Source organism: Puntigrus tetrazona, chromosome 6, assembly GCF_018831695.1.
Source record: "Puntigrus tetrazona isolate hp1 chromosome 6, ASM1883169v1, whole genome shotgun sequence".
Classification (NCBI taxonomy): Eukaryota; Metazoa; Chordata; class Actinopteri; order Cypriniformes; family Cyprinidae; genus Puntigrus; species Puntigrus tetrazona.
This window is the reverse complement of record NC_056704.1, coordinates 21943661-22015749: the sequence shown is the minus strand read 5'-3', so window position 1 is coordinate 22015749 and position 72089 is coordinate 21943661. Positions and strand designations below refer to the sequence as shown.

At 38.3% G+C, this 72089-nt stretch overlaps 2 protein-coding genes across 2 annotated transcripts in view; both read left to right on the top strand.

Annotated features, from left to right (window-relative positions):
• Window positions 1-5926, top strand: part of shq1 (SHQ1, H/ACA ribonucleoprotein assembly factor) — a 29176-nt gene extending 23250 nt beyond the window's left edge. The window contains exon 12 of the mRNA XM_043242157.1: window positions 5116-5926. Within this exon, the coding sequence (XP_043098092.1) occupies window positions 5116-5746 (631 nt within the window). The 3' untranslated portion in view covers window positions 5747-5926. The remainder of the gene's footprint in view (window positions 1-5115) is intronic.
• A 19122-nt stretch (window positions 5927-25048) lies between these two features.
• Window positions 25049-47643, top strand: rybpb (RING1 and YY1 binding protein b). The gene is made up of 5 exons (XM_043242384.1): window positions 25049-25360; window positions 25995-26120; window positions 41579-41851; window positions 41930-42025; window positions 44393-47643. Exons 1-5 carry the CDS (start codon window positions 25335-25337, stop codon window positions 44640-44642), a joined length of 771 nt encoding a protein of 256 aa, XP_043098319.1. The 5' UTR covers window positions 25049-25334; the 3' UTR covers window positions 44643-47643.
• The last annotated feature ends 24446 nt before the right edge of the window (window positions 47644-72089 follow it).

Sequence of the window (72089 nt, the reverse complement as noted above, 5' to 3'; positions counted from 1 at the left end):
GGGTAAGGAGGCCTCCAGAGGCCACATGGGTCAGGGGTTTCGTAAAGCTTTGTGGTCAGTTGCCCCAGAGTGGACGTTACTGTTGTCAATTAGTGTTAAATCACGAAAGAGTAAAGAGGTGTGGGAAACTGTTTTCACTTTTTGCTTCAGTAGCTAAGTGAATTGTGCAATCCCCCTCTAGCGTTGAGGCAAATCAGGCTTAAAATATCTGTGTGCATGTTAATAGCGCCGTTTAGGTTATTAAGGATTGCTGTCACTTCAGTCTGGATGGCTTTGAATTTGATTGTGACCTTTTTGGTTTTGTTCTCTGACATTTCACTAGCTCGAGAGGTTTACTTCTGATCATACTGATCAGCTTTGGTGGTATTTGGGAAAATGGGACTGCATTCTGATTACGAAAAGGAATTAATATTGTTTGACTGGACTGACAATTTTACGACACACACAAGTTTTTAGCTACCAATGCCAGTGTAGAATTACCTACAGGTGCTATTTTTTTTATACACCCAGGACTGATTTATTGTTGGAAATGTTTACAACTGAATTTCAGTAATATGGATGATGGATGTTTACGTGTTCCATAACCTTAATGCAAAAGCTTTTCATATAATTTCATTTTATATCCTTTTAATCTGTACTTAATGAACAAAAATGTACAGATTAAATTATGATTTATTGACTTTAAGCGCTTAAACATAAGTTATTAGAAGTTCTATGACAGAAAAGTTCTGAACATTTGTTCTAACATTTCACTGCAGGACATAGTCTCATAGAATTTTTGAGTGTGTGTGTGTGTGTGTGTGTGTGTGTGTGTGTGTGTGTGTGTGTGTGTGTGTGTGTGTGTGTGTGTGTGTGTGTGTGTGTGTGTGTGTGTGAGGGAGGGAGAGGGAGGGAGGGAGGGAGGGAGGAGGGGGAGGATTGAAGTGTCCCGCTGGTGTGAGGAAAGTGATCCTGGTCTTAGAGCTCACACAGATAAGTGGATCATATTCCCTCTCAGTGTGTGGTTTAGCGGCATTTGAACACTTCGGCTTGTACAGTCAGTGTGAGCAGTGACTGTGCCGTCTCTCCTTCTAGTCCCAGAATCATCTCTTCTTGAAACATGAAAAGAGCTGATTGAAGAGATGGCACAATTTTGTAAAACGTATACCTAGAATGCTCCCCAAGTCATTTGGAAGGAAAAATCAATAAATGTAAATATAGTAAGGGCTCGGCTGAAATGTGCTCACAGTTATGCCTTAAAGTGAATAATTTACCTAGTTTCCATGATGCTGTGAATCTGTGAAAATATCATTTTTAAAGACTAATTATCTCCTTGAAAAGTCAGAGGTATATTTCATCCTTGTGTGTCCTTGATTTGTATATCTTAAGAGCTTAATGTAGACACAGCCCGTGAGCTTTGTTTGAAGTAGACGAGTAATTCACCGCAGGTTCACCCCGTCTCTCCAGACATAAAGGTCTCCACTATTTTCTCAAGCTGCCTCTGGTGTGTCTTTGTTGCGGCAAGCTTGTTTTTATTTCCCCCTTCTCCCAACCTTGAAAGCCGCCCCTTCTCGGTTAATTAAGGCGAACCACAACAGTGCCATCGTAATGACTGAATTGTGTACAACATTATCCTTCGCCCCAAAAGGGGCCTTTGTTTCCACCGCAAGCGCACATTCTCTCACCGCAGAAGTGAAGGAGGAGAGGGAGAGATAGAGACGGAGAAAACAAGCGAGCCTCTACAATGCTAACTCAATAATGACTTCCCACGGGGAGAAAACGAATATGGCAAAATGTTTGAAGCACCGCCGCCACTGCTACGGGACTTCCACCAATCACATTACTCCAGGAAGTGCCTAATAGTTTTATGGACCTTCTTTCTTCTTCTGAGAGCACATGTGTTGTCCGGGGTCGGAAATTAACCAGATGTCGGGTCAAAATAACACTAAAAATGTTTGCCGCTTGTTTGTTATATATTGATAATATTATAGTTACGGACTTCTGCAGTGATCTCTGTATTTGAAGGTTGCCAAAGTGGATACATGAATTAAACACACACAATGTATTTTATGAGAAAATATATTGTCTTTTGGTCTAGCCTGTTTATAAATAGTTCATGTAACAGAATAAGAACAGTGATGAGTGCTATGACTGAGTCGGTTTTGGGGAAAATACCCTCATAAAAATAAAATTTATAACTACTAAAATTCTAAGTGACAAATAAAGTTAGTTTCAGAGACCTCTCCTCTTTTATTTTTTTTCTGTCTCTTGAAGTTAGTCATATGATTTGAGGTCATTGATGGCAAATTCTTTAAAGCTGAAAATGGAAGAAACTATAAATTGATTTTGTTAGTAGACATAATCACATTGAACCACTTTTGCTGGTTGAAGGCTTACTTTTTGTTACTGTATTACTTTAGTTTCATTTTATCAGTATTGAGAGTAGTTTAATATTAATCAAATGTTTTTTTTAACTGTGACAGGATTGTATCAGATTCTTTGATTAAAAAATCTTTATTGTCACTTTTTATTAATATAATGCATACTTGCTGAATAATAGTGTTAATTTCATAAAAAAATAGTATTAATTTAAAACATTACAGTGTACATCTAGGAAATGACAGATATTTGCAAATCAGTCTGTGGTGATTCAATGAAATGAGTCACAAGCATTTTCAGTTTAGCTAAGCTTTCAAAAAAAAAAACGTGTTGGGCCACTCCACTGTTATTTTTTTATTTACATTTCTCAAGACATCTTTATCATTGACATCTATGTTATTGGAAGGACATTTAAATGTGTGGTATTCTCAAAAAATAATTTCCAGCACCTTCAAGGTCTGTCTGAGTCATTTATCTTGTCTCTAAGTCTCTAAAACGTGTCCAACCGGTTTTGCTTCACCATCCAACCATGACTTTTCTTCGACATATCACAGGCCGCTCTTTATCTCAGATAAGCACTTTCTGAAGGCGCCAAGCATACTTGTGACTAAAGCGTTGTGTACACAGTATCCTCCTGAGACCGCGGCGCTGCTTTCCTGCTAGGAATCCCTGTCCTCCGGCGGTGCGGGACATCATTAGCCCTGCGCCGTGATAACGAGGCATCTTGGTTCTCAGCGGTGGGTTAATTGAAGTACAGAGTATGGAGACGCACGTCAATAGAGACGGGGCGGCACAGACTTGCAAGCTTTATCCTTTTTGTGAATGACCACGACCCCCCCTCTGACCCTTTCGCTCGCTAATCACCATGGTGATGAAGGATTTGAGAAGCTCACAACTCTGAATAGTGGCCACTTGAGTTTTGGCAGCACCCGGTCGTATTTGCTACATGAATAATGTATGCCCCCAGGCCCCTTGTAGTACTGGGATCTTTGCATTGAGTGTATTGTTGCAATATATTTTTTTTTCCTGGTGAATGCTTTGTCAGGCTGCTTTGCATATTGCTTATCCCCAGGGGAACTTTGTGGCGGCATGCGATATTAGTGAATCTCAGATTGATGTATTTATTTTAGTGTCCAGACGTTTAATACTGCATGTATTACATGTTTTGTGCATGCTTCGCATATATACAGTGCATCTTAGTAAAAAAAAAGAAAAAAAAAAACAGTAATCATAATAAGACATGGGTCAAAGACGTCCTCATCGAAAGAAATTGATCTGTAGAAATCACAATAAATGTATTGTTAAAGTAGGTTTCAAATATGTTTTTGGAAAATAAAAAGATTTGGTTAAAATATTGTATGTGTAGCAAAATATTTATGTAAAAATTCAAACAACATGCTTATTCTGACTTGTACGTATTAAAATATATAAAAGAATAAGGAAGCATATTAAAATTTTATTGTTTTAAGGGAGTAAAAAAAAACTTACTGACAAATTGGTAAAACCTAGGATTTTGGCAAAAAAAAGTGTAAAATTACAACAAATACATTTGAAAGTAATTAGTCTTTTAATGTAAAATGTCACACTTACATTATATTTATTTTTATGGTTAAACCCTTTTTGTCCTTGACCTGCATATATATTTTATTTATAACGCAGTTAAAGAGTTAAAGATTATATATATATATATATATATATATATATATATATATATATATATATATATATATATATATATATATATATATATAATAGCTGAATCTAACATCACCTACTTTTCAGATTATTTCTGTGCTTGTTAAAACTTTGTATGTTGATAGTTTTCAGTTGATTTATTGGCTAAGTACATATGTGTTTAGTTAATGTTTATATCAGTCTAAATACATGCTTGTGAAGTGTCTGTTGTAAAGTGAGTTCTCCACTAGCTGATAAGCATGCACTGAAGTCCTACAGTTCTTCCTACAGTAGCCATGGAGACATCTGTATTGTGAACTGAATACTAAAATAACTCTCTGCCACATTTCTCTCAACTGCCAAACCCAATTTTTTGGATCACAAAAACATGTTGGCTGTACATGAATTATTTAAAGATTTGTTCAGCCAGTAGTGAAGATTCTGTCATTATTTACTCACCTTCATGGCATTTTAAACCTTTATGGTTTTCTTTCTTCAGTGTAGAACGCAAAAGTACACTACCAATCAAAAGTGTGGTCATTTTTTTTCATTGATCATAAGTGACACTTTTAATACAAATAAAGTGTTTTTCTATTCATTAAAGTTACAGTTTAAATGAAAATATTGAAAACGTTGATATTTATTATAATAAATGTTTGTTGAGTAACAAATCAGCATATTAGAATGAGGCTGGAGTGATCTGCTGGAATGAATTACATTTTAAAGTGGATTTAAATATTTAAATATTGCTGTTTTACATCTTTTCTCATCAAATAAATGCAGTCTTAATGAGCATAAGAAACTTCTTTTATAAACATTTATTAAAATCCTACTGACAGCAAACTTTTGGAAATGTAGATCTTTAACAGAATGTTCATGCTGCTCCTTTAATATGCAAATATGCAAAGTGGTAAGCTTATAGCTCTAATAATTACTCGAAGCATCATAAATGTGGCATTTAAAAGTTATTTGAACATGATTAGATAGGAATTCGATTTGAGAATGAAGTTGGAGGGCAAGATTTTCAACAGAAAGTCAATACTTAAGATTAGTAATATGTAATATGTATGGGTTTTTTTCCAGATCTAAACATGTTCTTGCGCTGGCCGAGTCCCTACATAATGCCACTCTACAGAAGAACTCACTAGACCTGGAGCTGGAGATACTCGAACAAGCTGCTGAACTTGCCTTGAAGGAGGAAGAAGAGGTGGAGGAGGAGGAGGAGGAAGACTCGAGCAGTGGTAGTGACTCTGAGGATGAGGAAGAGCAGCCTCAAGAAAGGACCGAAAATAACCAAACGGGACTCGGACCTCTTGAACCACAGGTCAGCTCTGAGCTTCTGGAGGTAGATGCCGTCTCTGAAGCTTCCCTTCTCCGTGTTGAGCTCCAGCCTGGCGGTGGAGAGCCCAGACGCTTGATTGAGGAGCTGGGAGAGAGGCTGGAGGCGGGGCTCACGATTCAGGAGGATGTGCCTCGGGAAAGACGCTCTATTAGTGGCAGTAACGCAGAGGGAGAGGGAGAGAGAAAGAGTGAGGGAGAATATTACCATCAGTGTGCAGCTGAGACGGAAAGAGATGCCACGAAAGCAGCAACCAGTAGAGAGCTACTTGATCCGTGCCTTCAGAGGAATCCACTGCGTATTATAAGCAATGATGAACTGGACAGTGACGATGATGGAGACCTACTTCTTACGGTGGAAAAAGAAGGACATTAGTGGGCACGTTATTGCTTGGACATTACAATTCCTTCACTAAGACTAACGGATGTATCCTTAAATCAGTCGAAGAACTTGTGCTTTTTCATGGATTTGCGCTGTGAAAAATTACGATTTTATTTGTGGCATTGTAATAATTGCTTTTTTTCCCGGTGTTAAATAAATAAGACGTTTTCTTTCCGTTGTGCATTTACATCATTCTGGGTAGTTTTATATCAAACATTTTTTTACATATCACATATTTTTCACAAACATTTTGTGTTGCAATTAATATCAGTAATAAAAGATAACATTTTTATCACATGCAAAATTATTTTAAAGGTATGTACAGCTCAAATGGATGATATTATACTTTAAACGTACACTTTACATATACAGTTTTGTCTTCAAAATAATACCCATTCAAGGCAAGTGTCTCCGTTTCTGAGATTTTTGGGTTTTTATCTGTATGAGCTGATCTTATTTGCAGTGAGCTTCTGCAGCGTATGATGCTGTTATTTACACGCATCCTGTTTGCGGTGAAGCGCGATCCCTCACGTATCAGTCCTCTACTCTGATGAGCGTGAGATTAGCATGTTTGGGTTGCACACTGTCATTTCCTTGGAAGTCGAGGAGTAGGAGGTGGTCTTTTGACGATAGCAGAAAAAAAGGGGGGCGGAGGTTTATCAACAGGAAATGTCAGTAACAGCCCTCTCTTCCGAAAAAATGTTCTGTTACCATCCTGCTTGCGCGATAACTAAAAAAGGCGCCCGTTTGTTTGTTTTTTGATCTGCTAAATAATTTTGTGCTTCCAAAACTGTACTGTTTTATCATGCTAATATAAATATGCAACGTTCTTAAGTGATTGTATGTGTAATGTTTTATCATTTTTTGGCTTAAGTTTATTGTGTTATCCGATTCCAAATTTGCGTGGCAGAACGGCCTCGCTCGCACCGGTTTTGAGTGCGATTGATTGATTTGTGCTGAATAGAGAGTCTGGTGAAAACAGTTCAATATTATGGAGAGATGAGATAACAAACAGGGAAGCACTTGTCAAGCAGATAGATGAGGAACTGTGTAATGCGCAAGTGGAAATTGAGCAGATAAGGTGGTAAGATTCCACCTCCATCCTTTCAGGAGACAAACAGCATTTAACTGACTGCAGTCGGCAAACACTCCTCAAGATAACAGACGTTTATCTACTAAAGAGCCTTAAAATATAGCAACAACCAACACTACTTATGTTTATAGGTGGAATGTCGCACTTGATGTATTTCTTTTCATACAATTTAAATCATAAGTGTTTTTCAGCACATGAAATGGTTACATATGAGATCGGGTTGCAGCAACTTTAAAAGAAGTAACGATTTCACATGCAAATTTATTAAGAAAAAAGCCTTTCTATTATGGTTACAGATGCAAATCGCAAAAATATCTGGCTTTGTCCTGCATGTAACTCTTAATTTTAGTTGGCTCAGTGACTAAAATTAAGCCCCATTCTACATTTTCATCCCTGTCTATGAATTTTCCTTCTCAGAAATATGTCTAAGTACAGAAGTAGAATAGGCTGCGAGTGCCATTCACGTTGACTTTGTCATTGACAGTCTGGTAGCTGTTAAAGTGAGGAGCAGCTTGGACGAAATGCTGTTTTAGGCCATGTGTTCCTGTTGGCTGTCTCCCCTGTTCACTCTCTGCCCGAGTCTGTCTGATACCTTGGAGACAGACGCTGTCTCTGTCTGTAACTAGAGCTCTTTATTTCTGTCCGTCTCCCCATCGCTCAGTCTCTTGCTCCTCGCAGTTCTCCTTTTTGTATTTTCTCTCTTTTCCTGTCGCAGTGTGTTGAGGATGGATGATGTCGTTAAAGTAGCTGCCTCCGAGTGGGACCGACCGGGCTCTCCAGCAGCACCTTGGGAGCCTAATCATTTGCCGACCTCTATCAAACCCTCCTCCTTCATCCCTCCATCTTTTATTCTCACTTCATTGCTCAGTAGCTTGTGGGAGCCCACGGGCTGTTGCCGCCTCTTCCCTGTGGGGTCCAGCATTGATTAAGTGACACTCTGTTGAATCGTCGTTTTTCATGGTAAAGAGGTGCCTATATTTCCCATTATGATGCCCACCCCTGGGAGCAAGGCTGGTGCTTCACACTGTATGCTGGCTTGAGCGTTTTCCAGCCAAGTTTTTAATAGGTTTCACCTGCAGCTAAAGGGACATTTGTGCCTTTTTAAATGTATTCAGCTGACAAAACTGGATGAATGCGGTCGTGTTTCAAGTGGCTTTTTTCCCTCTCCCTCTCTCTGTCCTCTGCAGTGTGCAGTAATTATGAGCAGCTCCGAGTCTCTGCTGCGAGCTGCTCATTAAAGTCCAGCTACATCTCATCTTTTAACTGTTGTTTGCGCTTATTGTCAGTCGGAAGCTCAGTGAGTGACCAATTTAGCTTTGCTGGGATCTTGCTGCTCAAATCAAACCTTAACAGCTCGTAAATGTATGAACAAGGTACTGATATTTCCAGTCGTCACTTTCTGGTTGTCATTTTGTCACCAGCTGCAATTGCAAAAAGAACTAGATCTGAAAATGTCAGGAGCGATTCAATAAGATCCCATTATTAATGCATGAAGTGTGAACTTTTCTTGACAGGCGACTGTGATTGAGGTAGCCAATCAATTTGGCTGTGAGGCGGGGTTTACGCTGAGCTGGCTTACGAGGAAAATCTCATGGATGCGAGTGGCTTCTCTCTGTGCAGTTTTGCTAGACTTGCCGAGGTTGCTAGGTGTTTCAAAGTCACAGTAAAACAATACATTTGCAGTTAGTTTTAAGCTGTGTATTTGATTTGAAATCAGACTAAATTGCTCATGCTCTGTTTTCAGTAACTTAAAAAGAACTCACTTAAGGCCATGCACACACATACACGGATATTTATCTTTCTTCCGTTAGGCACTGTCAGGAGTATTCCAAACTAACAGATAGCAATATCATTTTAATCATAAAGCCATGTCGGCCAATCAGAAGCCTGAAAAGGTTTCAGTGACCTGGTGGAGCATTTATTGACAGAAAAAACTGTGCTTTTGAGAAGAACCACATTAATGTGGACAGGGCTGGGAATGTCGCAGGAAATTTACATTATAAGGCTGCAAAGGTGTGGAAAATTTCCATTTAAAATCTGAAAGCTTACGAACACTTCCAAAAAATCCTGTTAAATTTCTGGAATGTTTAATTTTCCTAAATTTTTGTATTGTTGTGAATAGGGTTAAAAAGGGGTGGACATTTTCTCGTAAAAATTGACCACTTTCAAACACTTGTTACCAAAAAGTTTCCAAAATTCCTGGAATGTTTCAGAAATTTGCCGCGCTAGCGATGTATGAAGCACAGCCAATAAAGTCATTTTCATCACGAAATCAAAAGACCAACTTGAACTTGTTTGCGAAAGCTGCGTTAACGAAAGCTTTTGTTCAATTGAAATTCCTGTGAAACTACCTGGTCACAACGTACCTAGGTGCGCTTTTTAGAGACATAAATCATATGCATATAATATCATATACACTGCAGTTTCGAAAAGAAATGAAAACTAGAGCCGTAAAACTCGTCCACACACAAATTCACAGAGTTTCGATTTCGATTTTCACACAAGTGCTTAAAGAATATCACGTGACCTTAGCTTTAAGGTTGTATTTGTTTTAGGCCCTATTTTAGCTTTGGGCCGTATTTGCAACAAGGTAGAGCATTACCTTTTACCGAGATTTCCCGGATATTTAACAACAATTTAACGTAATAAAAACGTGCCGGGGTTTACATATTGAACCTGTGTTTTAGCACCACTTGGTAGACATTTCTCATTAAAACTACAGCCAAATGTGCAGTAAGGCATGTAAAAAAAATATTATTGTGAATAAAAAACTTTGCATTGTAATCCTTCATAGTTCGCCAATAAAGGAGAGGTTCTGTGCTCTGCTGTCAGATGTCATTAAATTAGGCTGGTGAAATCTGGGAGACACATTGCCTCAAACTGTCCTGACCTGCAATAGGTTTACTACTGACAGAACAAGGACAGTGTGTTCACCCCCACGCACAGGATCCCCCTGTGTGCCATACTAATAGAAAACTCAATCTCTTTTCCTTTTAAGTGGTGCGATTCCGGTACTTGAGCACATGAATAACCCTAAAGGAGAAATGAATCTCTTCCTCTCTGGGGCCTGGCTTCTCCAGTGACCGTGCAAGTGAGGTTTCTTTTGTGCCATGTCTCCCTTTCGGTCCCTTACCGACTGTCCGTTTCATCTTTGTCTCCTCATTTGTCAATCTCAGGGATGCCACGGAACTTCATTCGTTAGCAGAGAAAGAGCAAATCCTCTTCTCTAGACTTGGTTGCCAGTAAAAGTCCTTGTGAGTCTTCACGTCGCGGATGCTTTCGATCTCATTCACATGACAACTAGAGCGAAAAGCGTAAGGCAGCCGAGCTATAGAGAGCTACAGAGGCCCACAGAGAGTGCTTGCATCAACAGTTCCCACATGCCGAGCTTCCGGATGCACTCTAATTGGCGTAAGCAGCATCCGTTAAATCGCTCCTGTTAAACTGAGAAATTAAAGTAGTACGTGCCTCAGAGAGTGTGTTAAATCACTCCTCGCTCGCAGCAGACGTTTGCTATCAGCCTACCTAATGGAAACTATTACCCCTGCCTATCTAACAAGGTCGATGTTTGGTACACTAGTGCATGTTAGAGAGAGAGAGAGAGAGAGAGTGAGTGTCTATAAGCCATTGTCCCATCGTCAGCTCTCGTATTGCAGAGGCACTTTACGCTGCGCTGAATCTCGCGCAGTATAGCTTTACTCCCAAGGCTACGGTAACAATTAGCCGAGGTGTCAAGTTCAAGTAGCTTGACTGTAATGTGAATATACTCCCTTTGTTTGCTCCACTGAAGGTATTTCCAGGCTAAAAGAAGATGAATTTTTTTTTTGTCTTTTCGTGCCAGAGGCAACTTTCTTAGATTCATTCAACTTTTCAAGAGCACCACGTTTGTGCAAAAGCTTCATAAGTCAGCGTAGTTCTCTGAATTCTATCTGAAAGTTCTCACCACAGAGCTTTCTGAACCACACCATAAATCTTGACTTTGAAGAACTGCTGCTTTGAGAGAAGCCGCAGTCCCTTATTTGTTTTCCATTTGAAACAAAAGTCAGAGATTATTAATATTTTAGCGCAAGTTGCTGTTGGAAGAGAGAAGATCTGCTGGAAGAGAGCTGGGGGAATTGGAAGCCACAAAGGCAGTGAGCCAACCTGTCGAAGTGCTTCTCTCCGTTCCTCCTTCCCTCTTTCCATAAGTTGAGGTAACAGCGGTGGAGTGCTTCCTTTCGTTTAGTTTTATAGATGTTCACTTCTGAAGCACATTTGTCTTTAGTCCAGGTGCTCCAGGACACGTTTGTATGGTGAAGTACCCCAAATAGGGGTGTCAATCAAAAAAATCATAATTCAAATTACACAGCAATTCAGTAATTTAGGGTCGTTAAGATTTTTTATTGATTGATTTCTTTCTTTCTTTTTTTTTTTTTACCAAAGCTGCATTTATTTGGTCAAAATTTTATTACATTTTTCTTTTTAATATATTTTAAAATCTATTAAATTTTAAATTATTAATTATTGTATAAAAATATACATTTTTATCAGTTATTATTTCAGTCTTCATAGTCAAAAATTCATATATTATTATTATTATTATTATTTTAATATTGTTGTGGAAACCCAGATCCTTTTTTCAGGGATAAAAAAAGCAATAGAAACTTAAAGCATTTTTATAACAATGCAGACCTGTCATTTCACGTGAACTTTAGTCTGACCACTTCACATTTCCATCCTTCTGGACATTCGTCTAAACTTTTCCACACAGCAGAGTTTTGCAGTAACAAATGCCTTATGGTGAAACGCACTAAATCAGATATGGAAAAAAGTAAAAGCAATACTTGCTCTCTCCTTTTGTCCTAAATGAAACATACTGTGGAAAAACAGCTGAAGGCTACCTCAACCACCTTCGCACTTCATTTTCTGAACCCATAGCTTTTCAGTGAATGTTGTTTGACTAGCATTCCACCTTGTTTTGTTTGTTTGTACTCTAGCTGTTCATTTTATAAGCTCTTGTTACCTTGTACAGCGCTTAGCATTGATAGAGCCTGGTGTCCTTTCACTCCAACCACTGTCTTTGTGTTCATAGCTTGCAAGGTTGTGAGTCTGTCACATGCTTGGCTTTGTGTCTTTTCTCTCATTCCCCCCCCCACACACACACACACACAAACACACAGAGTGGCCCAGTGCCCCTAGGGATATGGTATAGAGAGACAGATCTCCTTACATGTGCATGGCTGAATGTGTTAGCTTGTCACCCCATAGACTGCCCTCTGTGACTCCCGTAGCACAACTCTCACTGCCTGAGTGGTGTGTGTTACATCTGCGCGCACACACACACCCCCCCCAATACACACCAGAATGATAGCAGTAATATGCATAGACAGAAAAAGGAAGTGATGTCCCAGTTGATACACACAAAACATGCTAGCACTGTTACAAAAGTGAACTGGCTCTGGCTTTATTTCTGCAACTAATAAGTGTTTTACTAAGAACTTAACTGGCAAGTGACTAATATGGTGTATATCCTGTACTTTTATTTTTGCAGACAAGGCCCAGAGAAGCAACTTAGCATTCCGCTATGTTTTTTTTTTTTTTTTACGCTGTCCTTATTTAAATAAATAGAATTTACAATAGTGTAGAATTTTTTTTTTAATATACTGCTTATTTACATTATCATTTAAATGTTTGGGGCCAGTAAGATATATTTTTTTAAATTGCATAAATAATTGTTTTTATTTAAATAAGTATGCAATTAATTGATCAATTGTGACTGTAAAGACAATGTTGCAGCACAATAGATTTTTGTGAATAAACTGTTTTCAACATTAAAAATAATGAAGACTGGAGTAATGACTGCTATATTTACAGCTTTGCTAAAAAAAACATTTTAAAGTACATTTTAAAAATATATTAAAGTAGAAATTATTATTATTCCACAATATATTTTTGGTTCAAATAAATGCGGTGAGCATAAACGTGATTAAATCTTGGCAATGCCAAATTGTATGTCTACATTTTAATCCAATACATTTTAATTAGATCGACTGTCTTCATAGTCTGAATAACATTTATTAAAGCATTGTGACTTTGTTTTGTTACCCGCTGAACTACTTTATACTGCATTCTAGGATTCTATTTATTGAAGGGTGTATGCATTTCTGCATCTTCGAAGAAAGCAAAACACTGCATTTGAGGCAGGGCTTCACATCAGAAGCTTGCTTACTAGACCCTGAAATGTTTAAATAGGCAGCTCGCTAGGTTTTGGAGCCTGCAACGTTGCCCTGCAAATGTAGATGACACTCATTCGGTCCAATATACGTTGTGAAAGTCAAATCCATCAATCATATCACGCTTTCATGTGCAGCTAACGTGCTAACAAACAGATTGTAAATTTCTAGGTTCAAACATATTCCGTCAATGTCACACTCTCTCACACACACAATGAGGGGGGTGTGTGAAGAGAGGTCTCGGCGTGTCGTTAGAATGTGTCATCCTGCTGCTGTCTGGCGCTCTCCTTCCCTCTCTGCTTCTTCTCTCAAAGATTCTTGGGATTGTCAAGGACTTCTCTAGCCTTGTCAGTGCCACCAGAATCCTGTTGTTTGAAACTAGACTCTGTGGACTTAATAGAAACCAGAGTTACAGTCAAGACCCAGTCCGGTCCATACCAGCCTCCATAAAAAACAGACTTCGAAACAATGGTATTGAGGAACACTATGGTTTGAGGTCACGAAGATGTTATTTTTTTTAAAGAAATCAATACTTTTATGCAGCAGGGATACATTAAACTGATCAAAGGTGACACTAAAGACATAATTGCACAAAAGGATTCTATTTTATATAAATGTTCTTTTAAAAATTCTGCACTTTTAAAAATTGTGTTCTTGTTTCCACAAAAATGTGACCCTGGATCACAAAACCAGTCATACGGTTACTTTTTAATAAAATCGAGATTTATACATATGGCATATTTGGCATAAAAGAAAAATCAATCATTTCGACTCATGCAGTGTATTTTTGGCTGATTTCTGAAGGGTCATGCGATGCTAAAGACTGCAATAATGGTTGCTGAAAATTCAGCTTTGCCATCATAGGAATAAATGACATTTTATCTATTAAAATTTTAAAAAACTCTTATTTAAAATTGTAATGATATTTCATAATATTAAAGTTTTTACCGTCAGCTGCTGAAGTGTAAAATATGTTGGCAGTGTTGCATTGTTGTGGAATGAGTAACTCAGTACTCAGAAGTCAAGCCCTGGAAAGTGTGTCAAGTGAGATAAGATGCTAATATACTTCAGTGGAATTGTTTGCTATTGGTCACCCTGGTTCTCCTTATGTAATCTCTGAATGGTCTATTACAGAGTCCATTACACTCTCAAGGTGATTTCTGACTTTTGAACCTTTGGCGATTGCTTCACCCTGCTGACCTTCATATACCCTGTTTATTCATTATTTAGTGGTGTTTTTTTCTCAGGACTGCACAGGAAGAACTCTGTTATGTAAAATGAGTGTAAGAATAAACTATCTGCACCTTCCCGTTCCCAGATAAGAAAATGTGCTGAAGAATTTGGAATTATTTAATAAAGAGGTTAAAGAGATAGTTCAACTAAAGATTTAGTCATTTATTCACCCTTAAGTTGTTCCAAACCTATATGAGTTTATTTTTTCTGTTGTGCACAAAAAAAGATATTTTAAAGAATTTTAACAGTATCCATCCTTAACACTGAAAAATTTTTTTTTTTTTGTTACCTGTATGTCTTTCACACATTGTTACTTGATATGAAAAATGTTGTAGGGCAACATAATGCTTTATTGTACTCTGGCTTGACGGGACCTACGGCTGAGGCAAAAGGGTGTCTATTTCTTTCTAATCTATCCCATCCATGAGTGTGTGTAACCTTAACATAGTCTAATCTGCTTCTGACACCAGATCAATAAACCGCCCACCCAAGTGCAATTCATCTGCTGTGGTCGGCTACGGACTTGTTCTTAGCTTCAGTGCAAACCTCACCCACCGCACATCTGTATGGCATTAGCAACGCTGAGAGATTTACAAGCGTTTTGTGAATCCTGCGAATGCATAGGCGTCCTCCGCTTACCCCGGCTGGGCAAGAAACGCCACGGAGCGGAGCATACCTATAAATATTAAAAATCACTTTTGGGATTCTATCATATCGGATCAACGATTTAGTGTGCTTCACATGGCATTGATCCAAGATGGATTCTTCCTCAGCTAGCAGCGCTGTAGAGATGTCTTAAAGGAATAATGAAAATTACAGAAAAATGAAAATTACTCACCCCCAAGCCATCCTAAGTGTACTTCCGTATTTCAAGCTAACACAGTCAGAGTTTTTAAAGAATGTATCCTGGGGGCTTTTTGGACTTCTGACTCGATGTACGACATATTGGCGTAAGTTGCGTCATGCATCTGGTCATACGTCGGCCAGGAAATCAGCACTCATGCAGGGAAAAAAATGGAAGTCAATTAGTTGTGTATTAATTTGAAAACTAGAAATATTTTAGTTACAAAAACCCACCAGTCTGCTCCAGTGGACATGTGATAACCCCCCAAAATCGCATAGGTTAGTTTTAAAGGTTAGTATATCCGATTTAAAATACAGCCACTATCCACGAGCATTACAACACTTGGAACCGCCAGGATACATTTTGAAAAAAAACTCTGTTTGTCAGAGAAGAAGAAAGTCATATACACCTAGGATTGGTTGGGGATTAGTAAAATATGCCATAATTTTCATTTTTGGGTGAACTATTCCTTTAAGCTTTGACTAAAATACATAAAAAGTTTCAAGTATCCAAGCCTAATTTTCTTTTGACCGCATATTTATCTTTGGTCATAAACTATATTCAAGTCAGATGTGAATTATGTTTCTGCACACCAGATGCTCTTATTTTTAATTTATTTTTTTATCGGGATTGTGCTGTTTATATTGAATTCATTAGATGTCCAAGTGCTCACATATGCCAGTCTGGTTTTCTAAATGTCTACTATTGTATTTTAGCACTTGTTTTTATTTATTCATTTTATCTTAACAGTCTGGTAAAATGCTAGAGCTGTCCAAATTTACTTATAGCAGCTTCTGTCTACTGCTGCTGCCAGTCAATATCTCTGATAAGCTGCGGAGTGATGGCATTGACATGAATTAATGATAATGCATGGTAAAGATTGTTTACAGGTTAGAGAGTGTTTGCTCGTGTTAAAGGAATATTTCATTTTTCTAAAAATTTTATTACCCTCAAGCCATCCAAGAAGTTGTTGAGTTGGCTTCTTTGTCAGATTTTGAATTCATTTAGCTTTGCATCCACCAATAGATCCACTGCAGTGAATGGGTGCCGTCTGAATGAAAGTCCAGACAGCTGATAAAAACATCACAATAAAAACCCCCAATCCACATGACTCCAGTTCATCACTTAACAGTGAAAAGCTATTTTTGTAAGAAATAAAAGTGTTATTAAGGGTTTTTTTTTAACTATATATGCGGTATATATGCTTTCTAAAGTGAAAACGTCAATTCACTGTTCCACTAATATATTTAATTACAAAGGTTTTTTCTTCATTTAATTATTTAGGTCTACAAAAACAGGTGAGATGACTTTACGCTGCTGGAAGAAAAATGATGGAGGACCGAATTAAAAAAAAAAACATTTTAATGATGGGTTTGTTTATTACAGACGTGCATTTTTTTGTTTCTTAAGACATAAATTGATGAACTTGAGTAATTTATTTATTTTTTTATTATTATTATTATATATTCTGTTCTGACCGCACCAGTTCAGCGCAGAGGATTTAGATATTCTCTAAACATTTTTAAAGCATATTAACGTAAGAGAATCAGATTTTACCACTGCTTGGCCCGTGCCGTGCTGGCCACTTTTCCACTCTGAAAAGAACGGATTTGGCAGCAGCAGGGAATTGCCATGTGGTGTTTTCCTGCCACAGTTACATGGATCAATGCATAACGCATGACCTGCCCTGGGCGCATGTTTTATAGTTGAAGTGACTCGCTCCAGTGATCCTGCCACGACGCAGCTCGCTCTCATTCGACTCCATCTCCATCTCAATCTCAAAGCCAGCAGGGGAAGCTGGGGGCACTGTCATTTTAACAATTTTCCTCGAAACTGTATAATCACTGCTCACCGAGATCTGAATTGGAGCATAAAATGAAAGTTACTGGTCAAAGGTTTGTACTTTTTTTTTTTATGTTTTCAATTGCATTTAATAAAACGGTAATATTGTGAAATATCATTTCTGTTTTAACATATTTTAAAATGTTAAAGCCGCATAATAACATTGTAATAACATTTTGGTCCGATCACTCTCGTTGCATAATGTAATGCAGTGACTCAGAGCGGCCGAGCAACAGTCTTAATGACAGTGTTGGCTGTAATTCCAGAGGTGGATGTTGTCGTTGTTGTTGCACTCTCTAGCAAGCTGTTGCATTCCATTGCAGCATGAGTGAGCGAATCATTCATTTGATGGAAATGTTGAACAGCTATAACAGGTTTAAAGCTGGAGTCCAATAGCAGACCCAGAGCAGAACTGTTTAATGCATGAAGCATGCTCACACGCTGTGCCAAGAATCCCCTTATTGACGGGAAAGGGCAAACTCCAACCCCCGGCGAAGCTTGGCCAGGTGGATTAGCAAGTCAGTGCTAACATCATGTGTGGGTAATCTTACTGCAGACACATGTGACCTTTGTTAATGATTTCACTCAAAGCTGCAGGTGGTGTTTCAATTACAGCCAAATGAACTCTCCTGAGGGGTGAGTGCTTGGCAAAGTAGTCACTCGCAAATGTGTACTCTAATAGAAGTACTGCACTAATTTGCAATACAAATAATACCACCCTTCACAGGGATCATGTACTGCTCAGGGCTGTGTAATTGAGCTCTGGTTCTTTTTGTCAATTTATATAGACAAATTGATCTCTTTCCTTCCTCAGTGGGAATAACTCTTACATGTGCCTTATGATGTATGTTTATGCAAGGAATTCATGTTATGCCCTCGTTCATGTTCGTAATTTGTGAGCGTAATAATAATTAATGACAGAATTCGGAAAGCAGCTATAATGCAAAGGGCTTGAGAGAACTTGAAAAAGGTTCACACTATATCTTTCTCAGAATAGTTGAGATTTCTATAAAAGTTACAGGAAGTTTTGTAAACCAGCTTGGGAACGCGTAATAATTATTACAAAAATATTCAAATCAATTTCTTAGCTTTTTTTAAAGCTATAAACTTAAGTGATGGAAGCTTGTTTCTTCTGGCAAAGGATAAAGGATTTTCTTTCTTCACAATTTGGGCTTCAAGTTTTAAACTCGCAATTCTTAGAAGAAAGGTCAGCATTTTGAGATATAAACTCGACTGCAAAAAAAATGTAAAAATAGTAGAAACGAAAATAAATAAATAAATTGCAAGAGAAACTGAGAAAGAAAGACTGTATGTGCAGAGTTGCAGACTGTAGAGCAGCAGGTGCTACACACAGCACGTAAGAGGCTGGTAACGCTTTGACAATATTTCCTCATTCTATTCAGTGCATTCTAAAATTGATATATTGTTGCATAACACTTGTTCTTGTAGCCATTATACTGTCCTGAGCTGTTTCCACAAACTTATTTGAAATTTCCAGTCCTGAAAGTTGCAGTATGTTTTTTTATATTACCTCAAGCTCTTTAATCTCAAAATGAAAGAAGATTTTGATTCCTCATGATATGACCCTTTTAAGTATTCTTCTTTGAAGGATTCCTTTGATTGCATCACAACATTCTTCCTGACATTTAAGCAATGATTTCGTCATAAGGTGTGGAGAACTACTTTCTGCTATAATCAGAAAACAGTACAGACAGTGTATCTTCTGCTTACGTTTTATGTGCTCACCCACAATATTCAATATAACAAATATATTTAGAACCTAATATTTATGCATGTACCAAAACAGGACCATTTCAGGTCATTGAGTTTATTTGAAAGCGCTTTTCTTGGGAAGCCTATATACGTTCCATGTGATTAGCGACTTGCCTGAGGTTGCCTGCTTGATCAGTCCTTCAAACACAATAGCTTTAATACCATCACGAAAGGTTTCTGCTTGTGATAAAATGTCACCCTGCTTGTTATTGAAGCCAAAAAAAGCCTTGGTCTTCTCTCACCTCAGCAACAACCCCCTGCCATCTTTCCTGATTCTCTCTCTCGCCTCGCGTTCTGATGAAACACTCTCCATTATCCAATCCCACTTAACCTATTGTCCCCCATTCTCTGCCTTTCTCAGCCTCTGTCTCTGGCTTTAATGCACTTTCCCACCCACACCTCTCTGCTTCCCTCTCTCTCCCTCCTCTGCTTTTCTATGTCTCACACTTATCACATGTAATAATATGAGTCTAATGTGAAGGTTTCTTGCCCTCTCAAACTGTTGCAGACACATCATAATGGAGCTTAGGGGCGTTGAGGAAAGTGATAAACGCATATAGCGTCTTGTTCTTCTATCCCGTGAGTGCCGGATGGATATTTTCTGATAACTTCGATCATCTGGAAAGAGAACAGGTACGATTCAGGTAATAGGTATGTAGAAAAAAATATCCAGAATTTTGAGCAGTTCGCGTAGGGTCGTGTGCTTCGCAACCAGCTGAGTCACCAAAAGAAAAGGGGAGCAAATAGAAAAAGAGTCCTCTAAAGGTCCTCGGTTAAATGAATCAAGCACACGGGGGATTGATTGGCCAGTTGATTGCATTACTCTCGTCAATGGGCTAATCAGTCAAATTGAACTGGAACCCACTGTTACCTGGTGAGATTTTACTGCTTGGTTCAGCCTAAACATCATCTATACTAAGCTGAAGCCTTCTTAGCCGCAGACGGCAAGTCAGTGAACTGCACACAAAAACATGGTTTTGTGAAGCCTTTAGAATTGAATTGCGAATGTCTTTTAAATAGAGTGCTGCAGCTGTCAAAACCCTGAAGGCTAATTCTCCATGGGTTCCCTTGAGACTTTCATATGGGTTTTTACAATGGGGGTTTGAATTCGTGAGTAAAATAAGGTCTGTGGTAAGCATAGCCTGACTATACTTGGATGTTTAGTTGTTGTACACATAAACCGCACACCCTCACACTGTCACTTGATGCTGTTACTTATTACATACATTTTTGAAAAAATAAATATAACAGAATTTGCACACAGAATGGCTGTGTGTAATTTACGCCCTAGAGCGCAACAACCAACCACAGACCTTACTTATAAATTGTATTAAAACTCTTATAATACTCCATTATAAAAACCCATAGGAAAATATTGAGGGAGCCTATGGCAGATTAGTCTTCATCACGGACACAGCTCATTGTATTCCTGTACAGCTCCTGAAACTAAATTGAGACAGCTAATTGAGTTTGAAGGTAAGAATATAGACTTAAAATCATAAAACTCATATGGATATATGAATATTTAAAACACTCAGTTTACCAGGACGTAATACCTGTTTTAAATTTCCTTAAGTTGCGATTCCTTTCCCTGTCCAAATTAAATTGAATTCAGCTTCCTGTGGCTTATGGCTAATTCAGTTCAAATTCCACATCCTGAAATGAAGGAGAGCAAATTCAAAATTGTGTTCCGGTCTGATGGCTTTCACGCAACGAGTTGGGATTTTTTATCTCTGTCTGCTAGAAGAATAATTTGCAGGATTCACCACATCTATTTTGGCATTTTGTTTAAGGCCCTTTTCAGTATGAGGTTAATTACCCATTTACATTCCTAACTCGATTGTCAATGTTTGCTTTTCCAAGTTTACCTGTGAAATAAAGTTATCTTATTACTTGTATATGGACTGAAATTCTTTGCACAATAGTGTATTATTGTGGCATCATCAATTTCAGATGTACCCACCCTTGGTAATGGTATGTAAAACAAACTGTGGTTGGCCTAAATGTCATGCAGACAGTTTAATGTCTAGCTCTGCGAGACTCGAGTCTCCTTGACCACACAAGGTGATTTATAGTCCTCTGGATGAACCGCTCTTGTCAGAAGTACCACATAAAAGCGTTACAAAGTCTCTAAACCTCTCATTCCTTCATCTAAAGGTGACCTTTGCTCAAAGAGCTTGATTTGAGTTTTTCTGATCGAAAATGTGCCACAATTCTTGGTTTGTCATGCCCGATTGTTTTCAAGTAACTTTGGTTTTGATAAACCTTTTAGGAAGGCCTTTAACTGTGAAGAGTGACAATTTGAAAGATAAGCAAACGCTCTCCTTTTCAAAGAGAGAAACGACATCTGAAAGTGAGAGCGGCAGAGCTGGCAACTGACGCAAAGCGTCTCGTTTTCTTGTTTAAAGTTACAGTGCACCTCTGAGTTAACAAACCATGGGATTGAGCCTTCCCACCATGCTGCCTGCGTGCATATGCATACTCCTCTGCACACACACTTAGCTCGCAGGCCTTTGTTCTGCAACCTTTTGTGAAGCTTGCCCTGGATTCAGCAAAGCTCTGTGCTGTAGAGTGAGACTAAAGGAGTCTCTCTCACTCTCGTTCTCTCCCCCTTCGCACCCCAACGCTCAGTCTGGCTCTCTTTGTCGTCATTTTTTCAGTCTCTTCACCTGACTTTAGCAGTCTGCTTCTTTCCTTCTTTCTCTAACAAATAAAACACTCACACTCTGAGCGTTTGCCAGCTTTTGGTGGGATAATCTACCTTCCTCGAGATTTGGCTGCGCTTCTCCTTATCACTATGGGCTCATCAGAGCATAAGCAGCTCTTGGCTCTCTCCCAGAGTGAGAGAACCACTTTCCAAACAGGAACTCTTATGGAGACATTCCTTGTGTGGAAAAGGAAATCATGTCCTCCATTTCCCCCTCATTCTGCCAGAGCACATACGCGCACACACATATGAAAAATGACTCGCTGTTTAAGTTGACATCACTGAGAATTTCTTGGAGTGTGTATATGAAAACATATGTGCACAGTAAGACCGGTCCATACAAATGTGTTTTATATGCATTTTGATTTTATGCGTTGCATTGTGTTAAAGAAAATGTCAGTGAAATACCTGTTTATCATGGATTTCTTACCCTTTAATATATATATTGTATATATATTACAGCACAATATGATAAACAAATTAGGTCAAATGTGATTTTAAAAGTAATCGAAAAGTAGTATAAGGCAATGCATTTTTTGGAATCAGTAATGGACGATCTGTAAGTAATTTATCTAGGACTGTATGCTGTAAAAAATAACTATAACTGAAATGACTAAAACATAACTGAAATGATTGTAAAATACTTTTTCACATTTTTCGCAAACTGTTCTTACTTAGCAATTATTCATGAAATTTCTAGCAACTTCTGAGTGAAAATTCCTACAATATACATTCTAAAAAAAAGTTTTGCCTCTCTAACCTCTTGCCACAAATTTAAGTCACGGGTGGGATATTGTGGGATCCTAAAAGAATGTGCATGTCAAGTATGCCTATCAGGGAGCCCTTCATTTGGTAGCGTGCCAACTGAGAGCTCAGGCCAGATTTTGTTTTGAATCAGTCAGTACTCTGGAAAAAAAAAGTGCATAACATTCCCAGTGTCAGTGCCAGATATGCATAAACGGTCAACCACATCTGTCTCAAGAGAGAACAGGGATTGAAAGTAGCTCAAATGTGTCACCAAACACTGTGTTTACTGATCAGTGAAAACGCTTTTGAAGTCCAACACAAGCGTATGCACACACAATGAGTTAGGCCAACAAGAAGCAGCCCTAGGGGCTTCAGCCAGATGTGTTTTATCTGTAAGGTTAAAGGTCAAGTAGAACAAATTGCATAAACTCATTCCCAGTAGCAAGAAAACTATCCACAGGGCTGCAGATACGCATCCGATTCTTTCTTCTGGCTTCAGCAACATTAAATACTGAATTAACAGGCCTCTCTTTGCTTCTTTATCGTGTCTCCTTAGCTTATATCAACAGAGAGGAAAAGTACTGCAGAGTGTTAAATGAGACAGGCTTGAAAACGGTCAGAGTTGTGCATCAGAGGTAATTGTCCAATTACTGGTTCGAAGCTAATCAGGAAACATGAACAAAACACAAACAAAACGATAGAAATCGAGAGGTCACCCTGATTTTGTCCTTGAGCCAGGCATATAGTGCTCTTTTATTTTTAGGATGAATTGGCCCCCTCTGATTAAACCGATTCATAATATCTTTTATTTACCCTGGAAACAAATGTTTCAAATTCATTAAATTGTCCTAGTAAAAGAAAGTAGGTCAAATAAAAGTGGCGCTTTTAAACTTCTTCAATATAATTTTTTTTTTTCGAAAGAATAACGAAGACTTGAAAAGTCACCAATAAGCATTTATTTATTAAATGCAATTGCCGGGTCTAAAGCTGTTTATGTAAAACAAATAAGATCAGAAAGTTGAATACTCTTTAATTCTCACTTTTCTTTCTTTTTTGAAAACTTCCTCTTTGTTAACACCGAAGCATTCGCACATTGAGAGCTTTTAAAATGCACCATCAAATAAAGGTTGACCGGCCACATTGACAACAGAAAGAAACCATGTTCTCAGTTTCTGTCGATTTTATCCGTTTGCTAGATTCTCAGTTCTGATTGCTGTGTTCATCTGAGTCATCTTTACTCCCACATCACATCTCATCATTTGTGAGACAGCACGTAAGAGCTAAAAATCTGTGACATCAATCTGGTACCACCAAGGTGACAGCCGAATGTACTGTTCTAATTTTAAGACATCACAGGCTTGCTCATCTAAATTAAGGATCTGACAGGTTCTCACAACTTTTCTTCAGGTCTTCTGCATTCAGTTATGAATCAGTGTTTGAAGGCAGAGCGTGAACTTGGTTTGTAAGCTCAGGTAATCAGTGCTGTGTAATATTTCATATTCGTCTGATGTGACTAAAAACACTTTGACAGCATCTGTGTTGTGTTTTGTATTTACAATTGTGTGATTCTTGTATCGTTTTCATGTTCGTACTTCATTGGCCTTTGAAGTTCTTGGCTTTTCCGAACCTTAGATGTTTGTATTCTTAGCTGTCCTGGATTTGGTACGGAACCATCTGCAAAGAGTTCCAGATCAAACATCCAATCAACATCAGCCGGTAATAAACTTACGAGTCTGTCATGAAGCTGCAACAGAGACCCTGCAGAACATCGAGAAAAAAGGGGGCACAGAGGGGCTGGAACCCCGGAGAGCAGCTAATGATTCACATTTCATATCCCCCCCACACAGGGGCCCTTGTGTCTGCCATGAGGGGCCTCTTCGAGGGTTTGTTTTCACTGCACAATCCAAAATAAATGAAAGCCTCAGATGAAGACCGGACACTTGAGAAATTGACATCATGAAGTCCATAAGAAAACCACTAAAAACACTCGTCAGTTGCTCTTTATGCGTGTGCGTTCCCTTCATGATCTCTCTGGCTGCGTGTCGATGGTGGTGTGTGTTTCACACCAAGAGAAACAGGTGAGGTAAATTATGTTTATACTCAGGACTTCTTGTATCCTCCATACGACCACAGTTTATTTTGGCACAATTCAGTTTCTGGTCATGCTTGTCAGAGCAGATAAAAAGCCGTGATTTGTGGCAAAATGTCAATATGCTGATGTCAGTGACAATAAAACTCCATTGCCTCTCATTCATTCACAAGTGCAGAAGTCACACTAAATGAAAAAACTATTTTTTCTAAATGTTTAGCTGATCCATACATATGTGTCATTTTACACTTTTTGAGGTCATAATTTTTAATCAAAATGTCATAAATTGGTAACATTTGACCAATTAGTTTTTCCAATAATTAGAGAAACTGTCCTCATGTCCATTAACTCGTGACTTTACCATTGAGCCCACCAACAACTTCTCGTAATAACATAAAATAAACGTTTCTTCATACCAGTTGTCGGACACGTAAAAATAAATCTAAAATCTGTGCTACCATACTTGTTGCACTGAGATGCTTCAAGACAGACCTAAAACTGTGGTTATGTGATCATTTGATTCCTGCATGTTAATTTTAGGTGAGGTTAAATGATAACGTGGTTAGAGACGGTCAGACAAGTAAACGCCTTCAGTCATTTCAGTATGGAGGTGTCCCAAGTTGAACTTGACTTTTCTCTCCACACAGCTCAACCCAACGCACGCTCCCGGCGCTGCTGTTGACATATAGCAGAGTCATTCACTCATCGAGTCTCTTTCACTACTGCTTTCTGTCACCTCGACAGGCACACAGTCTAATTACGTTTGGCAATCGGAGAGTAGCGTAGTACTATTACTCCATCCGTGCCGATTATTTCTGGCGAGACTTTTAAACCGACGACAGCGGTGATTGGGCGGCGCAGTCACGGGGTCCGCAGTCTCTTCGCCCTGCCTAGAGTCAGTCAGTCAGTCGGGGGAAGGCGAGTCTGCCTGCGAGCGCTTCTCTCTCTGTGTGGATCCACCAGACGCACACACGGACATTCACACACAATTATTGTTAATTACTGAACCCTTTTCGCTCTTCTGAGAGTCTGTTTTTCCACCATGGGCGACAAAAAGAGCCCGACCAGGTAAGGAAGCGTCAGCAGGCGGTAGTTTGCGAGGCGATTTCGGTGTCCGCGCGGTTGTGTTTTTTTCGCTCGGTGGATATTCCGATGCTTTTCTCGAGGAGTGTTTCTCCTTTCTCTCAGAAACAAGCGCAGCTATGGCGGCTTTCTCTTCTTCACAGAGGACTCCAAACACGACTCGGTGCCTCTCAGACAAAGAAATTTTCTTCCTACGGGATACGCCTGGCCTCTTCGGACGGGGTTTTTAATCGAAGTTCGCCGTTAAATGGACGGTTTTTTGACATTCAATTTCACGCCGTTCACCGACGCGATATCCTTAGCTCGCTGGCTAACGCTAGCTGCCGTGCCAGCGGACACCAATCTAGACCCTTTAAGTGTATTATATGTCTGTTAAGCCCGGTGACTAGGAGCCGTGGAGAACAACCGTGGCTAGTTAGCTGGTTAGCGTGTATTTCCAGTATTTTCCGGTTCTAATAAACCGTCCACGCACGTCATGGCTCGGATTTTCTGTCACTTTTTCTATGCCACTTCGGTTACGTTAAACGCGTTCGAGACAGTGCAAGTCAGGGTATAGGATGTTAGGGGGGCAAACGTGGAAGTTGACCTTAATAATCCTGGCTTCTTTTTGTTATTTAAGGCCAAAAAGACAAGCCAAACCGACAGCGGACGACGGATTTTGGGACTGTAGCGTGTGCACTTTCAGAAACAGTGCCGAAGCCTTCAAATGCAGCATCTGTGATGTACGGAAGGGCACGTCTACCAGGTATGGGCATTTACACTGGACTTATGCAGCATTGCGATCCTGAACTCGTCGATAATGCAGCTGATTTCGATGCTTTACTTGTTGATTTGCTGTCCAAGATTCATAGAAACGCCAGTCCTCTCGTGCAAGTTAAATGTCATTTATTCAGTCTGATTGCTGGCGCTGGATTGAGTGTGGCAGTCATTGCAGTGGCAGGCAAACTTTCTTTGTCTTGCATTAGCTGGAGCACAATTTATTGCTTTGGATTTGCGTGCAAATGCTTTGACTGCAGCTCCTTGATCATGCATGCTTGCTGTTGCAGTGCTGCAGTGTTTGCATGTGTGGATCCGGTTCAGTTTGCCATTGAATGCGGTGGCTGGCATTTGTTGGATTTGATCAAAGGTGTTTAATGTCTGGGTGTGTTTATATGCTGTCAAGCTATTATTGAGACGTTTGCTGTTCAGATCCAGAACAGGAAACACATTTTCGTCTTTTTTTTCCCTTGTCTTTTTGAAATCGTTTAAAGGTCAATCAGGTGTCAGAAATTCTCATTCGGTCTTCAGGTCGTGACGCTTATGTTGTAACAGGTCTGTAAGTGAGACAGTTTCTGCTTGGTTTAGGAATTAGAGTAACATGCTGCCCATTTGTAATACCAGTTTAGCTAAGAGGAAAGAATCAGACATTAATGTTGTCTTACTGGTTTGTCAGAATGGATGATTGCATTGCTCTGATGTCTGTACGGTTCGTTTGGAAGCTGTCACTAACAAGTCTAGGTGTGCTCGTGAAGGTCATATTAATTGAGTTGTTCTCATTCTTTGTCCTGGAAGACAGTACGTTTTGGAGGTCACACTTATTTGACCCCTAGTTCAGGATGTCTGGTTGGTTTTTGAAAGCAGAATAGATGCATCTTTTGCTACATTTGATGTCCCACAAAAATGACTACTTTTAAACATTTTAACCATGTGGAAGTTTATTGATATGAACACTTTAACACTACCTGGCTTAGTTCTCTGCTATTTTTAAATTTTGAATTTTTTTGTGCTCTTCATCAAAGTGCCACCTGGCTGTATACGTTCATATTTCATGAAGAAATTTTAACATCCATAGAAGCTTTCCACTGAAAGTTCTTTTAAATTTTTAACTCTTTCCCTGCCTTTAACGAAATATCTCGTTAATTAGGTTACAACGCTTTCCCGCCAAAGACGAGTGTTTATGGCAATTCATGTTCTAGGTGTATTACGGTAAGGAAAGCCCTAGCGTATGTCCTGAATGAGTTATGGGACGATCATCATAAACGGAAGGATCAGAGACAATGTAGATCATGTTTTGACCATTTTGAATCGAATAGGGACAAATAGGCTAGTCAGTGACGGAGATGCCTTTACAGACACAGAAAAATCTCTAGTTATGTTGTGGATAGATCAATAACCTGGCAGTGTGTGTAAAAATGCATAAACGGGTGTGTGTCTGTCTTTGTTCTGTTTACTGAATGCAATTTTGATTATTCATAGAAGTATTTTGATATAAATGTCCAAAATGTTGTATTTCTGATGAAACCTATCTGCATTCAAGTGACGATAAAACACAAACACACAAAGATAAAATAAATTGGATAGTTTTTTTTTTTTTTTTTTGTTGTTGTTGTTGTTTGAAAGCAAAGGCTTGGTTATTTATTTTGATATATATAATATGTTCATATATGCATAGCAGAAAATATTCGAAAGGTTGTCCTATTTAGGTGAAAATCATCAAAAATGCTGGCAGCTTTTTTTAAAAAGAGCTGGCGCTGAAATAGTTACAATGTCCACAATCTTCACATCACTGTTTTTTGGGAACCCTAAATCGGTTCTTTAATGGCATTGCTATGAAAACCCCCTTTTTTATGAGTGTACTGCATTTTGCATGCTACGTCTCAGGGGAAGTATGTTGATGCTTTAAGTACGGTAAATAGGGGACACATCCAAAATACGCAGCGCTGGGGTGCTCCAAAACTGGGATTGAGAACCATTGATTTAATCAACAAATGAGTGTGTTCAGTTTGCCTGAAATGCCACCGTGGTTATGTTCCTGTAAGCGAACGTGGCTTTGTATCCTCCGTTGCGTGTGTTTTACGTCTGTCTGTGCTGCGCTGTTTGTTATGATGTGTGAACCCGCCAACACTTCTCATCAGCTGACTGATGTGGTGTCTACAGATATGAGTAATATGCGGCTGCACGCAGTAATCCCCGTGTTCTAACCTTTTCATCTGCTCTTTTACACCCAGTGCTTTCCTGACATTTGGGGGAAAGAAGAGGTGTTGGGAGAAGTCAGACACTCCAAAACGGCGTATTTGTCAATAACGATTAGTACGTTAATTCCCTTTCGAAACAGAGCGCAGCTCATGGATCCGTTTGCAGAAAGCAGGCTTGTTACGTCGCGGTAATGACAGGAAACGATGCCATGCGTGTCGGAAACCCCTCGTCTCACTATCGCTGGCAGAAGCCCAGCTCCTATCAGTCTGCTAAATAGAAATCGTACGGTATTGCTGATGAGAGCTGCTCTGTCTCTGTTTGATCTGCGCTGTCAAGCTTTGATGGATGCGATTGTTTGCTGATGTAAGAAGCCTGGCTCCCTTTGTAATGAGGACTAATTAGCCATCTTGTCCACGTTTGATGTATTCCAGTGGTGCACGGGAGGGAGCGTGGGGCGCTCGGAGAGAAACGGTGCGCTCTCTTACAAGTGTGCAGCAGTTTATGCTCCCATCTCAGCACCTTTTATCTCCGTTTCCCCCTCAGTGAATGGTTCTTTGTCGTGTGATAACGCATTCCACTCACCAATTATATTATCTTTGTTGGTCTTTGGAGTTCAAAGTACGCAGAGACCCCCTGTGCAAGGATGCTTGTAGATTAGCAGTTCATATTTTTTTGGTCACATAAAGAAGGTCTGTTTAAAGCAGCAGGATGGTTGCAGAGCTTAATCTGGTTCCTGGGCACTTTGGATGTGGGCTGATCGATTATTTTCATGTGGTGTGAACTTGGCTGATTTTTAGATCATAATTAAATGCAGGTTTTCGAGAACAATGTTAATTGAGCATAACAGATTCTCTTTTGCCCAACTGACTCCCTAACGGACCTTTTAAATGTTGGGATGTTCACTTGCGTACTGGGCAATTTGAGGCTCGACAGTGTGCTAATGAAGTGTTGAATGAATTATATGTATGACTTTCAGGCTCATGTATCCGCAACTTGCATGATTGTCTGAGTTGGATGACATCTTCGCTGGAGGGCATGTCTCTCACTGTTTTTCCCACACAGCAGCTGCACACTTCATAGACTCATTCACTTTGTGTTTCCATGGCAGTAGAGGTTATCTAGGGTCATGCTTCTGTCAACCTGGCAGAAATTTGTACTGCATCACTGTGGGCTTGTTGCATGATATGTAAGAAATTGCTCGGCCTGTATGTTGTTTGTGAGGTTGCACTTTTTGGATTCAAGCTAATCTCAATCCTCAAGAAAAGCCTAAAAGCATCCCCTTTCCTTTTAGCCCATCTTAAAAGTGTCCACCCACAGCATTCCTTGCAGATTGTGTTTTAATATTAAATTGGAATCCTGAGAACAGTGAAGAATGTGACACCCTTGTTTCAGTATCAGATTCCGTGGTTTCTGTGTTCCAAGATGCATATCAGTCACCCACAGGTTAGAGGGAAGAATGCATTAGGGGATTCTTAAGTTGATTGATGTTCCGGATCAGGAGGAAGTGCCATTTAGCCTTTGCGCTACCTTGATCTTTAGCATGGCCACTGGTGTACTTTTACTTCCCCTGAAGCTCCCTGTCAGGTCCTTTACACAAGTGTCCAAGTATTTTTCCAAAATGGATAAACTAATCAAATACAAAACCGCATTAAATCATTTTACCAAATTCTATGAAGTGATTCTGATTTTGAAAGTTCATTTTAAAGCTCACACATGACAAGAATGTTTAGTCTGTTAACATCAGCAAATTTGAATCATTTCTTTACATCATTTATTAATGTAGGCTGATGGTAATTTTCTTGTTTGGTCATTTCATGTTAGTTAGTTTATAATACTTTGACATATCAAGTTGTATAAATTAACATTTAATGTATTAACATTTAGAAATGATCATTAACCAAGATTAAGTGCTGTGAATGTTTAGTTCATTATTAGTTCATAAAACCTAATGCGTTAATTTAATTAACTGAATCTTACTGTGAAGTTTTTTTTTTCTTAGTGTTTGTCCAGTTTTCTTCAAAGTTCTATATTTTAACACACTCAGCGGTAGAGGTGGGGAAAATCAATTCATAGATGCATTGCAATTCCTTTGCGGTTCCAATGCTATCTATATTCTATATCTAAAATTCTGTTTATTGATAAAGCATACTCAGGACAAAACGTCACAGATATAGATGGTATATGCAGTGTGCCACCTTGCAGAATTGGCCCTCTCAAGTGCTTCTACAGCAGCACGTATAGCCTACTTTTACATTTAAATGCAATGTGCGTTTACATATGTGCGTCACATGCTCAGTAGTTGATCGGTCTTGTGCATATTTACTTCACTTACACTGAATGACAGCTGCAGAGTTGTATTCCTGTTCATTGACCAGACCAGATCTTTTACTATTGGCTTTTTACAGAATCCTTTCATTGAAATTGCAGAGAGATACCTTGTTGAAATGTTTTAGAGTCACTGAATCGAAACTGAATCAAAATTGAGTTGCTTTCAGCATTCCATGTTCAACGAGCTTCAGTGCTGACGGTCTCTCTTGTGTGTCATATGAAGGTAGGCACGTAGAGCAAGCAGATGGAATATTAAGTATGTCACGGCACACACATTCATAGATCCGTTTAGCTGATGTGCTTCTTTCCTGATTCTGTGGGAAATTGAGGTTTTAAGTGCCTTGTTCCGCTTGGAATAACATAATATTGTCTTGACACTATTGATTCGTGAAATCAACAAGGATGGCTTAGATTTAGTGTGTGTAATTGATGAAGCAGATATTTACAATCCAGTAATTTTCTTCGCCATTGCTTGAGTGCAGATTGTCGGGGATAATGAAATTACATAATCAGGCGACGCTAACACTGTATCAAATTCTCCCATGCCTCTACAAACGCACTGTGACACACTTTTGCTTATCCACAGTTATCAGCATTTAGGCCTGCTTTAAATCACAGGCATAAGCTTTTAATCTATACCAGTGTGTTAATTGAGGGTTTAAAACTTCTTAATGAGATTGTAGACGTTTAAGAGAATGAGCACAATAGTCGCCTTTCACTGTAAATGAGAAAGATCAGAATGCACTGATGAGATTTTGTCTCTTCTAGAGTTCAAACAGAGGTAGTGATGGGTTAACATCAGCCAGGCTGATTAATCATTTTTTCATTTGAGACGAATCTGCCAACAGATACTGAACATGTTTTAAAAAGGTGTAGTTGGTAATTATATTAAATACGTACATCCCATTTGTTGTCATTTAACTCTGATCTTTACATTTTATTGTAGTTTTTTAAAATATATTATCAGCATAATATTCTGCTTCTAGTGATCTACTAATGTTAAGTAAATTGAATTAAAAAAGTGTATTGTTTACAGTGGAATCTAAAAGTTGCTAATGAAAATGTTTTATTTAGGTTTGATTGTGTGTATAATACGTAGTACATGTCATGTTTTGAAAAATGAATGTTTTCTGCATAATTTGAGTGGAAAGTTGATTTCAAATACTTTTCTTTTTTTGTAAATCTAAATATTTTTTCTTTTTAGTGAAAGCAGCACTTCACACACTTGTACTGAACCCAATGATCAGATTCTTATTTTTTACATATTAATTTATTAATACTTTTAAAGAGGTTTGTGCAATCCCAGATTTTCTTTTGTGTGTTTTTGGACCCACTGAACACCATCCTCCCTGCTCTGGTGATAGGTTAATGCTTAGTATTGAGTTTGAACCGTGTGTGTGTGTGTGTGTGTGTGTGTGTGTGTGTTTGGGTGGGCTGAAATTGGCCTGAAAGTGATTTAGCAACAGAGAAATTGCTGGCCATGTGATTCTGAAGAGAGGCAGATGACAAGGCACCAGGGAGGCGATAAAAAAGGGACCAAAAGAATGGAGCGAGTGAATGAATGCAAGAGCGCGAGCAAGTGTGCGTGTTGTACGTGTGTGCGCTGTGAGGAGGGGGTTGTGGGCCACTGCATGCTGAGTTTGATGGACGGCTCTGTTGGGATGTGCTCACTCAGCCAAGAGCCTCTCAGAGGGAAGGCAGAATGGAGCACATCATTACCCAGCGCAGGGAAGCACTGGGCTCACCCTCCTTCAACTCTCGCTGTCCTCCTCCTCCTCCTCCTCACCCGCTGCATGTCATTCATTCAGCGGAGCAGAGGAGTCTTCCATTCGCCTGACTCATGCATATATCACCTAACCACAGTCAGTGACGTATGGTGACCACACTTAATCAGCTAACTGAGTAGGAACTGAAGCCGTTTCGATTGAGGGACTCTGCCTCGCTGTAGTCTGCGGCGCCGAGCGCTGATGAAGACGGTAAGGCAGACAATAGAAGCAGACGTGACTGACAGCCAGTCTTGATATGAGCTAGAATCTGTTTTTGCCGGAGGAAATATAAAGCCATTACAATCTGCAGCTCTGCTTGTATATAGATGTTAGCGCTAAGAGGATTAGTCAGCTTACTTTATTGCTTGCTGATGTGTTTTTCTGTGACACATTGAAATTCTTCAGAGCAGTAAGGGCATGGATTCGCAGATAACGTATGAAGGTGATGGGTGAGGGAAACATCTTTTCAGTGAACTCTTCGTGTAAAGGTTTTATTTTACAAAAGCACACCTATTGGAAAATGTATGCAGTATATTAAGTCAAGCAACATCAACAAATGCAGCTAGAACCATGCTCCAAATACAGTTTGTCTGATGTTTTAATACTTTCAGGAATGTCTTTTAAATTGCAGTATGTGTATTCTCTTCCATGCAGAGATTTTGTTTTTTATTTTTATTTAATTTATAATCGTGACTTTAGTGTTTAAATACTTGGTATTGCCCACAGTCTCCAGATAGTTGAGTGTGGGAGTACATCGGCACTGAAACTTTCTCGCAGTGCAAAAGTGAATCACAAAGGAGCAGTTCAGTGACAAGATGTGGTTTTCCATTTGAGTGCTTAAGAAAAAGTGCTTCATTGTTGCATTTCTCCTTATTAGTTTAGCAGAGCAGGCCAGTCTAGACATACATTCAACATATTCAATAAATTGTTGTGTTGAATAGGGTGCATATTGCACAGCCTTTAGCTTGTTCATACCGATTCGGAAAGTGACCTGTAATTATACAGGTCAGAGGCAAAGGCAGTACTCAAGGATGAGTGAATCAGAGAGAATAGGGATCACTCTTTCAGGTCGTCGTATGAAAAGAAACATGGCAAACCTCTGCTGATAGATGGATACTTATGTGTGCTAAACACAAACACTACACCTGGTTTGCTGTCTGAGTGATGAGGGGAATAGTGCGGTTTCCTTTGGTGAAAGGTCAGACAACACAGGAAGCCTTCTCTTGGATGGATCAAAAAGAGAAAGAGGTGTTTAGAGAAAAAGAAACATTCTTTTGATCGCTTCCTTTTTGCTCGTTATAGACAGGCCCACACAGAGTCTGCGCTTGATTTCCAAATCCAAAATGCCAGTCATCTTTCTTTTTTTTTGTGTGTGTTTGCTTTTAAATGACATTCAATGAACAATGAACAAATAAATTTGTCCAATTTAATGCATTGTGATGTTCGTTTAATGTTTATTAAACAGTCTGTGTCAATTGTGTATTAAAAACGTTATTAATATAAAATGGTGGTTGGATGGTGGATCAACACCAAGAGATGAGACCAGAATACCTTTAAAATTGAACTGGAAATTAAGTGCTATTTGTCCAGCCAGAAGAGAACTGGCCCCAACTGAGCCTGGTTTCTCCCAAGGTTTCTTTTTTTTTTTTTTTTTTCTTCGCCATTCATTTTGTCATGGATGGGGTTTTGTCGTTGTCGGCTTGCTTAGTTGGGGACAGACTAACGATTGTAGCGATTATTGTCAGTTTGATTTCACAAACAGTCTCTGCATTTAATAAAAATGAACAAAGAAACAATATTCTCTATTCTCTAAACAATACACTCTATTCTCATTTGTTACCGTGCTTTGACGCAATTTGTATTGTTAAAAGCCGTTTATAAATAAAAGTGATTGATTGATTAAAACGAACGGAGAACTAAATTCATGTATTGTTTAATTTAACCTCCTGAGGGTAATACTCAATCATTTTATTTTTTTCTGATTCTTAAGTGCAAAATGCAGCACAAAAATAAAGAAAAAAGATTGCATTTGGGTAACTAGTTGTTTTTTTTTGTTTTTTAAATCCTGCGCTATCAGCTATCTTCTGCTTTTTCACTTTGCTTTCACATCCATGTCTAGAGAGAGCAGTTAGATATCATGGTTAGATTTTTCACTACAGCTGAGATCTTCTCCCCAGAGAGCAATTTCCTCAGGGAAGAGAGAGGGCAGAATCCCTCCAGAAGGTGGAGATGAATGTTTAATGTCCTCCACCCGGTAGAAAGTGACAGCACAAGAACCCAGGGCCTGTTCTGTAGGTGCTCTCTTCACTATCTCCGTTCTGTACAGCAGGCACAAAGCCACTAATCGCTTAGTAGAATGGCTTATGGGAGCCCAGTCCCAGAGCTTGTTCAACACACGCACACATGGCAGCTTCATCATCCCCCACCAGCCAAACGCTTAATGCTGCTGCGCCAGAGGATCAAGGCGCTCCGCGAACTGTCACTGCACATAACTGTCGCGTTTGCCGTGATGTAAGAGGCGAGTGATGTTAAATCTAGTGGAGAATCTCACGAACGCTGTCAGGAAATGTCTACAAAATGTAGCATATTTTTAGGACACCATGAGTGTTTTGCATTGCTTTTTTTTTGCATTCAGAGTCCTCCATCTGAGCTTAATTAAATCCGTAGGCTCAGTAGAGAGTCTGGATTCAGTTTAACTAGCCTTGTCCTTTAAATGACAACAGATTGCTTTTTAGATTGCAGTATGCCTATAAAGGTACAGCCTTGTAGTCCAATACCATGCCTAAGTAGCAGATATGTATCCCATTGACCTGATTGTCCTCTCTCCAGGCCACTTTGTGCCCCCATAGCATGCAAGAGTCAATGACTATGATTGCCTGGTTATGCCGCACTTGAAATGGAGAGCTGTGTTAATTGAACGCTTTTTTTGTAGCCTCTCTTCATTGGAGCGTTCTCTCATTCTGTCTTGCCTCTACAAGCAATCTGTTTCATTTAACGCTGCTGTAATTTACTGCACCGCTAACATTTGTGTAACCGAAGCCTAGACTGGAGTCTCGCGGAAATGCCAACCGCTCCAGGAATTAAAGAGCCTCCATGTGCCGTGTTATTAATTACATCAGTTTAAAGTGACACATGCCACTGTGAGAGTGGTCAAGACCTGTTTTCGCACAATCTTACATTTGGAAAATGACCAGTTGTATTATTTTAATTTTACTTTTGTTATTTATTTATTTTTGTATAACATAACAAGAAATGGTAGGATTGCTTCTGAGTAACTTTTTCTTTAATATACAGCAGAAAAAGTGCAATAGCTGGTTGCAACAAAGCCCTTTAAGCTAAGAAAACCCTTCATGATAACCTTTAGTTTTAAATAAAACTAATTCTTTTAGCTTAAGGGGTTGGTTGCAGCTGGGCCCAGATCTTTGCAATGTGACTCTTGGATCTTGGAAGTTTCTGATTTTTAATGATCCATGCTTTTTCAATTGGTTTAATCTGAGCTTTTCCTTTTGCTCATGTTGGTTTCTGTCCAACAAGGGCTTGTTGAGCACTAGGACTATGTTTGGAATGGAATATTAGCGTCATACTTACTGTTTACAGCACAGTAAAAGTTTGTATGCTGGAACATATTGCATATTTAATTCATCAAGTGGCGTTCATTTAGCTTCTGGATGAATATTTCACATTTTTAATCAATTTTTGCATAAATCTTTAGGTTCTGAGCCAGATTAAATGATATGTTGTAGATTAAATCATGATTTATGGTCTTCCAGCTCATTAGTCAAACTGTAAATGGAAGGACAAGTCAAATGCATTGCATTGTGGGATAGTGTTCTCATTTTGCACTGCGTTTTTTTTTTTTTTTTTTTTTTTAATGTAGGCCAACCGGATGTTCTATGCATAAAGGAAATGTACTATGCATAGTAAACAAACTATATAGTTTAATGCAAATGAAAATAAGCCTATGAGAAAGAGAGATTCAGTTTGAGTAGATTGGAACGTTTGTCTTAATGTGTAATTTGTCCAGCGCGTGTTTTCTAAATGATGGACGCCGAAACACACAAGAGTGAATTGTCCCTTACGGCCTCATTTTCATTCAAGTCAAATTAAATGTGGCATATGCCCTGACTAATCCATAGTAAGAGTAGTATGCTTTTCCAAAACAACCACAATGACCTCTCTCATCCAGCTTCATTCAGGTTTCTCTCAACTTGGCAACGTCTGTTCACTAATGTGAGTTTGGTCAGTGTCCACCTCAAACTGTGTGCCGTTCCACTTTTCCCACTGGAGTGATGCCACCTGTGTTCATACACGAATCCCAGTCAACAGGGTGAGGTTGTGATGAGGCGCTCATGTGCCGATCGGTAAATAATGCATTGTGTGGTTTTTGTCGTGCTCGGAGAGTGTTGACAGCGGTCCTGACATGCCAGTGAGTTCTCATGGCTGAGTTACAGCTGGCACTGATTCATAGCTCAAACGCTCTGCCTGTTTCTGTCTTGCTGAACTGCTCCTGATACAAATCTCCCCGCGTGGCAGGAGATCCACTGAGGGGAGGTTAATCAAATCAATCACGGGCCTGTCCAGCGCTAGACTCCTGGGCTAACCTCAAGTTGGAAGGGATTTCTGGATCCCCCCCCTCAGGAGGTGAACTAAGCCAAGTACCTGTTAAGTGGAGGATCGTGCACTTTTGACAAATCCCTGGTCAGGATTAGAGCGAATTCCCTAGTGCTCAAAGTACAAGTGATGGACTGAATACAACTGTCCTTGGCTTTCAGTACTGGTGTATGATGAACTGATTGGGTTCATCAGCTTTAGTTGTGGTAGTGCCATATTTATTTTTGACCGGAATGAAAACGAGATAGTAGTACGGGTGTGTTCAATGGATTGTAATGTTGTTTAACAAAATACCAACAGTTCAGCTGAAGAAATGTGTTTCTTAGTTTTTCTGAAATACTTTTTAAAAAAAAAAAAAAAAGTTGGAAGGTACAGTAATTGGTATTATGATAAAGAGTGTTTGTGACCCTGGAACACATAACTGAAAGATTAACACAAAACTGAGATTTATACATCCGACAACAGAATAAGCTTTTCATTGAGGCATGACAACATTTGGCTGAGATACAACTATTTGAAAATCTACATTTTGAGAAAATCACCTTTTAAAGTTGTCCAAATAAAGTCCTTAGCAGTGCATATTAATAATAAAAACATCGTAAAGGTTTTGATATTTGTGGTAGGGAATTTATTAATATTCTCAACATTTTCAAGTGATCTTTACTTAATCTCCTAATGATTTCTGGCATAAAAGAGAAATCTATCATTTTGACCTATACAAAAATTCGACTATTGCTACAAATATACTAGCAAAGACTGGTTTTGTGGTCTAGGGTCACATTTTAGTACTTAAGCCATGGAAAAATCACTTTAATGCATGACCTATTGTAGCTTAATCCTCTCTTACCTCTCATGACATGATGCTCTATACTGGAAGTGTTGTCTGTATAACATTAATTTAACTTTGTATATTTTTACTTTTTCAATTGTTTACTTCTCTTTCTTTATTCTGCAATGTGTTAGTTCCTGACCTTTTTTTTGTTTTGTTTAGTTGTTTTTTTTGCCTTGACCAGCACAGACCAAATGCACATTATTCCCACATGCTCTAAAAGATGCTCTCCAGTATCCTTTGCCAGCGGGCCCTGAAGCTCATCTAGATTCCTCACAGAGGTTGTATTGATTGGAGTTGTGCTGGCCTCTTGAACATGATTCCCCATTATGAGGGATTGATTGGCTTCTCATTGGCTGGTCTCTGCGAGAAAGGCGGCTGTATCCTATCAGTCATAGGGAGTAAAAGAACCATTGCTATCTAAGGGCCACAAGTTTTCTTAAAATCTCAGATAGACGGCTGTTTGTTTTATCTATTATTTTTGAGTTGAAGGACATCTAAAGAACCAACGGCCTTACGATCACCAGAGCTGCTTCTATCAGTATATTACAGTATTGTCTTCGAGCTTATTTATTATTCTGTGACCACTTACACTCCTAACCAGGCACATCACATGATTCTAGTGATAACCTCTTGTGACAAAGGCTGTGCAGAAACATTTTCCCGTGTCATTGCGTTCCAAAGTTGGACTTGAGACTGCTTATTTTCAGCGCAATGCAATGGCTAAGCATATTTGTGCACTTACGTAGAGTATGTATCTGGCCTTAATTTTTCATTCATAAGTTTTGGAAATGTAACCACAATGTAAACGGCTAAACATTCGCAACTGTGACTGATACAAAATACTGAGGTGAAGAGGACTCCCAAGTCTAAATGTTTAGACAAAACAAAAAAACACTCGTGGGCTTCGGCTCTTCCCCCATGATCAGTCGAAATCCTCTGTTACCCCCAGCTGCTGCCAGATGTTGGCCATTATGCTTGAGGAACGTGAGCTGGCTCAGGCTGCATGGCGCTCTGCCTCAGATCTCAGACACAGCCCCTCGGCTTTTAATTAACTCAACACCGCACAGAGGAGAGAGAGCCTCCAGCGCGCAGCCGCTGCCTGTCTTTCCAATGTTACTGTGTGTGTGTGTGTATAGAAGCGCAAGAATGGTTTCCTTAACTACATGTACACTATGCATTAGTGAAGAATAGTGGTTATAATGGATCTTAAAACTCGCACTTCAGATCATATTGTGCGTCTTGTTCACTTTTCAGATCGGGAAAAAAAAAATTACACAGCACACTTCAAGTACTTCTTTAATGCGCAGTGCATGAGTCATCTAAGAAAAAAAAACATACTCAAATAAGCATAAATATACACAACGTTACAAATAAAATAAGGTCTCGTACAAGACAGCAGCAGGTATTTATAGGCTTGTGTCTCTTTAAGACCTGATGCACAAAACCAATATATTGATACACATCCAAATTGATGCACATTCTGAGCTTTTATTGTTCACTTAATATAAAACCTTTTATTTTTATGAGAATAATTGCCGATGCAGGTATTTTGGCATAATTTTATGTAAGCAAACTTGTCTGAAATGTGCCTCTCTGTTTCTGTGGTCACAGGTAAAAAAGGGCGGGAGTTTAACATCGCTTGAATGTGTAAATTGGCGAGACAAAACACATACGAATAATGAACTTTAAATACCATTCATCTGAGAACTGCATACGTGCTGTGGGTCCTGCTCCGTACACTCTCAGAAATAAAGGTATAAAAGCTGTCAGTGGTGCGGTACCTTTTGAAAAGGTACACTTTTGTACCTTTTTTTTTACCTCAAAGGTACACATGAATACCCAAAGGTACAAAAATGTACCATTTGAAAAGGTACCACCCCCAGTGACAGCTTTTTTTTACCTTTATTTCTGAGAGTGTACAGATCAACTATGAACAATTCAACCCCTAGTAAAGAATTTGTGCCCGGCAATGCTTAATCCATTATAAAAAATTATTTATAATGCACGTCAGATTAAATTAATATTGTGCAGTTTCTGTTAAACTTGTTTTCAGGGTTGCTTTTGTTTGTGATCACTGTTCTCACGCACAAAAAAATAAAGACACAAACGTGAAACAATTTACACTTAGAAATTGCTAGTAAAATAATTAAAGATGGGGCATGTAAGGGCGAATAGAAAAACTATTCGCTAAAACTATTGACTGCAAAGAGCTAATATATGTAAATGAATAATAACCTTTTTAAGTAAACTTTTCCCTCTCTGTTTTTGATGGGGCCTGTTTGTTTCAAAGGACTACCAGATTGAAAACCTCTTTCTATCCGGTTTATGGCAAATGAGGCCAAACCTTCTAGCTAATCTGATTAGTCCCTATGACAATGACATGCTACAAATGTCCCACCCTATGATCCTCACAGTCATTTATTAAAGGAGTAGAGTAATGAGATTACACATTTAGCAGACCCACACAGCTGGCGATGGGCCGTCATCACATTCGGGAGACCAGTGAAAGGGTTTTAGACACCGAAATGCCTGCAGAGGGCTTTATCTAGCTAGGTATCTAGCTTAATGTCTTCGACCCAATCCACAGAATCGGTGCTTTAAAATGGTTTTGTGTAAACATTGTCTTAGGTGGATTACATGCGGACATGTGATGGGGACGTGTTATGCATACTTGAAATTTTTGAATGATTTGAGTGATTCCTAGTAACCTAGAACCAAGTAAGTTGGTCTGACACAGTTTTTGCTACATGAATGGTACCTTAAGTGAAGGGGATGTTAGTTTAAAAAAAAAAAAAAAAAACATGTTTGAGCTGTATGTTTATGTATTCATCTTTTGTAGATTAATTTATGGTTAAATGGTGCAAACTAAATTAAGTTTGCTCCTAATAAAACCTCATTCAGTCTTTTTAATGATTTTAAAAATAAAACGATGGTAACACTTTAGAATAGGTAATACTTGTTAACTATTAACTACGACTTTTCCCTCAAATTCTTAATTTGCTGCTTATTAATTAGTTACATTTAGGTTTTGGGTAGGATTAGCGATGTAGAATAAGGTGTTAATGTGTGCTTATTTGCCGCTAATAAATGGCTAATATTCAAGTAATATGCACGTTAATAATTAGTTGTGTAAAGTGTTACCAAAAATACTTGTTCAGTCTAGTATTCTGTTAACATGCATGCTATGAAGTGACGTAGCTGTATTTGGTTGAGTGCATTTCACTACACACACATGCTGAAGACGTATTTTACTTTAAATGCACCCCACAAAAGTGAAACATCACGTTTCGATTGCCCCCAGGTGTCCAGTCCCACTACAGGTCATAAAACCCACCCTCACCATATAATCGAATGGGTTGCGAGACAAACTAAATGGTTACATTTTTAATTTAAAATTTAATTTAATTTTTAAATTTAATTTAACATGGTTTTTGATGTGGATGTAATTTAGGGTGTTTGTTTTTAAATATGGCCACTTCCCATTTAGCAAATGGCGACTTCACTGTTCTTTAATGGAAATGAATGAAGGCATGTCATCCATCTATGGTTAAACCTAAAAGATTCTTTGAAAGGGATACATTGCATTACTTCTGGCTTTAGGTGTTGAACTTGTACTTGTCTATAACTTCCAGGCTCAGCAGTTAAGTGAAGTGTTTTCACCGCAGTTAGTGCCGCTCTGATACTCACTATCAACTCTGTTCGGCCCCACAGGAAACCCCGGATAAACTCCCAGCTGGTGGCACAGCAGGTGGCCCAGCAGTACGCCATTCCTCCTCCCCCAAAGAAAGAGAAGAAGGAAAAGCCTGAGAGGCCCGAGAAGGATCGAGCCGAGGGGGAGCGTCCCGACAGAAATCCAAATGACACCGAACTCACAGACAAGGACAAGGACAAGAGCGAGGAGCAGCAGCCTGACAAGGAGAAGAAGGACAGAGAGAAGGAAATCATCCCAGCCATCACCAAGAAACCCAACAGCAAAAAGAACAAGTATGTTAGCCACCAATAAGAATGAGAGAAAGTTTCTGCTTTTATGGAAAGAATAAAAAGTAAAGTTTCTCTTCACAGGCCCAAGTCAGACAGCCATCAAAGCCCACCCAGTGAACGAAACAGCATTCAGTCTGGCAAATCCACAACCAAGACCAAGAACTCCCACATCTCCAGGTATCTCACCTCTGTCTTTATATTTCTTCTTTTTTTGAAGTGATGAAAGGATCATAGAGCAACAAGCTTGAGTGGAGAGGAGTAACAGCAGCTCGCTGCATCCTGTAATGACACATCTGTTGAGAGAAACCCTGATAAAAATTTGCTCCATAGCTTACCTCTCCACTGTGAAGTCCTTTTAATGTGTGCTGCTGAACACAAATATATGTATAAAATTAAATCATGCTTGTGAAATTCCCATCAAGTTGATTTAAGGCTGTTCTTAGTGCTGTAAAAAGGCTGGTATGGTAGTATTTTTTTTGCTTCCTTTCGCTTTTTCTTTTGCTTTCTACTATCACTCTTTCTACCTTCTTAAATAATGCCTTTTTATTCAACAAGAACAACTTAATTTGATCATAAAGTGACAGTAAAGGTTCATATTTTTACGAATCTTTCATATTTTTCTAATCTTTTACATTTTCTGTTTATCAATGCATACTGACAAAATATTAAGCAGCTTAACTCTTTTCAGTGTTGATTATAAATGCTTCTTGAGCACTGACATATTAGAATGATTTTTGAAGTATAATGCAACGAAATTTACCAATCCCAAACTTGTGGTGGTGTTGACCTGTAAACAAGTAATCCTTGTAAAGTTTTTTTTATTGTTAATTTTGACTCCCCTGCTGCACATGGCTCCAGACTGCAATTGAATAATCGCATTTTGCATTAATTCGCAAGTTTGCCAGTATAAACTTTGTTAGAGAAAATCAGTGAGTATTGCTTTCTGTGGGTTAATTTGTCATTTTGAGGTCGCAGCACCCAAAACGCCGCTCTTCAGCACTGCTCTCATACTCTTCACTTTCACGCAGCCTCATAAAGATGCTTAATGCTGTCATTTAAAAGCCAAAATAATGGTATTGTAATAATAATAACTGCAGTTGAAGGTCTGGCTTGAGAACGTGCTGTAAGTCACTCTGACAGTGAACAAAGCTGGCAGACAGCAGTGACGAATGTCAATGTAGAAAGTGCTCTGATTCACAAATGTGTGTGTCTCTCTCTTTCTCTCTCTCCCTCTCCCTCTCTCTCTCTCTCTCTCTCTCTCTCTCTCTCTCTCTCTCTCTCTCCGTTTCTGTCTGTGTCTGTCTCTTTCTCTCTGAATGAGCAAGTCGTGGGCTGATCTCAAATGAGCAGCAGTTTTACTCCCACACACGCCCTGTTGGCTGCCGTCCCACCATTCTGTTTCTGTCTGCTTCTGCCAGCAGAGCTCATTGTGTCACATTGTCTTGGAGGCATACTAACAACTGAGGCTAATGCCAATCAATGAGATTTAGCTTTGTGCTTTTGCCATGCACACAACCCTGGAAACATGTCTCCGTTTTTTGAAGGATTTAGTAGTGGGTTTTTTGTGTAAATGTCAGTTTTGCTAATGTTTAACTTTTGAAATTTATGCTGTTGAGCGTTAATCTGGCTGATCTCTGTTAGTCTTTGCATGCTTGCTTGGTTTCTGATGTTTGGGAAATGTGAACCTGGCCTTATTTTCTCAAAATCATCTTTTCATCTGAATACTAAGTGTCTAGGTGTCTAGGTTAGTCTTGAGTGTTAGCACTAATAAAGTTATTTGATTTTTTTTTTTTTTTTATGTTGTTACTTAGGTTAGTTACTTCTGTCTTTTTGAGTAAAGGCTGTGTGGGTGAACTGTTTATACTGTGAACAAGTGTTTGTCCCATAAACATAGTTTGCATGCAATGACCATATCCCTGTCCTTTTCTGCATTTTAAATTCAAATCATGCAAATACTGTGACGGATGAAACTAGGCAAACAACCCCCCCCATGAATAAATATAAAATTATTAAATATAATATTTAATTGTTTTTATTATTATTTTTTGCCAATACTATTCACAACGGCTGCTGTTTTTTTTGATTGATTAAATATTAATTAATCAATTAAATATTTATGCATTAATAAACGAGTATATTTTAAAATATAGTTTATTCCTGTGATGTATTTTTTTTCCTGTTATCATTTTAAATCGTTGTGCTGCTTAATATTTTATAACATTATTTTATTTTAAAATAAAACATCTTTATTATAAATCATTTTACATAATCTTCAATATCATAATCATTTATTTGCTGTCACACTTGAATAATTGAATGCGTCCTTGCTGAATAAAAGTATTAATTTCTAAAAAAAAATGTATTTTTACGGATCCCTAGTTTTAAATAGTGCTGCAAAGCCCACATATACATGAATTCTGTCTTTAATTTGAAAAAAGTTGTTTTTGCAAATAAACTTTCCATGTTACTCCACCATCCTTAGTTCCAAAAAGTGACCTAAATTGTCTTCTTCGTTGCATTTACCCCCCAATCTCCAATCTGCAGGCCCAAACTGAAGAACATTGACAGGAGCACGGCCCAGCAGCTGGCCATCACGGTGGGGAACGTCACGGTGATCATAACAGACTTTAAGGAGAAGACCCGCACCTCCTCCACCTCGTCCTCCACAGTGACCTCCAGCGCCGGCTCTGAACAGCAGCACCAGAGCTCCGGCTCCGAGAGCATGGACAAGGGCTCGTCCCGTGCTTCGACACCAAAGGGAGATCTCTCAGTCGGGCACGATGAGTCATTCTGAGCAGCACGGACGCTGTCGAGACAGCGGGGATGTACTTTGCCTCCATTTCCCCTCACCTTGCCCTTAGCCAACTCAAATTCATTTCTACCACTGAGAGAGGAACACACAGTCCTCTTGCCCACACACGCTCAACATACCTACATGTACATTTGTGTGGATGGTGCAACCATGGTGGACCGTGGATTTGGGCAAACTGTCTCTCTTTTCCCTTCCTGGAGACATCCCACTATTGTATGTATTGTTTTATATTTGTATGTGGATGTGCAGCTGAATCAACCTTTTTGTTTGGTTTAAAAAAAGTGATATATGTAAATGTCCGCTGTGCACAGTAATCCCTGACATTTTAACTATTCTGGACCATTACTGCTCTTATTTATTATGTTGCATCTTTCTACTTTTAGAGATTGCTTTTTTTTGTGGTTTTGTTTTTTCAGCTAAAGTAGCTAAAGCCGACGGCTCCCCTTTAGTGTTGAAACAATTTTTCTGGAGATTCCTGAGAAACTTCTCACAATGGTGCTAGATACACTGTGAAAAGGTTTCAGTCCTCGGACTGACGTTCACACCATAGAAACAGATCCCTCCTCTCCCGAAAACAATGGAAATATTCGTGTCCTGGTGTCAGGCTGCATTCTTCTGTTGCTTTGTTTTGGGATTTTTATATATTTTTTGTTTGTTTGTTTTCCATTTTGCGAGACTGATCTGAACATTTGTGCACTGGGGGTCCTGAGATCCGGTTTCATCAACATACTAAACGGATGATGTTTTACACCCGTTGCGTTATGGAGAAGACAGCTGGGATTCACAAACCGCAAGGAGACATTGCACTCATTCGGAGATGAACTGAGCTTTCTTAACGCTCACTTGGCTTAACGTCTGGTTTTGCAGTTGAATTCAGAACATTTTGTTTGACAGCTTTTGTTGTCCTTCGTGGTCTACATATGATGTATTGTAAAAACACTAAAAGGGGGTTGACGTCTCAGAGGTCCGTAGGCCTTTAAAGTTGAAGAACTACTTTGGGGTTTTCTAGTTATTTTTGATCGAAAGAAATGGATTTTATTCTTAGGGCTTTACTCGGCCTTGTTTTAATCCGAAGACAGACTTGTGACATTTTCCCATTATTTTCAGAAACCTAGATGATGGTGAGCAGTGCAGTATTTACTAAAACAGCCTCGGCGCTAAAAATAAGAGACATTGTGCTGAACATGAACTGTCGTAAGCATTCAGCACTAACATTTTTCAATTTGTTTACTTCAGTGTCACGAAAAATTGACGCGAGCATGATTTCACACAATATTCCCGCTCCAAGATGTCTAGCTGGCAGTCCCGCAGATCTCCAAGTCAGCACACCTTCCCTCTGAACTGTATTAAACCTGTACAAAGTATGTGTATATGATATGAGTTTTATTTATTGAAGGACCAAAGGAATTTGATATTGATGACATGCTAGGCAAATGAATAATTCAAAATGTAATTACCATATGTGTGATATAACATTTTAATAAAGTCTAATATAATCCATTTCAAATGTGTAATTCTTGTCCTCTTGATATATGCAGAATATTTGTATACTTGTAAATTCATAGACATTCGATCTGTAAAGGCAACACTGACTTTTGTCACTGTACTGCGTGAATTGCATAGAATTATTACAGCAAACTCTCATCAAGCTGTTTTTTTTTTCCCTCCTTTGCAGATACTTTGAATGTTTTGAAATGAAGAGATAAATGGACATTTTGTTCCACTGGCAACTTTGATGCTTTGAATGGGTTTCTGCTTTTGTTAACCACCTTTGAATTTCACTTCATTAGCTGGAGTAGACCGATTAAAGCGTCGTGTATAAATGAAGACTGGGTTGTTTTGCAAGGCTAACCGTGTGTCTTGTTTATATATCTGTGTTGTTAACCAACCAAACCCATATCGATTGTTGGATACGAAGCGTTTAAGTTGTATTGATATTGATTTTGTTTTCTGACCCAGTGCAATTCAAGATAGACACTATTCTTAAGAATCTTCTTTTTCTCACGAGTATGCAAAGTAATAACCGGAATAGGGGTTGTTCGACGAATCACAAATCAGTGGGGTGTTAATTATTCTGCATTATTCCGATTTTTGAGATTTTACTACGTTTTAACCCCCAAGAGTCATCGAATTTGCAATGTATAGCTTAAACACATTTCGTAAACTGTATGAATATAGCCATTTTTTTCACTTGCCTTATCCGCTGTCAGAAACGGTTACCTGAATTTTGTAAAATTGTAAAGAAAAAAAGAACAAACGATGAATTGTATCTTTAATTTATTTAAATTTGAGCAGAAAAACAATTGCTGAATTTAAACTGTGCTTATGTATAACTCAAAAAGGTGCAAAAGCCAATGTAACAGGCTATGAATGGCAATGGAGTCTTTCTTTTTTTTTTTTTTTTTTTTACGCGCAAGCAGTTCTGTTCTTGTGTACGACCAGTAACCTTAATTTACTGTGTAAAGATGGTTACATTTTTTTGTTTTGTTTTGTTTTATTTTTTTAGCTTTGTCAGAAACCCAAATATAGAATGCTTGTTTACATATGCTATAGCGTTAACCTTGTGAAATTGCAGTGTACCTGTACAGTCCCGGCTCCTTTAATTTTGTCAGTGTCTTGTAAAAAAAAAAAAAAAAAAAAAGAAAGCTTTTACGGTTTCCTTTTGCATAATACGTTTTAATTTTGTTAGAAGGAATCTTTTGTTTCCCTGTTTCGTTTTCTTGCTAATTGCTGTTATTGGTAAATTTTGTGTGGAGCTCTTTCATTTCACTTGTAAATGTACATTTTACTTGCCTTTCTTAATTTTTTAATCGATCGCCGCTCCTTGTCTATAGCTAATACAATGCTAACATTCGACAGACTTCCCGGCATGTGCACGACTTTGCTTTTAGACGCTGCTTCATCATTTCCCTTGCTTCCAGTAGAAATGTCTATTGATGCATTTTGCTTGTGTTTTTTTCCACAAATAAAATGTTCAATTTATCAACGAGTGTGGTCTTTGTCTTTCTCGTGCAATAAGACTTAAGCACGCGCAGAGCTAAAATAACCGATGAACCTAAAAATGACTCTCAAGGTCTTAAACCGCAAAACGGTGTACCTGCCTATTTGACATGCTAGTAACCAACTTAAGTTTTTTAAAGCCTTTCCACTTCGTACTCAAATGCTGTTTGGTTTGATATCCAATGCGTTGGGATTGATGCATATTTTGGGCCCGCTGTAGATCTCTATACTACAGTATCGTCCTCCTCTGATGACCTCTTGATGGAAAATTTGGCATGCAGAATAAAAGCTTTTCCTCGGCTTGTTGAGTGATGTGTGCTGCTCCGATAGTGAGTTCTGGTGCCCTGAGGCCTGCTGGGAGCTGTCTCATCTGGGATGGAGATGTCAGAGTACAGCTCTCACCCCTCATGTAAAGCACTGACACTAGACTCTGAGGAGACCAAATGTTTTATCCCTACTGAGATAATCAACTCTGTTCTCTTCCTCTAGCTAAATGACTCATGTCAGTGTTCCCTGATGCACTGAACTATATGGAGGCTTCTCAGAGCTATGGCGCTGTATTGAGTGCTGGTCAACACTTCAGTCATTTCAACTTTGGCCCTATTTGCCGACTTGTAAAGAGCCAGTGATTACAAAACAATTTTTAAAAAAAGATGGAGCAGAGACTTTTATTAGCAGAGAGTGGAGGTCCCTGGCAGTGGTAAAATAGCTAACGTGTGATCGAATACGTAGGATAAATTCACAAAATAATCTTACTAACATCGTCCTCATCCGGCACGGAGCATGACTTTCAATACAGTAGGCTAAAAGCAGATTACTTTTTGTTTGTTTTTTACTGTTACCTTGTCAACCCACACCTAAACGTCGTTTTATGTATTTCTATTAGCAGACGCTTTAATACTGATGTCAAAATGGCTCATGACACTGGTGTTGAGGGCTGTGTTGGAGAGGGGTTTAATGCTGGTCTTTGGCTCTTCCCATGCGATAATAAGCCTGAATAAGCATGTAAAAGTGGTCAAGTTCGACTTTGCGTGTGATTATTCACGGTCTCGAAACCACTTGTCTCCATCATCACCCAAAATCTGCCGTAATCCTTCAGCTGCATTCACTAAGTCTGTCTGTTGCAGCACTCGTCCAGTCTCCAGTGTCCTGTAGCTTCTTTCATTAAACGGCAGAACCAATTGTAGTTTTAACTCCTCTCCCTGGGCTATCCGGTGACAGGCTCTTCTGGATCGGCCCGCTGTGTCTGTCCCGATTGATGCGTTTCCAGACAAGCCCAAGGCTTCTCCAGAGATCCAGGCGGAGAGGGGGGCCTCATCTCTACCATTACCCACCTTGTTCCCACTCCAGATGGGTCTCTTCCGCAGCATTCCCTTCCTCCAGACCACAGAGTGAGGAATTCCATATGTTTGGGAAGGGAAGAACATCTGCAGATAAGGGAAGAGCGTTTTATATGAAGGAAACCCGACAAACCCACTGTTCCAAAAAGGTCAGAGTAGGCTATGCATTTAACAGAGACTCAGTGGAGAGAAATGGAAAATGTGCTTAATAGGAAAATAAATGTTTTTTTTGTTTTCTAACCTGTGGATGGGTAAAAGATACCGAGTTAATAAAAAGAGTGTTAAGGCATGTGTGAATGCTACGGAAGCTGGTCTAAATATGAACATTATTTAATATTGTTATATATTGCATATTGTAATGTTATTAACATAATATAATATTGTATTATATTATAAATGTATTATTGTATTATAATTGTAATCTTTTCATTTGTATAATTTCATTGAGCATATTTTAAATTATTGTAATGACATAATATAATATTGTATTACTGTTATTTTTTATTATTTCATTAAACATTTTAAATTATTTTATTTAATGAATTATTTAAATTATGGATACATTAACTATATTCATATACATTTTTATATTAATATATTACACCTATTTATTCATAATGTTAGATTTTTTTTTGTATAATTTTTTATTTTAAGACAGCTTGATATTTCATCTTTCGTGTGCATGCTATTAGATTTGAGGGGGAAAATTGCTAATAGAGCATCGTAATTTTGATAATAATTAGTTTGGTTAGTCTGGGACCTTTTTATTATTTGCACTCTCCCAACAAATGAGATTCACACACAGCAACCCAGCTTTAATAGTGATATCGACCTAAAATTTCTAACGATGGAGCAAGAAATCAGAATGCATGCATTTCACATTACTCAATGATTATTAGATTACTCAAACCGGCCCTTATTGCAAAACTACAACACAAGAAGATTCATGCTGTTATGGAGCGTGACTGTTGTGTCTTTCTGTAACCCCTGACATCTATGATATGTATTTGTATAGCTAACCTATGACCAGGAATATTCAATTGGTTACATCCACAGAAATGCACTCACAGATCTTCCACATGTCAGTCTTCCAGCGGAATCAATAAGAAAAATCATTTACTCAGATGAGTGCAAGTCAATATAACATTGATCTCCATTTTGCGGGAAGGAATTGTTGCCTGCTAAGAATTTGAGCATCTCTTTGTTCATTCCTGCGTGACTTCTACGGTTTGATGAATGTAAGACAATAGTGTTTTCGAAGGAGAAGGAGTAGAGATTTAGACAGCTGCGGTGGTTTGTTTGGTTAAGTGTTTACATCAGTTTTGTCGCTAAGAAGCTTTTTCTCTAACTCTTGTCATCCACCCCCCATCCTCTACTAAAATCCCTTTGGATTTGTTGTCAATCTGACACAGATATTACAGTATGCCTGGGTGTTTCTACATTTTAAAGTAGCAAGGATTTACTGTACTTATGATGCCCACTTAGGAATGAATGTACCAGATAGATAGGTAGCTTACTGGTGTTCAACTAGTTTGTACATGCCTATGATGCCGTCTACATAGGTGACTCACTACTGACTAGGTTTGAGTGTGCCTATCTTGTCCAAAATCCTGTCTAGATAGGTGTGTCTCTAGCTTTTAACTAGGTTTGAATGCTTCTGAATAAATGTTTTTTAAATGTTGTCAAAATGCTGTCTGTTGTAGATAACCAACTAGTTTTGATTGTGCCTACAGCCAAAATGCTGTCTTGGTAGGTGTCTCGCTAGGTTCAGATTCCTATGCTACCCAAAAGCACTGTCTAGATTTACCGCACTTTTAAAAATAAAGGTTATTTATTTATTTCCGTTGGTTCCATGAAGAAACCGTAACATTCTTGTAAACTTTTCATAGCGCAAAAGTCTCCTCATGTTGGAAATAAATGTTCTCTAGATTATTAAAATGTTCTTCCAACTAAAGAAAGAGAAGACGTTCTTTGAGGAACCCCTCTGTGGTGTTGTATCGCTTGGAAAACCCTCATTGGACTAGGATTAGACTAGTTTGAACACGTATGGGATGTCCAATAATGCAGTGTAAACAGATGACTCGGTTGTACTGACTAGGTTTGAATATGATGCCGAAAATGATGCACTGGTATTGGCATGTCTCTAGTGTTCACTAGGTAGAATGTGTCTGATGTGACTGCCTAGTCAGATCAATTTTTACTAGGTTCAAAAGTGGCTATGATGTCCCCGCAATGCTAGGTCTAACTAGGTTTCGATCAGGATAAAATATTTGAAAGATGTTCAGAAATTCTGTGTTGGTATAGTAGGCAGCACAAAAGATGTTGACTATTTTAATTGTGCCTATAGCAGACAAATATGCTGTCCAGGTTCGCAAACCTATTGTGCTCAAAAATGCAGTTTAAGTCCACCTACTATAAAGTGAACATCCATACGATGCTGAAAAACGATCCCGGAGCCTTTGAGATGCAGCAACAGATAATACCAGGCCCAGGCCACAACCAAAAACCACCAATTTAACATTAAATCTTGTTCCCCTAAACATGGGATGTGTTTACTTTACAAGAACAGCAGAGAAGTCAACACTGTTTGCTTGGATAATCTGAGTCACTGTTATCGTGCTGAGCAGTCAAGTGTGCTCTCTATGAACTTCATTGCTCAATCTTTGTTTGCCTCTAACTGGGTGCTTCAATGAGCTGTGATGGAAAATGATGACTAGAAAATGTGCGCGAGTGAAAAAAGGGCCCGTGGAGAGAGAAAATTTGCATGACCAAAGTCATTATGTTTGAACAAGATAGTGACAAACAAGGGAATTCTCTGACAGAAAGAGGAAACATAGCATGAATTAAAAGCCATAGTTAGTTGTTCAAGGACCGGCCTGAATACCGAACTAAAGCCCCATTATTAATAATTGATAACCCGGGTGCCTTTGTGTCGTGTGAGACAGACATATCTGCCGGTCTTGAGTAATAACTCGACTGCTGGTCATATCCTCATTTGTCTCACTTTGCTACAGCTCCTGTGGGCTCGTCTTTGTGTCTGCTTCAAAAGAAGAAGTTCTGCCTGGCTATTACAACTCTAGAAAAGAACCTCTGGAGGCTCGCGAACCGAACAGCTATTTTTAAAGCATTTCGATTCGCATCATCTACATAGGAAGTGATGCGTTGTGCATATTAAAGGATTCCTGCCTGTCACAAGACGTGTAAATGAAGATTTAGAGATGTGTCCTATGCATCTTTACCTCAGTTTCCTTCATTACGCCACTTCCATTATTCCAAATTCTCCCTGTGCCTAATTTGCCAGTGTGTGCAGAATTCGAAAGATTAATGAGAGATTTATATCAGTATGAGGTTTAAAAAAAAAAGCTAAATCAAAGGAAAAAATGATCTGAAACAACCCCGAAAACATGCACTCCGGTCAATTAGTGTAGGAATGTGTTTGTAGTGTATTGTCGTCTAGTTTGACCTCAGCAATGTGAACTTGCATGACTGGCAGGCAGAATTGTTGCTAATTCTCTTAATTTTACAATGAGTGACTTTGCGTTGGAACCCTCTCTTTATCATGTTTAATGCAAGCGCTTTATCATTTCAAGTAATTACCACTCAGCAAATGCTTTCTCGATGCCAGCCAGTGCAATGTGTAATCATTCCTGACCCACTCGGTGATCTGCTCCTATTAAGTATCTGAACTGCATAATGTGAGGGCCTGGCCGCTAAATAATTAATGAGAATAAATTGCACCAAATGCAACCTCCATTTATCTGAACGCTAATAACTTAGATTTTAACCGCCTGGCTCTAATGTCATGGCTAGGCAGGGAGTCTGTGTATAAGTCCAAAGCAAACACACACACACACACACACATACACACACTACATAATAAAGGTCTCTCTTTATTAATTGTGCAAATATGTATTCAACAATCAGAGAACACAGAGTCAATGACAATTTATAACAGTTTTATCAATTTATGAAGCAGAGTCATGTGTATGCAGTTTTCATATTTGTTACTGTAATCTTTTTTTTTTTTTACCTATTAATAATAAAACTTGATTTTTCATTACATATTAAACTTTTAAATCTAATATATTTAAATCTGTGCCACTGTGTTCGGTTTCTATTATTTATTATTCATTTCAAATAAAGAAAAAAAGTCACAGGGACGACATAGCATCATTTCCTAGAATAAGCCCAACACCTTTTTGTTCTTGCAAAAAATGATTTTTTGCTCATTTATGAACCATTTTTTCTCTGCATCATTAACGCTGTGCTCTGTTGTATAAGGCAGTGCAATGGCTGTATCAGGGCTGAAATGGCATTAAACGACCATTATTCCCACTATATCACAGACTATAGGAAGAGGCAGAGCGGCCTGGCAGCCCACTCTGTATGAGTTTCCATGTGAGTCATATTCAAACTTCTCCAAGCCAAGAAGGTCTCATGAGTTAGAAAAAGGAGGTGGAGACGAAGAGAGAAAGGACGAGGTAAGGCAGCATAAACCCATTCACTCCTTCCTCAGGGAGATGGGGGTTGTTTGTGCAGCGGTTTGCTCCTGTGAGGGTGGCCTGGGCTTTGAGGACTGATTCTGTCATCTTCAAACATTTTCAACAAGCCAGAAAGAAAATGTTATCTTGTTATATGATAAAGAAGAAGATAAGAAAAGCCGATTCATAATACAGGTTTACATCACATCACAGAAGACTATCAGCTACTTAGCTATGCTCGTACTGATGGTTAAGGTTAAAAGTTTATAAATCTCAGGAAATGCTGTTTCTGAATGCTACAGTAGGATTCGGAATTCACAAACACCGTCTAGGACTTAACTACACCTCGATTGGCAGTGACGGTTCCTTATAAAGCCTTTAACATCCACGAAAACTTTCCATTGCACAAAATGTTCTTTATAGAGGAAAAAGGTTCTTCACATTATTAAAATGTTTTCACATTCTTTTAAGAACTGTTTGCTGAAAAGTTATTTGGGAAACCAAGAATGCATCGACGAAAAACTCTTTTTAGAAGAGGGGTATATTTTAGTTTCTCATCATTTTCTTACATTCAGTAGAGCTACTTGTAAATTTCATTCCATTATAAGGTTTACGGTATTCAAGTTAGAAAAAGGATTAAGCTTCCTACATTAGTGATGCTAACCCACACTGCCTAAAATCCACAAAACTACCATTGTAATTTTTAAGCGCCCGTTGCAAATTTTCAGATGGCGTTCACCTATTTCCCCTTCGCCTCTTTTGTAATTTTTTATGGATTTTCTTTGACAAAGCAGTTGGACTTTTTCTCAATGACAATATCTGCAAGCTCTCAGGAATATGCTAATGAGGAATGTGATGTGATTTCGCCCAATGCTGACCACATTATTCTTCGACCAGCTCTGACCTTTGATGGGAATGGATCTTATCATCTCCAGGCGCCGCCTCTCTTGGGAGCCTTTAGGATTTCACAGGCATACCAATCATCTGCTGTCCAAGGGAGGGAAGCTTTAGGAGACAGTTATGCTTATAATATTGGTGGAGAGTTATTGCTCTACTTTGTATTTCGGCTCTCTGAGTCACATTTCTTTCCTATCACTGTTTTATATTTGGTTCTTTATTCTCACGGGTTGGAGAGTCACTCTTTAGCGTTTGGAACCCACTTTATCCGCTTCGTATAACAAACACTTGAAGTTGGCTGTATTTGTCTTGTATTTGACTAAATGTTGATTACCACGGATGATCATTTCAGCTCATCCCTCAGAATGTAAAAATTTTACAATAGATTACATGTAATGAGCGAATATTACATCAATTATCGTTCGTGTTATGCTCTGGAATGATATTTAAGCAGTTTTGAGCCCCAGCGTTATTGCGCTCAGAGCTCAGAGGGGCCTTTACAGGGTTGGTGTGAGATGATATACAGAATGGCACGCTCATTTCGAGCTCTGTTGAGGTCCGCTGGGCCTCTCAATAGTTTGCGTGAGGATTTGCAGGAACTGTTGGCATGGAAGATGGCTGTCTGAAATATCAGAACCTTACGAGAGCAATGCACTATGCCAAGCTGCCAGCTGGCATTCCTACTGTAGAAGCAACTCTATAGAGTAAAAGGTTTATTATCATAGGTTCACACCAGATGGCTGAAAAAGGATCAATTATAAATACTAGTGTTTAGAAGCAATATTTCATTCGACGTGAGAGCGAGCTTAAATCGTCATTTACAGGTCTGTGCTGATCATAGATGCGCAATATCATTTTTCCTTAATTAACACTGGATGTAAGAAACGAAATCCCTGGCTTGGTTTGTGAAAGTCAATTAGCGTTACTTTGACTGGTGATACCTGGGGTTAGAATTGTGTTTGCACTCTGGAGTTGCTTGAATTTTTCCAATTTTTCACTTCACTTATTGTTTTTTTTTTTTCTTCTCTCACCATCTATTTCAATATCCAGGAGAATGCCATTATTCCACAAAAGAGCTGATGGAAGGCAGACAGAGAAATGACCCACCTCAGGCAGAGTCTTTTCTTTCTCACTCTCTCTCCCTCTGCTGATCATGATGCATAAGTCCAGGGTGTAGAAAAAAAATCATCCCCATTCCCCTCCCCAAAACAGCATTAAGTGAATGAGATGTCTGTTGGCTTTCAGATAGAAATTGGCAGGGCTTCTGGCATATATTTCATCAGTGGTCCAGCCTCGCCTCCATCCCAGGGAATTAATGGCTGGGATTTTCATGAATGTGAAAGCAGCACAGCTTGGTAACCACGCACAATAACTGAAGATGCGTGAGCGCACTTTGTGAGTATGTAGATGCTACTGCTGAGCAGGGTGGTGTAATGTTCTGAAAACGTGTGTGTGTGTGTGGTCCTAGTATTCTCTGTTATGGGGGTCAAATTTCAAATCATAATAATACCAGTAAATTTTGAGGAAAACAGCTTTTAAGTCATATTCTCCCCCTCATACAGAATATTTAAAAATGGAGTAAGCTTTGTGTGAGGGGTAGGGTTAGGGTAAGGGGATAGATAGGAAATATGTCCATGGAATGTCCCAATAAAACATGGAAACCTACCCGTGTTCATGTACTTAAACCTGAATGCACACAGACTCATGGGTATTCATGTCAAGGGACCTAAATCATACAGAATGAGTTTATTTGAGAAAGTGACAATGCAAAAAGGTTCCTATAAAGGGTAGGGTTGGTGTAGGTCAATAAAAAATACGGTTTGTACAATAAAAACAAGGATAGCTGACCTGACATGGCCAGATGTGACAGAATAAGGGTAACAGTATGAGATATTCCCATTAAAAGCTTTTTTTTTTTGTCATATTTCAACATGCGTAACTCGATCAAGCCTGTGGTATTTTTTAGAAAGCTGGCGTGTGGCACACTAATCTGAACGTTTGTCTGGTAATTATCTTATAGTATTATTTCTTATTTATACCTGCACATTTTAAGTGGAAGTAATTTTGACAGAGAAAGACCGAGCTATTACACAAACCATTTGTGATAAAACTGCTTGTTTAACTGCATTTTCATGTATATTAGGATTAGCATGTATGCATATTACATCTCTTGTAACTCCCCGATGTTTGGAAATTTGATGAAGGCTAGAAAAACGAGTGCGTAAGAGTTAGACCCTTGCGTTTCGCTACTGTTGTTTATCATTTAATGTTTCATTTAAAAAATTGTCTGCGTTAAACGGCTGAGGGAAACCAATATTTCAAAGGCTATTTACGTACAACGTAGCTGTTTTTTTTCAGTGGTGTTACTCTGCCATCTAGTGGTCACAATCCGTAAGTTTGACGTCTGTTTTTTTTTGTCTTATTCCTTGAGGTTTTGCCTACATTTTAGGAAGTGACTAAACGTCCCTACAAAAATAGTGAGATCTGAATTAACATTTTTTTTGTGGCTAACGATACCCAAAGACCTAATCAGCTTAATATCAGGACATGTAGTACAGAAAATGCAAAAGGGTATGAGGGTAGAGGTCAGAGATTGATAGATAGATGTATAGAACAACTCATTAGCTTAATAAAAAAAATACTGTGATGTTCCCACCATGATAGAAGAACAAATGTGTATGTGAAAATGTACACAGCAGCCGCAGTCTTGCTATATTAACTAACTGATTGTGTCGTTCATTGAAACATAGTGTGAGGTGAAGTGATTGCTTGTGACACTTGGTGGTAGCAAGCCAATTTGTGACACTTATAGCTCAATTTCATTCATTTTCATCCTCATCATCGTATCTGACAGTGCTCTGTCTCGCGACTGCATTAAAGGTACCGCGGACCACTTTTCTGTCACTCCTCTCCCACACTCGGCACAGACATATTTCCTGCGCCATAAAAGCTAGTGTGTCTCATTGGAGCTTACATTTACATTTATATTTATTTTCTAGACAGACTCCATCATGCTGAGGAGATTTAAAAGACTTTAAGGCTTAGCTCGAAAGATGTTGCACTGGGAGAGATCGTTAGGAGCATGACAGCTGTCTTACCACATGTTAATTAACACCTCGTGATTCCTAAGACGTAACAAGGCCAAAAGTTGTCACTTTTCTGTTGTTCTTTTTTTTTTTTTTTTTTTTTTTTTTTTTTTTTTGCAATGTTGTGTGATGTTAGTGATTATAACAGCAATGCATTTGAGCGTATGCCAGTTAGATTAGAGGTTTTGGCAGTATTCTGAATCTGCTCTAATTGTGGCAAGTCTGTAGGTGGCGACACTGTTTTAAGGACATGGAGGAGTCTATGCAAAAGATACGTTTATTCTTTCTAGCATACAAAGTGAAGTTTACTCCCATGTCAGTTGTAGTTATAATACACCCACTTATTAGGTTTTACATGCATGTGATTGTTAACCGCCTATGTTATTGTTCTTGGAGTGTTCTGGGTGGGAGACTTGTATGCTTTTTAGTAGGGTAATTCATGCAAAGATTAATGTTTTGTCATTATTTACTCACCCTTATGTTATTTCAAACTCATTTTATTTCTTTTGCAGATTGTTAAGGGTGCTCTTTCTTCTTTCAAAAGCAGACAATGACCAGTGTTCGTCAAACTCTGCACCACTGTGAAACCTGATATAAAGGTAACAGAACTAGTTTATTAGACCCATAAGATAAATTTGAAGTCTTTGTGTTGAATTTCAATCATCATTAATTATAAACTTATTTAAATGAAAAAAGTAAATCATGCTTGTTTGGACTGACATAAGGGTGAGCAATTTATTTACATTTTTTTGGTGGGCAAACTGTTCCTTTAACAGTTTCTTTTGGTAACCCTTTATTTGGATAGTACACTTTAGACATTGTACTAACTGTAAGTAACTACATGTTCACTAGCAGTCATTATAGTATTAATAGACTGTCTGCTTATTAATAGACTTAACTACTTATAATACTTTATTTTGAGGGCTACATAACATACTGACTATGAGATAGTTAGGAAGTATATGTCAACTTATTTTACTAATCCTAAACCTACACTAACAGTCTACTCTACTACTACTTAGCAAATTAATGAGAATTAGTTGACATGTCGTTTCAAAGTTACCTATAGATAGCAGAATGTCTAAAGTGGAATTTATCAAAATAAAGTCTAAATTTGGAGAATCAGCATATTTCCAAAAAAAGTGGATTGTACCTTTTTTTTTCACTAAGTCTGTATTTATTTGCTAAAATATTCAGCAAAACAATAATATTGTTAAATAGTATTACAATTCAAAATAGCTGTTTTACATTTGAGTCTATTTTAAAATACAATTTGAATACATTATGTGTGTAAATGATAAGTTATTGTGATGGCAAAGCTGAATTTTCAGCAGCTATTACTTCAGTTTTCCGATTGTCTTTCAGAAAGTATTCTAGTATGCTGATTTGGTGCTTAAGAATCATTTCTTAGTTTAATTTTAGCGATGCATATTTTGTCGGCATTCCATGATGAATAGAAACGACAGCATTTATTTGAAATATGCATTTTCTGTAGCATGCTAAAGGTAACGCATCCTTGCTGAATGAATGTATTAAACTTACTGACCCCAAATATTCAAAGAGAAATACACGAATAAGCGAGTATTTGTCATCTTGATGGGATGAAAGACGTGATAATCAAATGTTTCCTGTAAGATCTATTGTTCTGAGACATTTAAATTGATGGACATGGAAGTCAGCAAGACTGCGTTTGCTACATCATACTGCGGTGCCTCGCCAGGATATTTCATTAAAATGGAACGGTATTTATAGGCTATCTGTCTGAATAATTTATCGGAAAGTTGAAAAGGCTCAGGCCGAGAGCTAGCTAAGGCCGCGCAAAGCCTGTGAACAGCAGGCCCGTAGACGAAGTTATTAGAGCAGAAGCTGTCTTCAAAGGGGAAGCACAAAGCAACGTATTTTACAGTGAGGAAAATTCCAGAGAGGCTTGTGTCTCGTTCATTTTATCCTCTGATTACTTTCAGTAAATGCATATTTAAGAGTTTTTGGGGCTTCAAGTTTGCCCCATGTGTATTTCTCAGATGATATTACTTATTTTCGTTAAAGGCGATCATTCAGCATTGTGTGCTCGGGCTGATTTCACCGTGAATAATTCAGAACGGAAAAGATTTGAAGTTGTAAGTGGCGTTTTCCTTTTCAAAACTTGCCGGAATGATCCTAGAGTGTTCCTAGATGGGCCAAAGTCGTAAGAGGTCACCGCAAAAGTCTCTAGATATAGATCGATGCTGAATTTATTTATTACAAAATAGTATCGATGGTGCTAAGTTGCCTTATTGTATGCAAACGTTCTCCAAAACCTGTGAAACGCTTTTGTGATTTTGTCACAATATTTTGTTAAACATATTATATTACCATCCAACCTCGGTGCAGATGGTAATCAAACCTGTGAAATGGGTCTCCGCTGCGTTTGACTGTGATAAGCGCTATGCAATTGAAATATCATGAAATGTCACATAAATATTCAGCCTGAGCTACGTCTGAGCTGGACAACAACAGCTGTGCTCTTACAACTTCATTCGGATCCAACTGCATCACCATAATTATGTAAATATGGTAATTGGGCATCTGTTGCCTGGAGTCATCTCACGCTCTGACAGCTTCTCACATGTCCTTTCTCTATCTCTATGGTATTTCTCTTGGGTCTGCGATCTGCCCGACGAACTCAACATATGGCTCGGAGATGAAAGAATACAGAGACTCTTCGTAAATGATCATGATTCATATATGAAGGTGTTGCTTGAAGGGAGTGTGAATCATCTGGTTCGTGATTCGGTTCATTTAGAGGTGAAGCGTTCGTGTTCTGCCGCGTATGGACTGGATGAGTAAAAAAAGTCTAGCGGTGGTTTTAAAGCCGGTCTAATTAGTGGACTGAATTTTTCACTGTACCGTTTAGTGTTGGAGTGCGGTTTGCGTTGTACAAGGAAGCAGGAAGGTTGATATCAGGTGAGCTTTCGAGGGGAATATCCTCCTGTGGCACTTTGCGATAAATCTTTAAATCCCTTTTAAGCTAGTCAGAGTCCCATCTCTCCCTTTGAAAAGCTTCTCATCTCTCTCTTATGGGAGAGCCATCAGCCTCCAGGCAAACTGTCTGTCTGATCCCCCTATCTGTTGGTCTAGTATCGCAACTAAAGTCGGTAAAAAGCCACACTGCATCTTCTTTACATATTTGAAATAGTCATTAAATTATTTTATGTATAGAAGTTTAGCCTGTGAATGTAGGAAGTACGAATCTAAATGAGTAACCCAACTGGTGCTTGATCTTCTGTGATGTCGCGGTCATTGACGTGAAAACCTTTCATTAACACCTCGCGAGGCGGAATTCTCCACTCAATTAAGCTCGAGCGCCAGCAGCTTCAGCTAGACGTCATGAGGATGTGTGTGGTTAATGAGCAGGCCCTGCCGCCCACATGCAGGTGCGGGAGATAGTGATAGAGAAGCACAAGGACTGAAGATTTCTCTGGGCTGGAAAGGGACAGAGTGCCTTTTAAATGCGCAACACGGTTCCTTTGGAGCATACACGCTTCTTCAAAAAGAGCAGTTTCGTAGCTTTTATTGTTCTAAATTTTATGGGAAACCAGGGCTACTTACATACTACATATACATCGATTTGAAGACGTGAAGGGAGTCTGCCGTATATTGAACTTATTTTTAATTAAAAGTAAATACGTTCTTTAAAATGATTTCGGTGCTTTTTGCGTTTCCTCCCAAAACTTTTGCATTTCAACAAGAAATTTAGCATTCGCCCGCAAAAGCATTGAAATATTTTTTTTTCATCCATTTCTTATTTCCATCGCCAGTATTTTTGCGTGCAATTGTTTTGCAAAGCTTTTGCAAATGAATGCAAAACCAATTACACTGTAACATTTTTGTACGATTTAACAAAAGCCGCACTGAAAAAAATGGTCGATTCAATTTACAAAATATTTTTAAGGTTAGTGGTTGCTATCAATTTATTTTAGCTATATTTAAATAAATTAATTTAGTTGATTTGACTTTCATCCTTTTTTTCAATAAATAGTTTGCAATCACTTTCATTTCCTTTTTACATATCTGTACCTAAAGTCTATCATGGGTTGTTTCATGGCTTTTTTTTTTTTTTTTTTTTTTTTTTTTAATAAAATCAAAATCAATACTGTTATGAAATGGCAAAAATGAGAGGTAATATACTCTTTTGAAAAGGTAATTAGCAAATAATGAATTTAAATGAACTGATTTACTATGAATCAATGAATATGTGTTGGGTTGGTTTCTTTAAAAACTTTGTGCTTTCTCTGTTATCGTTTGAATAAGTTCTTACTCTGGGCATTGGTGCACACCAAACAAACTTGCCAAGAACCCTGAAAAGGAGAACTGAACTAAGTAAGTGTAAACAACCCTTATTGTTACCCAATGTGGTGAATTGAATTGCCCAAGAGCTTTTCCAACCATGAACTAGGTGACTGAACTCGACATAACAAGCACTGCTTAAGAAAATAAAGCATTGGTGCAATTGAGCTTTTGACTTGAAACCTCGAAGTTGCTCAGATGTGTCCCTTGTGCCCTGAACTCTTTTATAACAATTAATCGAAATGATTTAAAATGCCACTCGCTTAAAGTCACAGAGCCAGTGTTGTGCATTTCTAACTATACTGTGCTGTTGTGAGTTTTAAAATATTTGAACTGACGAAAAAGTAGACTGCCAGGCCTGTAAACATCATTAGCATTGGCTGTTAAATAAAAGATAATAGCATCGACTTTTGGACATGGGGGACTCGTATGGCTCTGCTATCACATGTCTCCAACAAGGCAGCATGAGCAGCACATCACAAAACATCACAACATATAATATTCATATCCCCCAACTACACAGCTATTCAAGAGCATCTGAGGGCTTCTGTTTGTCATCAAACGCGCCTGCCAACCATGTTGCATTACGTAACGTGTCTGTGCTGTTCACGCACCTCTAACCCACAAATGCTATGATTCAGCTCAAGATGTGCTCATTTGAACTCTAATGAAGAGAGACGTTGGACATCTGTTTTAAAGATGCTCAGTAAACGGCAATAACTGATGCCACTCACAATATTAGCACGCTCTGAAAGTATACAGTTGTTGTAAATTCAGGTTGAGCATAAATCCATGCGAACAGAGAATAGTGCTGACTATTCACTTGAGCAAAGAGCACTGATCAAATATTTATATGTGTGTTTTTGGTTCCGAAGGCAATGGAAAATGTAACAGCGAAGGCTCAACTCTGTCTGAGAAAGTAAAAGATGAATTAGTAAATATTCTTTTAAGCTTTACGTTCGTTAAATAATGTCACAGAAAAATATGGCATCCACAAAATATTTTAAGCAGCAGTAGTTTTAAAAGAATGCTTCTCACAAAAAGATTTTAAATATAGCATGCGCAAGACATGTTAACTACTTTTATTTATTTGTGCATCTATTCATTTATGTATTTATTTATTTTGCAGCTTGACAACCCTGGTCACTGTTTACTTACGCTGAATGCAAAAGAGCATAAAGTTGTACATGAAGGTGAGTAAAAACAGAAGGAAATGTAAAAAATTCAGAGTAAAAGATAAGAAAAATGCCATTTTTCACTGGTTTGCTGGATCATTGCCTGTGCGCATATATGATTGCTCAAAATCCCTTACAACAGCAAAAGTGTGCTATAGCTCAACTTGCTCTCATCATTCATTCAAAAACACGCTGCATGTGTTTAACTGATATAAATGCTTCGGGCACCACTAACATTAAACACTGGACTGATACCAGCTCCCCTCTCCCAAATGATGTAGGCTATTTAAACATTAAAATGCAGAGAGCACGTCTGACCGAGGCTCTCTTGTGTGAGGAGCTGTTCACACAGGACACATTTTTTGTGTTTAAAAGCGGCTTGGCACAGTGCAGAGGAATAGAGCAGAACGCAGAGATCCCAAAGCACGCTTTTAAAAGTTAAACTTCTTTTTACTTGACAGAGACTTTAGAACTCTGCACTAATGCTGGAAGACTCTAAAAGCAGTGTCACTGCAGTCAAAGATGTTCGTCTAGTGCATGTTTACATAGATAATAATAACGTTATGGACACAAAATTGCACTCTGTGGGAATGGCCTCTAACAATAATTTATTTAAATTGCTAAAAATAATTTTATTTTTGTATCTGAAAACGTCTTTCAAATGCCAAGTATTTGTAGCCTGTCATATTGTAAACTTTATCAATGTTCTTATAATAATATATACTATACTATACTATACTATACTATACTATACTATACTATATATATTTATAAACTATCATTCCAAAGAGATTTTTGAAAGTTTTTCGGTCACACTTTATGTTAGTTGGCCTTAACTGCTATGTACTTATACTAAATGATAAATACAATGTACTTATTGTGATCATATTGTATTTCAAAACACTTCTGCTATTGAGTTGGATAAGGGTAAGGTTAGGGACTGGTTTGATGGTATGGGTAGGTTTAAGGGTGGGTTAAACTGTAAGGTATGGGTCAACAGTGTAATTTTAAGTAATTACAGAAATTAATTACAGAAGTAATTACATATAGGTATTTAAAAAAGTATAAGTAATATATAAATTATATATATTCCTCTGATGATAAAGCTGAATTCTCATCAGCAGTCATTATTCTAGTATCACTGTGGTTCATTAATATATACAGGTGCATCTCAAACAATTCCTACAATGCAAATTCTGGGTATCTGTTGTGATGTATCTGTAATAATGCGGATGACTGCTGACTTGAAAATGGATCTGAAGACAATCACTGACACCCACCACAAAGTGGTGTCACAGAAGGTCACGAAAGGGCTGGCTTTTCACTATAGCAAAGCATATTAAATGCAAAGTTGACTGGAAGGAAGAAATTGGGTAGGACAAGATGCACAAGCAACAGGGATGCCCGTAAGCTTGAGAATACTGTCAAGCAAAGCCAATTCAAACAAGGAGTGGGCTGAAGTTGGAGTCATGACACTGAGACGCCTTCAGGAAAAGGGCTATCACTTCAATCCTGAAACAGAAACGATGTCAGAAGCATCTTACCTGGGCTAAAAAGAAAAAGAACTGGACTGATGCTCAGAGGCACAGAATCCAAGCTGCTTGAAGCCCAGTGTGAAGTTTCTAAAGTCAGTGAAGATTTGGGGTGCTGGTGTTGGTCCATTGTGTTTTATCATGTCCAAAGTCAATGCAGCTATCCACCAGGAGTTCCTATGCCTCAATCTGCTGACAAGCTTTATGGAGTTGTTTACCTGAGGACTTTATGGAGTTGTTTTATGGAGGACTTTAGCTGCCCACAGTGGCAAGAGCACTTCCAAGTGGTTTGCTGACCATGATACTGTATTATTGTGCTTGATTGGCCAGCCAACATGCCTGACCTGAACCCTAATTAGAATTCCTAATTAGAATGTCCAATTTCATGATACTTATTCAAATTTATATATATATATATATATATATATATATATATATATATATATATATATATATATATATATATATATAAATAAATAAAAAAACTTTTTTAATTAAGTTACAATATTCAAAATAATTTTTTGAGATGCACCTGTATACGTACATGCATTTCGATACTAATATGGTTACTGTTATTTGATATGATATTCATTTAAATATATTAGAGCGGCAATGTGATTTCAGGAAATATTTCAAAATATTTCAGTATTTACTTCGTCATAAAAAAGCACTTTCTTCAGTATAAAAGGAGTAGTTTTGGTAGATGTGCACTCTGTCCCCTCAGGCTGTCAGCTGGGTCTCTATTTTTAGCGAAACGCCTTTGCAATTTAGTTGAACAGTGTGCACAAATGTACTTCGTGTTTCTATGGGCTTTGGGCACGCGTGCTCCATGAGTTTGACTTTAGGCCTCGCATGTGTACACGAGTGTGTGTTTTCGCCACTATATTTAAAGAACACGTCCATTAGGACCGCTCTTCCTACCTCTTTCACATCTTCTATTCTCTGCTGTCCTGACTTTATACAACAGGAAATCCTACTGCGCTTCATAAATCTTCCAGAAAGAATACAAAGGCATTTAATAATAGCTACATGTTTTTCCTTCCTTTTTTCTTTCCTGCTTTTTTCTATTGCTAAGTCACTGAAAGACTCCTCTCTCTCTCTCTCTCTCTCTCTCTCTTTCTTTGTCGCACTTCCACTTTATTTAACAGCATTAATAACTGAGCGTCCTTGGGAGGTTAATTAGAGGGAACTTCTGCTGGCATCCATATTTCAACAGATGCATGTGTAATTATCTTTTTAATTAGTACCCCATTACAAATCATCAGCCTTCACCTTGTGTTTAAAGACTTCTTTGTGGCTAGTGTAATGTCTTAATTAAGTGTCCCATATAAGAAGCGGATGAGATAAATGTGTTTACTTCATTCACATCGCATTGTTTAAGATAGACTGCTGTTTAGGTTATATTTTGGGGGTTTGTTTACATAATTAGGTGGTCCGAAGGGCTATCAATTCATCAAGGAGAATTTATAATGCCATTTGAGGTGGTTATGAATGAAATTGTAAGTAAACCCACAATATAGCATAAGGCAGTCCAGGACATTCCTAAAGAGCCATTTATGCAGGCATTTTTAGAGTAAAGGACAGATTGGAGATATTTCTCCAGATGCCCACAAAAGCTACATTGACAAATGAGATGAAGCCCAATAGGGTGACATTGACTAAGAACCAGGAAGTAAGGTTATCAGCTAAAGAACAGGAAAGCTATCAGAGGTAATAAAGAAACCGGGCCTCTGGCAGGTGAAATATCACTAAGGGACAAGGATGAAAAACTAGTCTTTCTAGGAGGTTGATGTGTGTGTGCATGTGTGTCCCTGATAATATGAGTAAAGGTGTTTGAGATCGAGCGTGGGGCAGTGTTCTTTCTTTTACCTGAGGTGCTTGGCCATCCAGGAGAATAGATTGTGTTATGCTTCATTGCCAGGCTCAAGCAAACATCCATCATTACTGCCCCATACAGGCACCCACAGGATTCCCTGGTAATATAGGTCACACACTTTGTGGCTGTGACAATTCAGGCCATATATTTCCCACACCTGTCGTATGTTCATAAGCGATCACCCAGATAGGAATAATAGCTTTGGATTCAACATAAAGTCAGTCATTGTTTGGCATTGAATCAACCTTAAAAGGATAGTTCACCCAAAAATGAAAACTTGTGGTACACGTAGTCTGATGTGGAAGAAAAGGAATTGTTGAATAATCATTAGGGCTTGAGGACCCTATCGGAATTGCTCAGTTTCTTCTCTTTTTTAAGGGTCTAAACATCCTCAAACTCAAAAAAACATTGCACACATGCATGAACTGGTGAAAATGTACGCCTGATATAGATTTCAGAAGTCGGTGGGACAAAATGCCTATAAAATAGTTTGCCCCTCAAGCTATGTTTCAAATTTTTTAAATAAAATTCGGTAGACACGTGTAACACACCAATACCTACAAAAAAAAGTCCCCTGGAAAACATTTTGTGCTGTTTTTGCCATGTTCAGGCATTGTATTTAAATGAACTCCTCCTAGAGATTTAAACAGGTCAACACCAAATTTGGTCAGTCTACTCTAGAGACCTTTCAATAAAACATGTATGTGGTGGCCTGACAAAGTTCAATGTTTTGCCATGGAAAAGGAAGATGTTGCAATTCAGCCAAACAATGTCCAATCTGCCCCAACTTCAATAAGAATCCTGCCCCACAAGTTCAATAAGAATCCTGGCCCGAACACATCTAAAGACCAAAATTCAGCTATTATTGAATGGAAATTACTCATTTCTGATTTGCCCCATAAATGATGTGTTACGAGTCCTGGCCTGATTTTGATTCCTGGTTTACAGTATCTCATTCTTGCCGGATGTTGAAGATAGACGGAAGGTTTATACAGTGTTACTTGCTCAAATCATTTAAAGAGATAGTGAAAATAAACAGACTTAGTGACCACTGACTTTCATTATGTGGAAAAAGAAAATCACTGAGGCATTTCTCAAAATGTATTTTGTGTGTTTCACAGAAGAAAGAAAGTAATGCAGTTTTGTACTGAAATGAAGGCGAATAAATGATGACAGAATTTTCATTTTTGGGTGAACTATCCCTTTAAATGCTATACCTTATTTAGACGTAAGATAGAAAGGTTTGAAATGCTAAGCGAATGCTCATGAAACAGATGCATTTGGATGCTGCGACAGTTCCATGTTTCTTCTAAACTGTCTCTGTTTCTGGCTTGCCAGCCTGGGATGTGTCATGAAAGGACAAAGATTTATTCGCACAAATCTCAGCTCACGTTGCACTGATTTAACTTCTCTCTTTCTCCCATCCTCACGATTTCTCTCACTCTCTCTCTCTCTCTCTCTCCCTCAGTATGGTGTTATTCTGCATCAGCTGTCAGGAGTGTGTGTGAGAGAGAGTGTTTCATTTTGCCTGACTCAAAAGGAGAAGAAAAGGAAGTGCAGTTTTACCTTCCAGCTCCAGAAAAATAATGCGTAAATATCACAGTTTCTGCTTCAGCAGCGTTTTCTAAATTAGAAAAAAAAGAGCAGAGGCCTCCCCAAAAGACTAAGGTAATTTAATAATGTAACATGGAATACATTATTCTTTCACATTACGTTAAGTAATTGTCGTTATAAATGGCATTTTGAAATATGGCATATGCAAAATAACTGAATCTCTTTATTTAGCCTTAAATTAGGGCTTCACGTGGTTCATTTTGCTCACTATCTGTGAGAATGGTCTTAAAAGCATGAAGTAGGTTACCAGATATTGTTGAGAATATATATATATATATATATATATATATATATATATATATATATAACTCAATAAACATCATAAAAAGGTCAGGTTGCATTCTTCAGACTTCAGGGTTATTAGAGGTTTGTATGTGTTGCTATTTGTCAGGCCAGTTTGAAAAAGCCTCCCCCAAAAACGTTGAAGTTGGGACATTTGCAGAATGTTTTAAAAAGAGTAAATAAAAAAGGGCAAATATTTATGAAGGAGTTCCTGGAAATCATTTCTTGGTATTCTTGTGATTCTTTTCAAACAATAATTATGAACAATTCCTGACATTTACGAACGCGAAAATTCCCAGACATTTTAGAATGAGTTCCCAGAATTATTTATCAAGTTGTTCAACTACTGTTAGACTCTTTGTTTCCAGAGCTTCCATATCTTCTTTTCCACATTTTCTTCAGGCAGTCATGTGGCCAATTTGACCGGTGTCACGCACAGGGAATCAGTGTGTGTATGTGCATGTTTGGAGGACAGTAATGTCATAATGCCTCTGGCTTCTTATTACTGGCGTATGTTGTGCATCTGCTACGGGGGCTTGTGTCAGGGGTAAACGGGCTACAGAGGAAGGGGAAAGCACATCAAAGTGAGAAATGCAGGAGAGAAAGGGATGAATCCGTTGAATTTGATGGCAGCTTTCCACTGGAAGGATTGGGAACGGTGTTGTGTGTTAGCAACAGCAGGGAGGTTTGTTGTCCCTTTTAAGCCTCAATGTTTTCACCATTGAGCGTGATGTAATGCCTTTTTTCCCTCTGGCCTCAAACTATCAGTGCAGTGTTTTTTTTGGACATATGATTAAGAGATTCTATCGAGAAAATAACATTTTTGTTGATCTTTCGAAATGAAAGAGTTGTTTTAGTTCTAAAAACACTACTGTAAGTCTCAAAATCTCAAAAATTAAAAAGACAATTGAATAAGTCTATCGAAACCAAATGGGAAATTCTCTTGTTTTGAGTATGTCAACACAAGACTGCCCACATTAAATTGACCAGATGCTGTGATAAATGCAGGACAGTACCGCGTTTTTTTTTTTGTTGTTGTTGAGCTGAGCCGTTTTTGAGGTAGTTATGGGTATAGTATGAAAATACCCTTTAAAAATAGTATACAACATCAGAAGCAATTAGTTCCATCTTTTTCTTGACTTCATATTTATTTGGACTGGCAAAAAATATTTTGATTGCTTTTTATTTATACATAAATAATGCATTTTCAACAAAGCAAGGGTAAGAATTAACAGTAATATTTTTTGTAAAAAATGAAAACCCCATTCATATCATCTGTTCGACAGATAGATAGATAGATAGATAGATAGATAGATAGATAGATAGATAGATAGATAGATAGATAGATAGATAGAAATAGATTTTTATAAAAAAAAAAAATTATTTTGTATTAAATAAATAAATAAATAACATTTTTAGATCTTACTGATTTTTTTCATCCAATATTGATTAGAATTTTTTTATATAACATACAGTATATTATACTTTGCAAGATGAAGCAAAGTGACATTAATATTCTATTTTATCTCCGCATCACATGAATCTACAATACAGTTACCTTGTACCTGAAAATTAGAAATACATGCAGGATTCAGCAGGGGCTGGTCAGTGCGAAGGTGCAGGCACAGCAGAAAATGTAATCATTAGTGACTCTTCTCTGGCTCAGGCGGTCACATGATCACCACCATGTGACCGCCGCGGGTCCTGTTGGCCCTTCTTGTCAGCCCAATTTACCATCATGCCAGCACACTCTTGGCCCATGACAGCAGTGTATGTATAAATACATGTTTCAGAGCCAGGGTTCTGTTTACAGGAGGTTAAAAGATAGAAAACGTTCATCCTAGGGGACTGTGGGAGTCAATATGTTTTGATCCTATCATAGTACAAGCGGATAAACATATTCTAAAAATGTAAAAAAAGTCATAAAATAGGTTTCCTAAAATCACATGGATTTCCACAACAAACAACAACAACTTGAAGCATATAGGGGACAAATTATCTTGGTAACTAAATGATAAGAGAATTCTCATTTCGGAAAACTAGTATCTAGCATTGTTTGACAGGTTGTTTTTTTTTTCTAAAAATAAATCAAATTTGCCGCTTTATTTATTTAAGCCACTGTGAAAATTCAGCGATCCTCTGATTTGCAGATTATTGCAATCAGTTTTTGGGGACAAAAAATGCTTCAGCGCAGTCAAGGTCTTTCTTTTTATCAAAACTGATGGTTTCCTGACCTTGTGGGGGTGTTGAAGACATTAGCATTGTATTGAATGCCTTGGCAGCAAAAGGATAAACGTGAAACATCTCAAGGACGTTTTTTTTCCTGTTTGAGAGAGTTTTTAGGGACTTTTTCAGTTGACTGCCACAAAAAAAGCCTGACATTATTTCTACTAATATAGTGCAAGTTGCTTCACTTTTATTAGCCTGACCTTATAACATTAAGAGCATGACATTTGACCTCCAGTATCAAGTCATTTGCACACCACTATCTCTGTAATTTGACTTAAAGTAAATTACAGAGTATAACGTATGCATTTTAAGCATCAAGAAGTATTCTGCTGCAGGGCACTTGACTAACTCCAGCATCTAATTTTCCTTTTTTGACAGTGATTAATGATGATCGCCTCTTTCAGTTCAAGATGAACGTGTGGCATTAGGGATTGGGTCCATGGCGTACCTAACTGTTCACAAAAACTCTGATGTTGCAGCTGTTTGGAGACCTTCATGATGTCTTGTACATATTGTTCCTCTGTTATTGGCAGCAAGAGCCAAGGCTGTCAGGATCTCAGCCAGAAGAACATGCACTGCTACCCTTGCAGAACCAAACGTTTTTTTTCCATGAGGGATCCTTCATATTTATTGTCTTTTAAGGACCGTGACATGTCAATGAAAGGTATGGTCTAAATCGCATCATTTCCCAAATTGCATCATTTCATATTTGTTTATAATCAGTATCATAAAGGATATTCAACATAAGACCAAAAGAGTATGCTAAATTTAGGGGGTGAATTTGTGCTCTAAAAAGAAATATCTGCTCTGCTATGCACAGTAGCAAACATGCACACAAAAAGATTGTTATTATGCACAATGTGCTTATTGAGTAATGAGATGCTAATTTTCCCATTGTCCACTGGGTATTCCACAACCCCTTTTTTTAATTTCTCTTTGGAACAAATCTTGCTGACATTGGGTTTGTTGCCCAACTTGCATAAAATAGAAGAAATATACTTTACGTGAACTTTTACAGGCTTTAAGAAGGTCCTGCTTATAACAGAGGTCATTATATTATATATTATATATTACACGTTTATACATAAATTAATTATGGTATTCCTAGGGATAAGCATGTAAATATTTGACCTAAATGATAGTTGCATTAACTGTATATTTGATTTGTATTATTTTTGCTATGCAAAATATGCACTTTATCTTAATGTATGTATACATTAATTTATATATTATACTTTTTTCCTCAAAAATCTGCTTTGGACTTTTTATGCTTGTAAACAGTGCTTGATCTGTGCATATATGTCACCTGCTTCAGACTGAATAGTTCTGCAGTCTATAAATCCATTTTAAAATGCTAAATGTTTCATTTAGTTTCTCAAATAATAGTTGTTTTTGGACTGACTGCAAATTGCCACATGAAAATGACAAAATTAAATGCATGATATATAATCACAAATACATAATCTAGAATCAGAAATTAGTTAGAATATCTATAGCCTTTTACAATGGTTTTAATCAGACCAATACTAATTGCGCTAATGTCTTCTGCCAAAGCACAGTCCCAGTCCCACAACTGTGGCAAAATCCAGTT

Bases quoted from the DNA above. Each gene is read 5' to 3' on its own strand.
- rybpb (XM_043242384.1), top strand. From the start codon at position 25,335: ATGGGCGACAAAAAGAGCCCGACCAG. The intron at 25,361-25,994 runs GTAAGGAAGCGT...TTGTTATTTAAG, and splicing joins GACAAAAAGAGCCCGACCAG to GCCAAAAAGACAAGCCAAAC. The intron at 41,852-41,929 runs GTATGTTAGCCA...TTCTCTTCACAG, and splicing joins CCCAACAGCAAAAAGAACAA to GCCCAAGTCAGACAGCCATC.